Consider the following 72,089-nt stretch of genomic DNA (forward strand, 5'->3'; position numbering starts at 1 on the left):
AACGTTGGAAATATCCAGTGGATTACCATTTCCCATATGAACTTGTTTAGTACCATGGTATTCATGGGGAATGGACAGGTTGCGCATGTCAACTGTAAGGTGGTGAGTTGCTCCTGTGTCAGTCACCCATTCATTGTTTAGATGACCACCAGGGAAGGCAACATAGGCTGCAGGAGAATGATTGGAGTTGTTACTGGATTTATCATAACGAAACCAACATCTGTCTCCCAGATGTCATTTATTCTTACAAATCTGATACTTCTCTACAATCTGTTGATTGCGTTGATACTGCTGCGATCGATTGCTTGATGAGTTGTTGTTATATTGATATCCCTGATTGTTAAATCTCCTTGGATCTCCTCTGCTGGATGACCCTGCGTGGGTTGCAGCCATATTTGCAACTGGGGTCTGCAATAATGATAACTGCTGCTCTTGACGCATCTCAAAGGTAACTAGATGAGAGTAGAAGGTGTCGATGTCCATGTCATCTACAGTGCTTAACGCCGTGACAATGGTATCATAACTTTGATTGAGGCCATTACTGATGGCTTGTTTTTTTTCATTTGTTGTAACAGCGCAGCCAGACTCTGCTAACTGAGCAAATAAGGATTTAGCATCATTCAAATAGGTTTTGAGTGTTTTGTTACCTTTGGACATGCTATGAAGTTGTTTCTTTAGATTCATCTGATGATGAAACATCTTAGGTGCATACTCCGATTCAAGTTTGTCCCAAACATCTTTTGCAGAAGTGAGATGGGCTACATTGCTGAGAACCTCTGGAGTTAATGTTGAATTCAACCATCCAACAATTAAAGAGTCCTGATGTTCATAAGCCGTGAACTCAGGATTAACAGCATCACTGTTTGGTAATGTTCTTGCAGGTATTGGTTTGGTTCCATCCACAAACCCATTTAGGTTATACCCCTTTAGGATGGGTTTGAACTGTGCTTTCCACAGAATATGATTAGTTTCTGTATGTTTTAATGTTACCAAATGATGAATCTGCACCTGTCTGAGGGTATTAGTGGTGTCTGCCATTGATGTTTTCTTTGTGTGTTTCTTGTGTTGGTTTGATTGTAACAGCAGAAAAGCGAAGGGATCAAACCCTCCTGATACCAAGTTAGAAAAGGGTTTTATGGTGAATGCTTCCACGCTTTGATCGTGTAGATAACAGCTATATTTATATCCAATATGAATCTCAATATGTTACAATGTGTTTAACAACTAAATGAGATTACACGCCATTATTGTAGGCTACTGACTTTGACAGAATACTTGGTCAGGGTCTTAGGATTGAGGCATAATAGGCAAGTCTTATAGAGTCTTGCTAACAGTACATGTAGGCATATTTGACTCTTGTAAAATTACAATTGATGGCTTGTGTGTTCGAAGTATTTGTTGGACTGCCGCTCTTTTGGAAGGGGAGCGCAGGCCCCTTACGTTTCATGACATGATTGTACTACACATGAGAAACTTTTTTAACCCTTTTTCGAACAAGCTTCGATTCTGCAGATGGAGATGGTGGATGAACAATAAAGTCTAGTCTTCGAGATTCCCTTAAGAGTTTTTTGGGGATTAAAGGTTGGAGATTCGCTTGAGAGGAAGTGGATACTGGGGTTGATGGGGAACAAAAAATGGGGATCAGAGAGGTAGGAGAAATTGCATCAAATGAACTCGAGGGTGTTTGGGATTGGTTGCAGGAGGGTAACGTCTCTATGATGGTTAACGAGGTGGGTAGGGATAAAGGTAAAGGTAATAGATTGGGATTTTGATGAATATTTAATATTGGTTCAGGATCAATGGGGTTCGAGAAGAGAATTTGGACGTCAGACAAAATATCATCAGAAGAGGCCAAAGAATTGGTTGGATTGAATGATGCTATGTGGATTTCAGGGAAAATATCGGATCCAGGATTGATGGGGCCGAGATTTGTTAGAGCAAAATTAGCATTGGCATGAACATTAATAGGTTTGAAAGAAAAAGGTGAATTACGTTAATCAATTGGACCGTCTCTGGCAACTAGAGCATGAAGGATAGATTTATATGTATTGGGTGAAGAGTCAAATCCAATACCAATAGCTGAAACAAGAGAGATGAGACGCAAAATCTCATTGTTAATCCAATTTGTAGAGAGCTGGTGAGCATTGCGAGAGTCGGGAACAAGAGATATTAGGCACATGGGTGCAGTACATGCACCCAGGATGCCATCAGAAGGTGAGCACTCATCACGGATGATTACTACTAACTCATTAGATGATGAAGTCAAAGACATAATAGCTAAGGTAGGATGGGATGTGGGTTGATTGTTAGAGCTGCAGTCAGCGGTTGGTGTGTATAGCTCTCTAGGTGTAATGCAATGATCATGGGTAGCACAAAGCGTCTGTGTTGGAGATGAACAAAGGTCTGAGGTTAGAAGGGGATTGTCAGAAGTAGGGGTCGACATAGGTTTTTCTTTTTCTTTTAGGAGTAGGTGAAGGGGCATTAAATGTAACACAGACCTTTGCAGACGCAGAAGAGTAACAGGTTGACTCGTTGACGGTGTTTTTTGGTTCTCCTTTCTTCTTCTCTTTGAAGGTTTGGATTTTCCTGTTTTACCCTTCACGAATTCAGCTGGTTAATTTGCAGTGTTTTATTTAGTTTACTCTTTTTAAAACTTATACACTGCTCAATGTAATCTATACATAAGCACATATGCCAACATGCACCTTATTAGCTTGTGTTTTATAATTGGAAATATTTCTGCAGAGATACCAAATTCCAGGGTTGATAAGCGATGAAGGCCGAGAAATAAGCACAGCCCTGTGAAGGTTCAGTATGTCTTGTCTAACTAAATGCAGCTCGTATTCAATATTTGAAAATTTTTAGTTAACATTTGACACTTTGTTTCTTCACTGTATGTTCAATGATATCATGTTCTAGTATTTCTTCACCTACTCCTGATATTAATCGTGATAGGGGTTTTCAGAACTCACCAGAAGAGGTGATTATTGCTTGAACATATACATGGATGATGAGGGATTGTACGTAAGAGGTTGAATATGCATGTGGGAGCTCCACGAAGAAGAACAACAAAGATGACGGGGGATTCCAAAGCCATGTGCGGCAGGAGATGGATGCGTAACTCATTTCGGAGAATCTGGATTAATCTGGATTCAAGAACAATGAGAGTCTAAATTTCAGAGACCAGAGCAGCAGGGCCATTGAAGACCACAGAAGAAGGGTCCCGATTCAAACCGATTCTAAGGCTTGTATTGCTGCTTTTTTGAAGGGTAAGCTTCCTTGGGTCCTTTGGTCTAGATGGGACTGCATTTGTAAATCCTTGGAGCAAATCAGTTTTAGGCATGATTTTAGAGTCTGCAGACGCCTTAGCAAAGAAAGGAGTTTATCTTAGCAGAAATCAGTCTGTCAAATACCTATCTAGATCTAGCTTTCTTACCAAATTGGAATTTCCAGATTCCACTTATTTTCGCTTTGAATAATTCTGTTTTAGCTAGTGTTGCTTGTCTGATGCATTTGGCATTCTTTGGTAGTTGGTTCAGCTTTTTGTATTTGGGCGTACCTATTGTATAAAAGTGCCCTGAGCGGAATTCCTATTCTTTTCGTGTGCAATTATGTTGTAGCTAGGTTCCCTTGTACTTCTTTAGTTGTTGATGATGAGGAATAAAACCTCTTTGTTATTGAGCAAAAAAAAAGAGTCTTACCACAACCAATCTCTTATGATGGTGGTTGTGGTGGCAACCTAGTTGGGGTTTTCTTCAAGTTGTGTTAGTTAATGGAATTCATACTCCTGATGGATAACCAGAGTCTTCTAAAACAAGAAGATGTAGTACTTCAAAATCATTATAAACAAGGCAAAATTCTCCACCAAAAGATAATCTAACTTGGATTAAGAAAAAACATCATTCTCTGCAAAATAGCTTATCAACGCCATTGAATGGGCCCGGCTCTGGAGCTTCCCAACTTGGGTTCCAGCCCATGGTCAAAATTTTACCACCACCACCACTACTTTCTCCTAGTTCTAGCGTGTTCTTCATCCGTGTTCTTGGGATTTATGTAAGCTAATTCGTACACTTGAAGTCCATCAACCACTTACAACACGGAAGCAGTTAGATAAATATAAAAGTTCTGGATACTGCAGTACAACGGTAAAGTCATTAGGTGATGATACAGTGATAAACTATTCTGTATAAAAAATAAGAAGAAAATTTCTAAGGTTCAACTTTAAACCATTCTGTAAGATTATAACTGAAGGTTAGAGATGTTAGGTTTGGCATCTCTCATAGTATCACAGCATAGGGGTCCGTCTTAAGGATGACCACTCCAAGGTTAGCTTCATAAGATTTGGTGGTAATACTTGTGGATCCGTGCACTTAATTAAACTTAGCTTTCTGAGAGTAAGTATGACCTGAGTAATGCATGTATGTTGCTTCCTCGTCAGGTTCGTGTGAACCTCAAAAACAAGGAGTCGAGGCTATTTAGTTTTGCAATGGACTTGGAAATTTCGTTTGAAATTCATTTAATTTTCCATCTATATAACATTCCGAGTGAAGTTTATTACTTGGGACAGACTAATTCAATTGGCTCAATCAACTAATTCTGTATTCTGGGAGCACACGACTTCCAGAGTAAAATGTCCTTGCACAGATGCATAATGAGGCCCAAAACAAACTGCGGTTAGAGTCGGCAACTTATACTTAATTTTGTCTTAATTTAGAACAATTTTTTTGGGTACCAGTGTTTTGTTTGGGGGACTATTTTTTTATTTGGGTAAAATATTTAGAAGTAAATCTAAGTCATCACTTATACAAATATTTATGTTCGTACAAAACTACCTCTCTGATTAATTATCTGCAGAGATTAATTAGTGTAATTATGTATTGAGGTATGCTTCAAATTTAGTTAATATTGTTAGAAATGGCCAAAAATTTCTTCAAAATGAAAATTGTAACCTTAGACGTTATATGAATAACATGTAAACGAACTTATCTATTCCGAATACACAAGTAGCCGAATTTAACTTTAATGGAGTTTTTGTATTTTCGGCTGGCTAATGAAAATTAAAATGTAACCGAATTTCTATTCTTGAGTATAAAGAGTTATGTTTGGTTGATTCGACTCCACCACATTGTGAATAATGACAGGTAGCCGAACAACCTTATGTAACTTAGTAAGTCCGTTTGGTTGGACTGAATATCTGGTCTCCCAGCTCAACTTTTGAATCTCAAAATTTTTCTGGTGGTAACAACCACTTTTTTGAAAATAATTACCACCCTTGAAGCAGTTATTGCGAATTTTGACCAATTATTAACGTCCCTAACGACTGTTATAAGAAAAATACTATTAATAGAGATCCATGCTTATCAAACTAATTCACCAATCCTTTTCTAACATTCAAAATATTTCGTCCATCCTTTTCTTAGTCAATAAAGCATCTCTTGAAACAACACAAATGGATCCTCCATTCAATATTTATGAAGATGTCGCTATCGTTAGAGCGTGGATTACGGTAATGAAGCACGACTACGATAGAGAACACTATACCTTTATTGACCACGACAATAGCCAAGACATATACCTTAATATGGATCAAACATCCGATACTTGGTGGAACCATATATATACAACTTTCGATGCATTAGATAGAAATATCCATAGGAGGGCGCAAGGACTCATGAAGAGTAGATTCCAGGAGGTATTTAGAGAATGCGTGGATGTGAAAGATGAAATTAAAACCATATTTGATCATTATTTTGGTGCAAGGATCGACGAAAGAGTACGTATGTCAATCAATAATTTTTTTAATTCATTCTAACTTATAATTCATTCATTTTTCTAGTGGCGTGTGGCTTTGGATGGATATGAAACTAAGTATGGAAAAATATTTTGGCATTCCGATTGCTATTACATCCTGGAAAAAAGTAGCTTTCTATTCGAATTTTATGAATAAGTGTTTAAGAGCGGTGTATTAATGATCTAGGCTATTTTATTTCCTTTAATTTTAATGTATAGTATATGCATGCCTTTCCAATTTAATGAAATGAAATGATATTAATATTTTACATGTGTTTAAAATGTTTGGTTTGGTCTAAAATAAACAAAACAAACCGAACTCAAGATTCTCCTATACTTGTAGGAGTTCGGCTAGGTAATAAAAGGTTGCGATTCAATCGAACTTTTATAAAAAACAATCCGGTTACTTAATATTTCAACCGCGTAGATGAACGATTTTCTTTTACTTATGTAATTTGAGGATCATCCAGTTCGGTTAGATCTATAATTTGCTCATTTAGCCGAACTTTGTACTTTTTGAACCAAAAACAAACATGTAAATTGTAAAACCAAACCCACACCTAAACAACTTATATTAAGTTACAAAGCTAATATAAGTTGTTGTTGCTCCTTTAGCCTTGATTTGGACTTCTCTCTGAGGTTTAACTTGTTTATCAATTTCCAATTGATTTGGAAGATATGCTATATGTGCCAATCGGACCTACTCCCATGAGTCGATCAGTTTTCTTCATTGGCATTGTTTATAAAGAAAATTAATCGACGATGAAAATTTCATGAGTCCACGGTTAATCGATGACGATGAAGAACGATTTTAATAATAGAAGAAGATGATTTTTTTTTCAAAGTGGTTTTTTCGGCCGAGAAGAAGGGAAGGTGAAATGTTTTTGATTTTGTTAATAATTTGGATATATATTTGGAAAGTTATTAGGTTAGTTATAGTTCAAATTAGGATAAAGAATAAGTTAGTAATCTTCATTTTCTTAGGACACCTATTATACCCGTAGAGTAGGTGATCTAGTAAAAGAATGATCCGAAATCGTTATTGATAAAGGATGAAAAATATTGGACGCCCAAGCAACACAATTATTGTCAACAGATTTATCTACCCAATTTGGTTTATTTTTTCATTTCTTGCTCTTATGAATGACGAGGCTGCTGGATTAATGGACACATTATAATTTAACCAGTATTAAAATACTGGTTGATTACATTTTTTTTGGATCGAAATAATTTAATTTCTTTTATGCGTAGTGGAACAAAATTGACAGATTGTTGAAGTTAAATAATTCAAGTTGATGATCTGGGCCAGTTCAACTGATCCATATATCCTTCTTTTTTCCTAAGGAAACGATCTGACAAGTAATTGTCGAACGAATCATGCATTATAACTTAAATAAATCAAGTTGATGATCGATCAAGATTTTTTATTGAATGGATCATTAATTGGAGAGTTGACACTCTTACAGACGCCCATGTTTCTGCCGATTTACATTTAATACATAAATAAGTAGTCAGATGTCGATATTTAAAAACTAAAGATTACTGTTGGTACAGAAAATTGGAATACGACGACACCAAGAAGAGGGCCACAATCAATAGCCAGTGGTGTGGAGGAAACTTCCATACAGAACAACATGATTTCACATGCTTTTCGAATTCGAATCCAATGGAAATTAACTGCATTTGTTTTTAAGAACAACGGCAGTGGTACGAGTATGACCAAAAATCAAAGATAAAAAAATGATCAAATTTTAATTTAGTCTTAAGTGTGACGCTACGTGGATAGTAAATTTGATCGAACGTAAAATAAATCACCGCATGAAAACGCGCAGATAATCAAGTTACGTTTGATTTCTGGGCGGACATGTAAATTACGTTTGAGAGGGGCATACATTAAATTTACGCTTGACAACAGGCATAATTATAAATCACGTTTCATGTGAGACGGGTTTTTAAATCACGCCCGTTCATCAGGCGCATGATCATATCACCGCGCCAACGGACGTAAATTTGGTTTACGCCAGAGTGGGACGGATTTTCCGTGTACGCCTGATGAGTGGGGCGTAAAAAAAATTTACGCCTGTGTGGAAGTGGGACGGATATTTAGTGTACGCCTGATCTAAATGGGGCGTAGTTTTGGTGTCCGCTTGTTGGATTGGGCGTGATTTTAATCACCGCCTCTTCCACCAACCACAGTTAAACACCACCCCTCTCTGCGAATCACTCTCCATTCACCGCCCCTCTTCTCGTTCATCTTCTTCTTATTCTGGTTATCTTCAACTTTCTTTAGTAAACGATTAAACCCGTTCAAGTTTTCCCATAAGAGAAACACACAAGAAAAAAAAACCCTAATCTTCTTGGTAAACCCTAATCTTCTTGGTAAAGTAGATTAAAACTCCAGTATGTTTTTTCTAATTTATTTTTTTCTGTATAGTATTATGTACTCCCTCCTTTCCATTTTACTTGATGTTGTAGAGTTTTTCAAGCAGATTAAGAAATAGTATAGAGAGTAAATATTTTCCAAATTTACCCATATTAATAGCTTTCTAAAAATTTAAAGTACCTAGTTTTTAGTTTCTATATTTAGTGTAAATTACGAATCCCGTTGTAATTTACTTGGGATAGAGTACTTATCCTCCATGGAGTGGATTTAAAAATTAAATTAATTATTCATTTACTGATTTCAATAAAAATTAATGGTATGGTAATGATTCCAAAGCAAGGATAAATTTGTGAGAATTTGGGAAAAATATCTAAACACTCATCTATTTTGGAACATAAAAAAAATCCTAAAACATCGAGTAAAATGGAACGGAGGGAGTATTGTATTTTTTTGTGAATTTAATTAGGGTGTTGATTATTGAACTGATATTGAAACAGAATTTAATTAGGGTGTTGATTTATCTCTGTTTACTTTAGGGATTCGATTTTTTTTATGCAACAGAATTTGATTATTGAACTAATGAAAAAGAATTTGATTATTGAACTGATGAAAAATAAGATGTTTCTGTCTGATATGTGGACTAAATTATGCAACCATGTACAAGAGTTACATGGAAAACTCTCTTACACAGAGAAATAAGATGTACATTAGTTTGTTGTATGTGATAGCAAAAAACAAAGACAGAGGATTTCCAGGGATGCTAGGTAGCCTAGATTGCATGCATTGAAAATGGGATAAATGTCCATACGCAGAATCAGGGGCTTACACCGCGTATAAAGGGAGCGAAAGTATCGTGTTGGAGGCGGTGGTGTCGTATGATCTATGGTTTTGGTATGCATTTTTTGGTATGCCAGGCTCTAATAATGATATTAATGTGATGAACCGTTCATATGTTTTTCGAAATCTGGTCACAGGAAAAGCACCACTGGTGAACTATGTGGTAAACGGTCATTCTTATGACATGCCGTATTATCTAGGTGATGGCATATATCCATAGATTGATACTATTATTATGGGGTTTAAACATCCGTTTGGTAGGAAAAAAAAGATATTTTCAGCGATGCAGGAGGGTGCAAGAAAAGACTTAGAGCGGGGATTTGGTGTACTTCAGCAACAGTTTGGAATCATCAAACAACCTACTAGAATGTGGAATCCAAATGTGCTTGCCTATATCATGAAAACCTGTATTATCTTACATAATATGATAGTCGAGGATGAGTGTCTACCCAGTGACTGGCCACATGTTTATGATCATCGTAGCAACCCAACACCGGTTAATATATTAAGAGGCAATAGTGAGGAGTTTTCCCAAATTAGAGCTGAGCAACGCCGACGTGATATACGTAGCAAATATAGGCATATTCGCTTGCGTGATGACTTAATCGAACATATATGGGCAGAATATGGGAATTAAAAGGTTGGAGACGAGGACAGAATATGGGAATTAAATGTTGTTTGTCATATAAAAACATGAGAAGATTTCATTTTAACGAGTGATTTTATTTAAATGTATTATCTCTATTTCATGTACTAAATACTTGGTAAATTAAAGTAAGATGTTTTAAAAGGATTTAAAGTTGTTTAAATTGAATGAAGATAAAATTAAATCCCAAATATTACGTAATAATACGACTAATGATAAAAGTAATACATATTAAAACATAAATAAACTACTAAAATTATTATCACTTATTAGACTTAATAATTAAGGTTTGAACTATCCCGCTTTGGCGATTATAATTGGGTTTTTTTGTCCCGTACTATTAAAGCCCTTCAAAGTTCGAAGTACTCCTTTTGTACAGGATCCAATTTGGAAAGATCCATCATTATGACGCGAAATTCATCGTCTGTGGCCTCCTTGGCTATTTTAGTCGCATGCTCAGCTTGTTTTTGTGCAAACTCGGCCGCTTTTTGTTCCATCTTGAATCTTGATTGTTCTCGATATTGAGAATTGAAATTTTCTTGTTCTGTAATAATTATTCCCATCAATTCCTCTTGGAGGGTGGATTTCTCTCGTCCGGTTTTTTTCAGTCGTTTGACTGTAGAATGACTCTTTTATCTGTGTCGTTATCAGACTCGACTTGAGTGCCATCTTCCTCGTTATTCACGCCACTATCCAAATCGTGCGTCGTATCAAATACAAAAGTCGATCGACGATTATATTTTATATTTTCTATGACGATTGGGTAGCAATCTGCGTGCCTGAATTTTCTTCCATGATTGCATTCCTTAAACCGCTTGTTTACTTCTTCGAGTTGTTAATGTTTTTAGAAAGAATGAGGTTCATGGGCGTCTCAATATTAGAAAATAATTGTTTAAAAACATAGAGAATACTCACCACCATTTCAGGACCCCATCCCGTATGATATTCACCTTCCACTTCCGCGTGTTTTGCCGAAAACAACGCAACATCTTTACTTATTCCCTGAAATCGTTTTTGTCAAGAACTCCAAGACCGCTCTGGTTTATTCGGTAAATGAGCTTCAATATCATCCTTGATACGAGTCCACAACACAATCTCCGATTGATCGGCTCCAACACCAGGATCTTGAGATATTGATAAATGAATTTTACACACCGTTACATCTTCGATTGTCGTAAACTTTGGACCTCGTGCTGCTCGTGGTGCCATTGGAATGGATTCGATAAAATTTTTCAAAGTGATTTGAAATACGAAATATTATTTTGTCTCCTGAGTACTATTTTTTTTCCGCTGGACAGATTGAATGAGATGAAAATGTTAAAGGAATTCATCTGTATATATAGGTACAAAATAAACCCTTTATCAACGATTCAAATTTCAAACGTTCAAAAATAAATATCTCCCTAACGGTCAAAAATCTCCAACGCCTATTTTCTACAACGTTCGAAACTTCATTCCAAGTTTATTTCATTCCAAACTTCATAATCCATTTTCAATTTTTTCATAACGGTACAAAAATGGTCATGGGGCGTAATAAAAATGTTCGTTTGATGAATGGGGCGTAAAATCTGTGTACGTTTGGGTGGGGCGTAATTTTGAAAAACGCCTGAGAGAGGCGTAAACTTGGTGTGCGCCTGAGACAAGCGTAAACTTGATGTACGCCTGGTGAGAAACGGATTTTTAATTTACGCCCAGTGAAGCGTAGATTAAGTGTACGCCCGTCTGAAACGTAAATTCTTTTTACGCCCGACCAACAAACGTAAATTTCAATTACGTCCGTTAACAAGCGTATTTTAAATTTACGCCCAACGACAAGCGTACTTTAAATTTACGCATGACTATATTACAATTTGGGATTTGGTCGCGACCAAATATGGTCTGGGATTTGACTTCATCCCTCTGCGTTCGAAACTCATCCCAGATTTTTGGTTATACTCGCCCATTGTGGATGCTCTAAGTGATTCCACGTTGACCAAACAATTGCACTGGGTTTCTCAGTGTGAGGAAACATCCACTCACATGGTGCAGTTTTGGGCCATTTATTTTCAAGGTGGTACCTATTAAATAACATTCAAGTGTTATCCCTACAAGTGCTACTATCTACCGACTTTTATATTAACTTTGGTAAATTTTTGCTATCATAAATTTAGTGGTTGGATTTTATTTTTACACAAAATTGGTTAAAAAGACCAAAATCAATAATTCCTGATTGAAAAAAATACGTAAGATTTGATACTGTTTAAATGGACGAAATTGTAAAAATAGACAGGATGTAAACAGTATCATCCTGTCCATTTTCAAATATTTTTTCTTATTTTTAATTTATATTAGGATGCATCCAGTTTCATTCTCACTATTATTTAAGTTTAAGCCAAGATGAATCCAGTTTCACTCTTGCTATTTTTTTGGTGTCCATTTCACCCATATTAATTTTCACTCGTCCATTTGAAGTTTTGAACCATGTTTTAAAAATATTTGGACATTTTATCCAATTTCCGTTTTTTTACTGCCGGATAAACAGTTTTTTTCTTTTTGCAATTAAACTATTTTTTATCTTTGTTAACAGGAGTTAAAATTAGGAAAACAAATTTCGGTAGCAACATGCAAGATAAGTACGATATCTCTGTAAGGATTTAAATAAAAAAATGACATTGTGGAATATATCACACATATAAAACTTCTTATTTTCCCGGATGTAGTAGTTTATCTTGGTTCTTCCATTTAGGTGACGTCTTGGAGTTGTTCACCCTTGTTATTTTCCAACTAGAATCTAGATAAATAGATTTCTTTTTTGAAGCATACGAAGAACCTATATTAGTAAGTGACACCCTACTAAAAAAGTAAATCCTAATTATCCATTCCAAGAAATTGTGTGATTTCCGTATAACGTAAGACTTGGTTATAAAGAGTTGTGAATAAAACCGTGACATGGAAATTAAGGACCAACATGTACTCAAGAACATATTTTCCTCCATTGTAAAATATCTCTGAATTTGGACTTTGGTTCTACCAAGTGTTCTGTTGGTTTTGGGTAATTCCAAGAAATACGAGGATACTTGCACTTGGATGGTACCAAGTTCACTTCTCAGACGCGAGATTTTTTTTTTTGGGATCTCATTCCGGCTGCAATTGTCTATCCAATATGGACAGAGCAAAACAAGTATATCTTTGAGCGAAATTATTCTTTCAAAGAAGAACCTAACTTTTTCAATTTCGGTACTTAATAATTGGTATGCATTCTTTGTGTAATTTTGTTGCTTTAGTGCATTTTTCTTATCTATAGCTGGTAGAGCACTTTGTAAATTCTTCTTCTCTTCAATTTATTCTTTCTTCTTATAAAAAAAAAGGAATTTTATTATCAAAAGACAAAAGAAACCTCAAAACAACAGCACCGACGGTACAAATAAAAGCTAAAAATTACAGTGAATAAAATCAACCCCACCCAAGTCTGCCCACGGCAGGAATATGTTTGATCTTGTCCCAATCCTTTCCCGCCTCTTTCAACCTATTCTGGAACAGAAGTGGCATATCCACTACATTTAATTTTTGAAGCTTTATCAAATGTTGCAAACCAGGAGGAATCCTCTTCAACTTTATGCAACCACGAATTTTTAAGTTCACAAGGTTTGTTAGTGCTCCCTCCTCTATTGTCCATCGCTCCAAGTTCTCTGTCCAGTAAACCTTCAAGGTTTCAAGACAGCTAAAACCTCCTTTTGAGCAAACCATTTCCTTTCCTTGAAAAGAATCAATTCCTAAATGTAGAAGCGTTAAGTTTGGAAGAAGCTTCTCTAGAATCGGCATTGGGTCCTCCTTAATCCGCGACGACTCCATCTTAAGCTTACAAAGGTATGGCGGGAATGAAATAGGACTTGTCGGCCATCCAGGGATTTCTCCTTTATAACGTAAACTACTGAGAAAAGTATGTTTTGAGAATTCGAAAGATATTAGGGGTACTCCTTCACTGGGTAATGGTGTAGAAGAGGTTTTACATATCAGCGCCAAGGATCGAACTTCTGTCAACTTGACGACGGCATTGGAAATACGGAGAGAGTGTGAACTGAGACATTCTTCTATCCTTAACTTTCTGAGGGAACTCAATTTTTCCAACCCGCCATTATTTAACCAATCCCCAGCCTTGATGACTAAGGAATGAAGATTCTCTAGATTACCAATATTTAGCTTATCAGTGGGAGCATTCCGTGAAAACATGCTTTTATTTGCTCTAGGTTTAACGATATCCAGATATAAATTTCGCAGTTGGCGCAGGCTCCAAATATGATCACCCAACCTGAGCTCACAATTGCAATCCTTGAGATTAAGAGTTTGCAGATTGACAAGTTTACTCAAGAAACTCGTGTTGACCTTATTTAGCTTCGATTTTTCTAAGCTCAAATACTTCAGATGTATGAGGTCTCCTATCTCCTCTGGTAATGAAACACCACCTTTAGTACAACTGTAAATTTCCAGCACCCTTAGTGATTTGAAACCTCCGAATAAAGAGGCTAACTTGGTGCCTTCAGTAAAACGAGCATCTTGACAGATCAAAGAACGAATTTTTTTGTAATTAAATTCGGTCAAGTACTTCTCGTTCGACTCAGTTTTTTTACAGTACACAGAAACTCGGCGGCTGCTGTCTTGGTCTATATAAAATTTATCGATGCTATCATAAGTTTTTGAAAACTGACCACCTTTAGATTCTGTGATAGAGATATCACGAAGTAGATTGTGGATGCGGCAAGTTTTTACTCTTCCATCACATCTCAATTTGCTGACCTGGATCAAGCTTCTACGTATTAATTCTTCCAGATGATTTTCCGCAATGTCTTCCAATGTTTCTTGTTCTTCCTTTCGTACGAATCCTTCTGCGATCCAGTATTGAAACAATTTTGTGGCGCGGATCTTGGTACCTTCAGGAAAGAGACTCATATAGAGAAAGCATGGCTTCAAGTAATAGGGCAAGTAATCATAACTCAATGCTAGAATTCCTGAACATATGAGTGAAGGATCGCCATCAACTTGAGACAGATGCCGGTTTACTGCATCATTTACTTTACGCCACTCATTTACTGTTCTTTGTCTGGTCAATAAGAGGCTTCCAAGAACCACTATCGCGAGGGGTAACCCGTAACACTTTCTCACCATCTCCTTCCCGAGGGGCACCAAGTTTTTTGAATCAATAACTTGTTCAGAAGTATTTGTATCTTCCGATGGAAACATTTTCTTCAGGAATAACCTCCAACTCTCATCTTTATTTATAACAGAGAGCCTGTGGATGTTGGTGGTATGAGAGCTGGCAGTATTAGCGACATCTTCATGACGTGTGGTAAGCAGCACTCTGCTTCCATTTTTGTCTTCCGGGAAAGAGCTTTTTAAACCATCCCAAGCTGTTATATCCCATACGTCGTCTAACACTATCAAGTATTTCTTCTCCTTCAGAAAATCATGGAGCGTCTTATTCGTCAACTCCCCTTCGCAGGAGATGGAAGGAAAGCATTTCACAATGCTCCTTAGAACTTCTTGGGGCTTATATGATTTGGATATATAAACAAACGCACGACGATCAAATTGATGCATAAGTTTGTAAATATTCCTAGACAACGTAGTTTTACCTACTCCACCCATGCCTATGATCGAAATTACGCGTAGTCTTTTATCGTCGCATTCATCTCCCGTAAGCAGTGACTTGACTTGTCTCACACTATCCTCGTGAATATGGATGGTATCCCCGATTTCCTCAGCGGCAATTGCAGCTCTTCTTTCCGTTATCTTTTGTTGCAACGATGGTGATTGTGAGAGTTGGTTTGAAGACTCAGCGCAACCACCAGTAGTGTTTGCACTTGTATCAAACCAAAAATTTTCCTTGTTGTCTTTCAGGTTTTGTACCCTGGTGTTGATATTCTCAATTCGTCTTCCATACTCGCGCAAAGAAATTGGTTTTATGAGTGGGAGGAGGACATTTTTGATGACGGCTGTGAGAGCTCCGGGATCCTTTTGAAATCGTCTAGGGTGAACAATCTCCAGGATAAATCCATCGATAGCATCCTCTGTGTCGAACATAATTTCACGCATTTTCATCACCCAAAGCTTCAGCTTTTTATCTGATATAAACGCTTCATCTGCTTCTATGATGGACAGATGCATCCAATCCAGCATATCCTGAAGCTTAACTATTTGCCCTTCGACTCCTATCATAAGAGATACCTCATTAATTATCAAATTTTTGACTGTTTCCAGCAAAACTTGAAGAACAGCACCCTCAGCCATCACTCTCTTTTTTTTTTTTTCAAAAAAGAACTGTTTGGTTTGCTGTTAAACTTGGTCGGGTCTAACCTATTTATCAGTGAGTGCCACACGAGATTCAGAGTAAGAGAGGAGAAAATAAGCAAATAATGCATGCCGGTGGGAAATGACTTGGTGATGATATTAGACAGACACCAGTTATTCAGATCTACCCGGCGCATACTTAGCTGACGAAGTATTAAATGCTAAGCACGATGCGCTTATTGGTGAGTCTGAACAGCTCCACTCTGGTGGTTCTATTTAATTAATCAATCGACTTAAATATGTACAGACAGCTAAAACCTGTTCCCACGTTGCTGGCTGAGTGGTTGTCTGGATCAGGGATTTTTAACCTATATTCTTATTCAATGATGCAACATCGGATGAAGAGCTCATGTGTACAGACAGCTAGCTGTGTCCGACTTTTGTGCATGTGCTCGTCGAATTTCAATAAACTACTGTCAGGAGGAATTTAAAGGGGTTTTTGAGTTTGCCCCTAAAGGAATTAGCAATTTAACCCTTCCATCCCCTAAATTATTAATAGTAATAACTTATTCCTTAAATTCTAAATGATGAATTTTTTCAATCTTTTGTTTATTGAAAGATTTCTTTTCGGTGGGTTCAACGATTTTGTTGATTTAAATTTAGATTAGTTCATCTTTCAGAGAACCATAATTATCTAAGACAGAAAGAAGAAAGAAGATGTGTGCCTTGTTGCAAAAGAGACTCAAATCTCCTGACCCGTGAATGCCTATGAAGTTTGAGGTAGTGATGGCCGGTGGGTACTTCATCGTATGTGTGTTTAATGATTGTTGGAAAAGTTGGGACCAAAATACTGAACTAATACAAAGGTTTATATCCCATACAAGGTTTAAAGTCATTTTTTGGCAGAATTTAGAGTTTTGGGAATAATAATTTATGGGTAAAGCTACATTATTAATTCGTTAAGGGGGAAAATAAAAAAAAAACCCCAAATACTACACTAATAATAAATTTATATGAGAAAAAATAGATTAAATTCAGAATTATGCATATGTTTTTGAGATGGATGGTAGAGTTTATTTTGAGATAATTTGTGAGAGTATCGATGAAGGACTTCAAATTTAATTTGAATTAAAATATGGGTTAAGACCCGTTTGGTTGGGACATGAATACAAAATATATCCATGGACTATGTATGGTAAAAAATAAAAATGGTTATCAGGGATAAAACTAAGGCTAAGTCCTATGGGGCTAGATTGCCCAAAATGTGTTGTAAATGATGAAAAAAGCGTGGGAAAAAATTGAACACCTTTTCTAGCTATTTCTCTCTCCTAACATTTGCTCGCAGTTTCACTATCTGCGAGATTGAAACGCCGAACGGTTCGGCGTTGAGAAGAATCACAAAATCTAACGGCTGAGAATTAAAGGGCCGAACCATTCGGCTCTCAAAAAGTAACCACAACGCCGATTGGTTCGGCGTTAAGCAAAACGTCGAATGGTTCGACGCTCACAGATGACATGGATGGCGAATTTAGCAGCTAGATATCTCTTCTATAGGACTTAGGAGGTCGCCCAGGCTGAAATGGATGGTCAATCTAGTAGCTTCCAATCTCTCCCATAGGACTTAGCCTTAGTTGGTCATTGATATGTACAATGCTGCATCAAAAAGAAAGAGAGAGACAGATTTTGAGAGAGATTTATTTTTGAAGGGTTATTTTGACTGCGCCCCCGCCCAGAAAACCACTATCACTCCCCCCTCCCTCATGTTATAAAACCTAATTTCTATCCCCCAATCCGTAAGTCAGTGGTTAAGTCTGAAAGATGGCTCACTTTTATGACTTAAATAGACAAAAAAAACACCCTGACTACCTACTTAACCCAACTCAATATGGGTTAATAAGGTTTTTGTTACACGTGTTGTAGTGTATTCATACTTTTTTGTATTCAGCTTGTAATTCAGATGATCTATGCTTGAAATCTCTGAATCCCACAGACAACCTATGACAAGAAACACAAACGGATGTTATCAAAAATTAAAATCATGTGAAAATAGGTTGCTTAACACAGGTATATCTCTTTTTACTATAGTAAGAGGTTTTGACATAAGGGAGAGATGAAATAAGAATAGTCATCACCTGATTGCAGCTTTCATGAATGACGAACAAGCATCAACACGTATTTTTGCTTCCCCTAATTAGAATTCATCTCCTCATTGTTGTGGCAAAGAAATCCACAGAAACACCTTATGTATATTCTTAATATGGCCTGATACAAATGTATTATAAGGTAAGTGAATATGTTAAGCAACAACTAATGTTTTGTAGTCGTATATGACAGCATGAACTTATATGGAGAGAATCCGCCTAAAGAATGACACATTCGTTAAAAGGTTATGTTCCCTGATCCTAGTCTTACATTCATGCTGTCAATAGCTTTTAATTACCAGCATAATTAATAGAACACTGAGTACACTAGTCCAACATTCTATCGAGTTGGCCGCATACTATTTCCGAACTTGCAAAAACAAACTATACTTTCAAAATCAAAAAAAATTCCCAGTTCTTAATCATAATCAAACAATGGCGAAAATTCAAAAAGAGGGAAAAAGTACATGTCCGTGCTTCAGTTGACCAACAGCACCAGATTGAACTAGTAATTACCCTGCGCTAGTTGATTTGTACATATGTTGAGCACCGTAATAATTCACATCATCACTAACAATTTTCTCTATTTTCTCAATTGTCAGTAAATAACTATTCCAAATCAACAATTAAGGTTTAGATTGAAAAACTCACAGTTGGATATAAAAGTAAAAAATTCAAAAATCGAATCAGTCCTTACTTGTATTTGTCTTTATGATTCTTAATAGTATGTTTATGATCTCCTCCTCTAGGTTACTAACAGGTGATAGATATGAAGGTAATGAAATGCTTTTGGTTTTCTAATCTCCATCGGTCTTCTATATTAGGGTAACTAGGGTCAAGAAGATAGATAAACAGAGAGTCGGAGTGCTTTGGTCTATTCAAGTTATAAAAGTGGGTTACTTAACCACTGACTTGACGGATTGAGGGGCTAGAAATTAGGTTTCATAAAATGGGGGAGGGGGCAGTGAGAGTGGTTTTCTGTGTGGGGTGCAGTCAAAATAGCCCCTTTTTGAAATCCTAATGGTTCTTTACATATTTTAGAATATGATTTGGGGTAACATAAATCATACGAGTAATAATTTTGAAAAACAGGTTCTCTTCTGGGATGGGTACATCATCAGTTCTATAAATAAACATTGCACCATACTCTTGACTTCCCATTACAAACCATATCATATTATTCAAACACTTTTGCTGCGTCTTTGTTCTCATATTAAATCATGGCAGCAATACAATCTCTAGTTTCCGGCACCACTGGAATCTTGACGGAATTAGTCTCTGTTACAAGCTCCATCTTAGGATCTGTTGCATCTATACAATTCGGTGCTTCCAGAGATGAACTGCTGAAGCTTCAACACACTTTGAAAGAGATTGCACTCGTAACAGAGGATGCAGAAACCAAGCAAGCAACGGAAATGGCTGTGGGAGTTTGGTTGGGAAGGCTTAAAGATGTTGCGTATGATGCTGATGATGTGTTGGATGAATTCTTGTACGAGTTCATGCGGGAACCAAAAGACAAGGTAAAAGATTTATTTTTATCCCCCAACTCCATAGCATTTTTCTGATGATGTGATGGATTATATGTACTCAAAATGTAAGATTTCTAGGCTCTAGTTTTAGATTTGATTTCGGATTTTCGGCATTACTATTCTACCCCTTATCCATCTTCTGTTACTAATAAAAAAAAATCAAAGAAATATATTCTTAAACTTTCATCATCACAACAAAAACTTCATGGCCATGCATTGGGTTTATGATGTACTATTTATTTTTGGGTTATCAACTTGAAGGTTAAGGTAAAGAATCGATAACTCATTTGCTCTAAAAAATTTCTAAAATTGTGATTATCACAAAATTGTTGGTTGTGAAATTATGATTTTCACAAAATTGTGAAAATTAAATTTTCAGTAGGCAGGTGGTGATAATTGCAAAATTTTCTATTTACAACAGGTTGGAAAATGTGAAAACAAAATTGTGGAAACTGGATTTTTTAGTGGGCAGTTGTTTGATAATTGCAATTTTTGCAAAACTTCAACTTAAGATTTTCGGATCTAATAATATTTTCCGGGAAAATATTTTGTTTCACAAAATAAATAGAGAGAAAAAAATAAATTCATAATACAAATCTGGATCCTAGGAGTATTAGAAGCATTATAATATTTTTAGACCTTTTAATATTTTTTCGCGAAAATATTTGTTTTACAAAATGAGGAGGGGACAAAATATATTTTATTTTTAGTGAGATTTTTGGGTTGATGATTTATCACATTAATGTAGCATATTTTCGGAAAATTTTAACCACCGTATCTTTTAAATACAAAATATGCAGCTCAATTTAAAAGTTAAAAGTAGTGCAATGGCTAATCATGGTGTCTATATATCTATTCTCATAATTTTAATTAAAAAAATTACTCTTTACGAACGGTCACTATTGTTTTTTCAATTTAAACTACTTTTAGACAAAAATAAAAAAATGATAGTCTTTTTTTTGAAACGGACATTATAATAACTAATTTCGTAGGATTTTTATTTTGACGTTTTTAATCAATAATCTATTAAAAACAATATATCTAGACTTCTTTTCAGGTTTATCTCGCAGTTTAAAAAGTGTTTAACGTGATAATAATTTTATTCGGCTTCTCCGTAAGCCAAGCTAAGAAAATTCCCTTTAATTTATCTCTCCATCTTAAACATCTCCTCATGTGAATAGCAAAATAAGTTGCTTCGCAAAAAATTGAATGGAATAATAAGTTCTCTAGGTTTTAAGATATCAACATATCATAATTGAATAGGTTTTTTTTAACAATATGTCCCTCTTTATAATTTTAATTACTAATATTTTAATTACACATGTTTACACACAATTATACAAACCTACCCTCAATATTTAATTCTACTGTTGTTAACTACACCAACTGATGCGGAAGCTTTCACACGTAACAACTTGTACACGTCAACTCTGCACTGCCACGTGGCAACATGTACACGTCATATCTGCCACCTGCCAATTTTTCCAATATAACACTTTTTCATTTTCCCCCTTCAGCTGCATCATTTATTTGTGAAACTATAAAGTCTGCCAAAAGTATTGTTAGTCATCATAACACATGACATACTTGGTATAAATTACACAATCAAATGATTAAAAGCAGGGTTGAGTACTGGTGAATTGCTTATAAGCTTTTTGGGTGTTGAAAATGGCAAGATAGAATCAAGCGTAACCTTCTTCGTATGTGTTAGATACCTAACTTCATTAGTAAACCGAGAAGATGATGGGCATTCATCACCAGACCTTAGAATCCTATCACTAATACTCATATAAAGATGCACAAAACCATCGTCTTGAATTTCATCCCTATTCCACATGTTAAAGAATTCATCATTATTTTTAATTAGTTCTAATATGTTATCTGGAGTAAATCAAAATAAATTAACTCTTTTGGTTTCACTAGTCTGCATCTCCCAGATAATTAGATCATTCAACAAATCAAGACCACCATACTTCACATTCACATCGTGATAAAGAATGTATTTGTTAGTAATGAATACCTCAACACTAAAGCTCCGTTTTGGGTACCTAACAAATCTTTTGCATACACCAAGCACAAACAATTCATACTCATATTATATAACCATACTCATATTACATACACATAAACACAAATTATATAATCTAAATTTTTACCGGTCAACAACCAGATCATATAATCTAAATTTTTACCAGTCAATAACAACCAAATCATATAATCTTTTACATATAATCAACAACAAAAATCTTACACAAAAACGATTCAAAAAATAATTTTTACCAGTCAACAATAACCATAAATCGAGAAATTGAAAGATCCCCAAATTTCAAAACCCCTTAATTTCAAAATTAAGGTTTCGAAAATGAAAATCAAAAATCAAAAAGAAGGTAAATAAATTTTAACATACTCATTTCATTGATCAAACCCTAACACTACAGCAACATTTTTTGCTCGAATCAATAATCATAAACTCCAACACTACATAATCAGTTTGAGAATCTAAAAAACCCTAAAACTACACTTTTATCAGTGATTCAAGCAAATTTATAAACCCTACAAAATCAGTTCGAGATAATAACATAAACCCTAAAACTACAGAATCCTTATAAAAACATCTAAGTTTTCTTATAAAAACATTTATCAGTACTCTTATAAAAACATCTAAGTTTTCTTGATTGATCAAAATAAGAAGTCATTAAGAAAAGAAAATATGCTTACCAGTTTTTAGTACTTGTAGTTGCAAAAACCAGAATCTTTTTCTTATAGTTACAAGTATCAATTTTTTTCTGATGGATCACTATAACATATAGTGGTTTCACAATTGGATGAGGGAATACAATGATGTTATCGCATTTTAGTCCATTATTAACCACTTCAACATAATTTTTCGTCTTTTCTCTTTACTAGCAGTGGATTTTGTACTTATCATAGTCAAATTCGTCTTTTCTTTTTACTAACACTGGATTTTCTACTTATCATCGTCGAAACTTTTCTTTGTAATTAATTACCTTCAGAATCATATTCTTTTAACTTGATCATGCGGTTGCAGTATCTAGAAGAAGATGTTCTAAAAAGAAATTAAGTAGTTTCCTATAAAATAGGGAGTACTAGGAGATACGCATGGCTTATATCATGGGTTCTCTTCCTTTGCAGGACTCCGTAGCATTTTCCTTGACGATAACCCAAAAGGTTAAAGATATTAACTGCAAGCTGAATGATATATCTAGAGACGAAGTTTTTTTTCAGTTGCAACCATCTACTGTACGTATTCCTGCTGATCAAAGTTGTTTGAAACGGTACCAGCTAGCCTCATCTTTGGTAGATGATGGTTCAGAAATAATTGGACGGGAGAATGATAAATCAGAAATTATAAAAATGTTAACCATAGATACAGTGTCTCCGTCATCGTCATCAGAATCATCTTTGTTATCTGAAAATTATATTCACAAAGAAAAAATTTCAGTCTTATCCTTGGTGGGTGTCGGTGGGATTGGGAAGACGACACTGGCACAACTGGTCTACAAAGACGAGTTAATTAAAATACACTTTGAAAAATTTGTGTGGGTCTGTGTAAAAGATTTTCATGTCTCTAAGATCTTACAAAAAATTTTGGAGTTCACAGTTCCATTTACATTTGATGATGATTCTATAGTTCATCAATCTCCAAGGAATGATATATTTGATGTATCAAATTTTAAAAACCTGGTGCATCTAGTAGAACAAGAATTAAGAGGAAAGAAGTTTTTGCTAGTACTGGATGATCTGTGGAACGAAAGTGTCACCGAATGGAATGAACTAAGGAGTATTCTAAATGTCGGTGCTCATGGGAGCAAAATTTTAGTCACCACACGCAGTCGAGTAGTTGAATATAATGTTCGGGGGTTATTTCCTCCATACAATGTGAAACACTTATCAGACGACGAGTGTTTGTCAATTATTAGGATGAAAGCATTTTCTCCTGGTGGAGCCTTACAGTTGCCAATCATGTCCGAGATAGGAAAGGAGATTTCAAAAAAATGCGCAGGCTTACCTCTTGCTGCAATTTTTTTTGGAAATCTTATGTACTTGCATAATACTGAAACGTATTGGTCGAAAGTTAGAGATGATGTCGGGTTGAACACCTCAGATAATCCAAACGATATCATCCCAATTTTAAAATTGAGTTATGATATACTGCCCTCTCATTTGAAACAATGCTTTTCTTACACTTCAATTTTTCCCAAAGGTTGGGAGATTGAAAAAGACAAATTAGTTCAATTATGGATTGCTGAAGGTTTCCTTCAGCCATTCATTGCGGGAAGTCAACAATCCATGGAAGACATAGGAAATGATTATTTCCAGAGTTTGCTGCGTAGGTCTTTCTTTGAAGTTGTTAAAAGAGACAAGTTAGGAGAGATTCTGTTGTTTAAGATCCATGATTTATTAGTTGATCTTGCACGAAGTGTCCTTGGTCGTGATGAACTCATGATTCTGGATGCAAGTGAAATGAAAAGCACTTGTTTCCAAAAAGACATAGAAAATGCTTCTGAAGTTCGTCGATTGCACTTGATTTTTGATGAATATACATCAGAAACATTTTTCAGGGATACAAGGAAATTGCGGACCGTTATTGCTTGTGGAAGCACCAATATGGAACTTGGCCATCTTGTTGGTAATAAGTGTTTGCGTGTAATATCTTTGCAAAATTTTTATCATAAAAGAAAACGTATTCCTTATCGGGTACAATCTTCTTTGAAGTTTATGCATTTGAGGTACCTTGACCTCTCGGGTTTTCATTTTGAATATACAATAAATCAAGTGTCAATTGATGAACTCTACAACTTGCAAACACTTGTACTTTCTTATTGCTTTGGGGTACAGATTATTCTCGGAGGGATCATATTTTTGAAAAAATTAAGGCACTTAAATCTCTCTTATTCTGATGTTGAATTTCTACCTGGTTCCATCACTAGCCTTGCTCGTTTGCAGACATTAAATCTCAGTCATTGTATACGGTTTGAGGAGTTACCGGATGATATTGGGTCTCTGGAACATCTGAAGTCTCTTATTCTTTCGTCTACTGGAATCACTGAATTACCTGATTCTTTAACTCTCATCCGTAATTTAAGGAGATTGGAAATAGATGGCTGCGGGAAATTAAAATCACTACCCAGACGCTTGGGAGAATTGACACAACTAAGGTGTCTTGATCTGACGCTGACGGAAGTCATTGGATTGCCTGAATCTTGTGCCCAGAACCTCTCCAATTTAGAGATTGTTAATTTAGGAACCAAGTGTGAGCTTCCTGATGAAATAAAAAATTGGTCAAAATTGAAATCTTTTATTCATTTTGGAAGGCTTGGTGTCTATAATACATTGCCTAGAGGTATAGAGAGCCTAACCTGCCTTCAAGAATTAAGGCCTTATATGGTGGGGGAAGAAGATGTCGAAATTGAAAAGTTGGCCAACTTGAAATCCCTTGAGGTGCTATACATAACAAATCTAAAGCGGGTGATTAGAGGTGGAAAAAAAGGGTCTGAAAGAGCAAAATTAAAGGAGAAATCAAGGATTCGGGAATTGCATCTAGATTTTGGTATTGGTATGTCAGAGAATGAGGATGAAGAGCGTACTCCTAAGATGGTGTTGGAGGGTCTCGAACCTCATTCTAATTTGAAAGAGTTAAGTATAAAATATTTCGAGGGCTTGGAATTTCCGAAGTGGATGATTTGTCTTCCGAATTTGGTGAAATTAGAGTTTTCCAATTGCGGCAACTGTGTGTATCTTCCGTCCCTAGGTCTTCTACCATGTCTTAGGATTCTTCATGTCTATGAAGTGTCTTCACTGAAGTGTCTGGGTGAAGAGTTTTATGGTAAATCTGCACCATCTTTCTTTCCTTCGTTAGTGGTATTGAAGATTTCAGGGGCGCGAATGTTGGAAGAATGGGAATTTCCTCCTCCATCACTACACAGTTCCTTCCCTTCCCTTAGGCATCTGAGCATCCACTTATGCTCAAATTTGACAACCGCACCGAACTCATTCCATTCACTCAAGGAATTGGAATTATGGAATATCAACTCCAAGGCAGTCAACTCAATATTCTCCAGCGAAGGAGGAGGAGGCCTCACCTCACTCACAGATATTTATCTTAATTCCATCGAGGATTTAGAATATTTCCCACTGGGCGTCCTCCGCAACAATAGTCGTCTTCAATCTCTAAAGATCAAATCTTGCATGAATCTTAAGGGTTTTCATGACGATCTATCACCAGCTGCATTCCGCACCGTCACCTCCTCTCTCTACTCTTTCAGTTTGCTCAACTGCCCCGCTTTATCATCTCTACCGGATTTGCGATTATGGACTTCTCTCCGGAAATTAGATATCCGCGGAAGCGAAAAATTGATGGAGTCAGTACCGGAACCGTGTGATCTTGCGTCGCTCGTCTTTATTGAAACACTCAACTTAAGTCGGCTGTTTTACGAAAATGACGCGGTTGATCAAGAAATCATCTCGGTAGCACCAGAAGACGGGTTCTCTCTCCTCTCTGTTTATTTACCTGGTAATTTATTTCCATCTGTGTTTTATGTTTATTTAATTTGGTGTCAGCATCCAACAATTGCAGGTATATGCCGTTGCTGGGCCGCAACCTTCAAGTGATGCGTATGAGGAATCTTGATAATGCCACAGATGGATGGGAATTTGCGGTGTATGTATACTTAATGTATGAGTATCGGCTTCGGCATCTGTATCTCTCTTGGGATCCCGTTTTTAGTGATTCTGAAGAAGTCGGATATTATAGAAGTGATAACCATGCTGAGGTGTTGGAAGGTCTCAAACCACACACCAATTTGAGAAAGTTGAGCATATCTGGATATGAAGGTTCAAAGCTTCCAGAGTGGATAATGGATTCATCGTGTAATTGCCTTCCGAATTTGGTGGAGTTATATTTCTTGGAGTGTAACACTTGTGAGCAGCTTATAGGACTTGGTATGCTTCCGTGTCTTAGGGTTCTTCAGATAAAAGGTATGAATTCAGTGAAACGCTTGGGTAAAGAATTTTACTGCCAGAAAGAAGAAAATAGTGGCACAACAACGGCATCATCATCTGAAATACGATTGTTCCCTTCGTTGATGGAATTGAGTCTTATGAACATGTCAAGTTTAGAAGAATGGATTGCTCCGCCTCATCAATATAATTCATTCCCTTCTCTTGAAAAATTTGTTGTCAGCGACTGTGCGAGGTTGAAATCCATACCATTAGCTTCATGTTCTTCTCTTAAGAGCTTGGAGTTACGTAATACCAACGACGAGGCGGTAAACTCAATCTTAGCCAGTCAAGGAAGAGAAGGACAACTGGCCTCCCTTGCATCCGTTTCTATACAAGATTCTCCGCAATTTATATATTTCCCAGTGGTGTTACTCCAAAAAGACAGTCATATTCAATCTCTAGAAATTGCACACTGCTCCAAGTTTAAAGGTTTACGGATTCTTGACGACGACTATTTCCAGGCAAAACAATCTCCAGACACGGGATGCAACACCAGCATCAGCTATCTGTTATTGAAGTTATTCGACTGTCTGAATATACAATCTCCGGACACTAGATTCAGCAACAGCATCAGCTCTCTCTGCTCATTGAAGTTACGTGATTGTCCTGCTTTAACGTCTCTACCGGATTTACGAAAATGGACTTGTCTCACTGAACTTTGGATCGAGGATTGTGATAAATTGAGAAAATCTTTTCCTTATGATTTGGAATCCCTGCACAATCTTAAAACACTCTATGTTGATTGCTTCATCGATCTGAGCCGGGAGGAAGAAGTGGATCTGCCTACTACAACATCAAACTAGCAAATATTCACTAACAGGTATCTTTCTCTCCCCCTTGTTAATTCGCGAAGTTGTTTCAGTTTGCTCCTTTTATAACTTACATTGCTCAACATAATCTATACATAAGAACATATAATGCAAACATGCACATTATTAACTTTAGTGATCTTTCATTGAATATTTCCAGCAAAGATACCAATTAAATTTCAGCAGGAATTATGAGCGAGGTCTCGAGAAGTAAGCACAGCTACGTGAAGGTAAATAAATGGTTTAATTCAGTATGTCTTTGACTATTTTTCCGAAATTTTCGGTTAACATTTGACACGTGTTTCTTTACTGTATGTTGAGTAAAACATTACTCCGTCTTGTCTTTTTTATAAATAGAAAGTCAAATATTATGATTTTATTAATCTAAGGGACCACTTCTGTCTCATCTTTTTCTCTAATGGGACCAAAGACTAATTAGAAAAAAATATGAAAAAGTGATTACAATGATTAGTTTTATTAATCTTTGTGCAAACCAAATAAGCCTATTTCTGAAGAGGAAGTATCATTTTTTTGTTTTTGATCCGCTACTCTTGAAATTGACCAGGATGCGGGAATTCAGAACTCACCAGAATAGGTGTGATTAATGATTGGAGATATAAATGGAGAACAAATTGAGGGATTGTGAGAGGTCGATTATGCATATGCATATGCAACAGTAGGAGATGAAGACGGGTTTCAAAGCCATGAGCAGCAGGAAATGGACGGTAACTCATTTCGCAGCAATTGGACTACTGTAATCGTGATAAAAGAGTGTTAGAAATTTGAGTTTTATATGTTTGTTTATGGTTGTCGTTTTGACAATGAATATACTTAGCCTCGGCGATTGTTGTTGTGGTGGCTGTGGTGCCACCATGATGCCGAAGGTATCATAAAAGTCTATTGTTTTGATCCTAAATTTACTGTTCATAACTATTTGGTAGACCCATGGATCAGGCCCATATTAATTTTACCCTATTGAAACGAAATCTATAAAGGTGAATTTGCAAAACCTATATAAACTCTACAATCAATTCAGTCAATTCAGTCATAAACCTCTGCTCAATTATGAAGATTTCTGATTCACTAGGTTCTCCATTATGGATCCAAACTATGAAGAATCTGTTTATGCAAGAAGCATTCAATTATAAGCTTCCGGATCTGAAACACTAGATGAATTATTAGGGTTCTTAAAATCACAAAATCTTGATTCCCTTAATGGCTTTTGTTCCGAACTTAAAAAGTCATTGAATAAAACTCAATTGTCTGTTGTTAATAGTGTTTGGGTTGAGAAATCTTGTCACCCAATATTTAGTGCACATGTTCAAGCTATGGATTTCAGGCATGAGGTAAAAAAAAATTCCACTTTTCACTTTTTCCTATGTTCACCCCTTGGATGCAAATTTGTCTACTAGGTTTTTAATTTTGCATTATAAAAACTAGTAGATGATTTTTTTTGCACCCAATACAAAGTCCAAGTCCTAAACTTAATTCTCATTCTGGAACCTATAAACAGCAAAAGAAAAATCTAAAGGAGTCAAACCATGGTAATTATACTACATATATTTGCCGATTGCTTACGAACTGTTGATCACTTTAAAAATTTGTTCAAGTCTTTTCATTTTGTGTTGATTTTTTTAATTACTATAGTTGATTAACATATTACAAATTTTTACCAACAAAAATCGCCAACTAATTACTGTTCATGTGTTGTTTTTCACTTGAAGGCTAATGAAGTGAGACTGATGGTGAACCATTGAGTCGAAACGAAAACCCATGGATTAATCAAAGATCTAATCCTGGAAGGATCTGTTAATAGTGCCGCAAATGTTATGTTGGTGAATGCACTCTATTTCAAAAGATTGTGGCATAACGGTCAGTTTGATAAATCGTTAACAAAGAAATCAGAGTTCTATTTACTTGATGGATATTCCTCAGATGAAGTCCCATTTATGATAAGTGCAGAAAAACACCAATATATATCGTATTAAAACGGCTTCAAAGCACTCTTGCTCCCATACAAAGATAAAGTTGTTTCAACAAAATCCGCTACCGAGATATTGAGTACTAATGCTTCAATTGATAAAGTTGTTCAGAAGTGTTTTTTTTTTTTTGAAGTTGACGAGGAAGGAACTGAAGGTGCTGCTGCTATTCTTATCGAGTTCCTTGAAGGTTCTGCGGGTGGTTCTCCTCCTCCACCACCAGTAGCGGATTTTGTTGCAGATGATCCTTTCATGTTTATCATAAAAGACGACAATACTGGAGTTTATTGTTCATCGGATACGTTCTTAATCCTCTTGATCAGTAATGAGGAGTATTAATTGTGAGACTGTAGGATACCATGTATTGAAGTGAAAATTCTTTGATCCTTCGTGTTGAAGTTCTTGAAATCCAAATACGACATTCAAATAACATTATGTTTGTTCCTAATCATGCATTGATATCTCGACAAATGAATGTTATCTCGCTCATTCTTGTTTTATTTTTGATATCAGTTATTGCCTTATACCTCACTATGATTGGGAAATATTTCTTCGTGTGGTCATAAAATCTTGGTTCACTCATCCAGAACATCATCAACATCATAAGCAACTTCCTTAAGCCTTCTTAACCGAAGTCCCACGGCCGCGTCTTTTATTTGCTTCTGCTCGGCATCATAAGCAACTTCCTTAAGCCTTTTTAAGCTTTTGTAAGTCGCCCTCCACACCCCGGCTCATACCAATATCCTGGCTAATAGTGGAAACCAACTTCTTTAGTATCACTGAGGCAACATTAACAGACAGCTTTTCCATTGACATGATAACAATGAAATTGATGATATCAGAGACAAAGAAATTATGAATAAGAAGAATAAATAAACAATTTGTTGGCGCAATGCGGAAATGTGATGAGTTTATGGAAATGAATTTAGGAAGAGAGGTTGGTTAATTGAAAGGTGAGGCTTATATTAATATGAAAATGAAAATATTACAAGAGGCTTGTGTAGCAACTTTGGCTTACACTAGTTGTTTACAAAGAGGCACTTTGACTCTTACTCTAAACTCTAGCTCTCACTCTTACTACTTACTCACTCACTTGAGTTGTGGATTACCACAAAGGCCAACATTTGCTTCTATTTATACTACTTCATGACCAACTACTAAGAATACTCTAGACTCGGAAATCTCTAGAGCTAATTGACCTAGATCATTCTAGAGAAAGAATTCTCTAGATACACATGATGGAAAATGTCTTAGAAGACTCTAGAATGGGCTTGCACTCTTTTTATCTTAGAAGAGTCTAGATATCTCTAGAATGGGCCTATGCATTGAGATAAGCCCATGGGAGTTTATAGTTAGCTATCTAGATAATTCTAGATTTACCTATCACAATTATCAAATGTTTTTAACACCCCCTCTTAATTGTGATGTTGAGCTTATCTCTAAAATGATTGGATTTATCCACCGTGACTGCTTTTGTGAAAATGTCCGCATTTTGTTCTTGCGTCGGACAGAATTGGAGCTCGATTTTCTTGTTCTCTACTAACTCTCTGATGAAGTGATGTCGTAGCTCTATATGCTTCGTCCGTCCGTGGAACACCGGATTTTTTGTCATTGTAATTGTAGACATATTGTCACAGTAGATAGTTGTTGGTTCGTTTTGCTTTTGTTGTAGGTCGGTCATTATTCTTCTTAACCATACCGCTTCACATGCTGCACTTGTTGATGCTATGTACTCTGCTTCGGCTGACGATAATGCCACCGTGCTTTGCTTTTTAGAACTCCAAGAGATAACTTTTGTTCCCATACAGAAAACATAGCCTGATGTGCTCTTTCGGTCTTCAATAGAACCTGCCCAATCGCTATCTGTGAAGCCAATTAAATCATTATCTTTTTCTCTGTATACTTGATGCCAAAATCCTTTGTTCCCTTGATATACGAAGAATTCTCTTTGCGGCTGGCATAGTGTAATTGCTTGGCTCGCTCATAAACCGAGAAACAATGCTGGTTGCATTGACGATGTCTGGCCTTGTATTTGTTAAGTAGATCAGTGAGCCGACTAGACTTCTGAATAAGGTTGGATCAACTTTTGTCGCTCCATCATTTTTTACCAATTCTCATTGGTACCCATTGGAGTTGCAATTGGTTTGCAATCCATCATGTTGAACCTTTTCAGTAAGTCTTCCGCATATTTTTCTTGAGAAATGAATATTTCTTCTGGAGATTGTTTTACTTGAATCCCAAGAAAATATCGCATAAGTCCTAAGTCTGTCATCTCATATTCTTTCATCATCTCCTTCTTAAATTTTTCTGCCATGTCTTGTTTTGTGCTGGCGTAAATTAAATCATCAACATAGAGACACGATTAGGAAATCCGTACCTTGTTTTCTTATGTAGAGGGATGGCTCACTTGGACTCTTTTCAATCCATTATCTCGGAAATACTTGTCGATTTTGTTGTTCCATGCACGCGGTGCTTGCTTGAGGCCATATAGTGCTTTGCGGAGACGATAACCATTTTTCTTTTCCTTTTCGGACATATCCTTGAGGTTGTTCAACGTACACCTCTTCTTCAAGTTCTCCGTTTAGGAACGCCGACTTTACGTCCAATTGGTAGACTTCATTTTTAGTTGAGCTGCCAAAGCTAACACCATCCGGATTGTTTCCATGCGAGCGACTGGGGCGAATGTCTCGTTGTAGTCGATTCCTGGTTGCTGGGAATATCCTTTTGCAACTAGCCTTGCCTTGTGCTTTTGAATCCAACCATCTTCGTTGTATTTGTCTTGTAGACCCATTTCAGACCAATTATTTCTTTATCAATTGGCTGATTGACAATCCCATGTCTTATTTTTCGATTACTCGCATTTCTTCGTCCATGGCGTCTCCATTTTTCTTCTTTTGCCGCTTCCTCATATTTTTGAGGTTCTAGTGCTATAAATGCACAATTAGATATTATCATAATATCTCTTAGGGAACGCACCTTTCTAGGTGGGGCACTTGCTTCTGATGAATTGGACTTTGTTGTGTTGGACTAGGAGATCTCGGGCTTGCTGGTGGAGTACTTTCTTCTTGCGTGGCTGATCTGGCTCTCTTCGATGAGTAGTGGAACTCGTGGTTGTCTGGTTCATTTCCAATCCCAAGCTTTGAATTCATCAAAATAACATCTCTTGAATTACCAGTTCCTTTGTATCTGGCTTTAGAAGTCTATAGGCTTTAGACTCCTTCGCTGTATCCGATGAATATTAGCTTTTCTCCTTTTTCATCGAACTTTTCTCTATGTTGGGATGGAATATGTGAGTATGCTACGAACCAAAAATTCTGAAAGAAGTTACCTCGGGCTTTTTCTTATGCCAAGCTCATATGGAGTTTTGTGAACCGCTTTTGTTGGCGAACGATTAAGGATGTAGGCTGTGTTGACTGCTTCCGCCCAGTAGGTGTTGGGTAGCTTCCTTGCTTTTAGCATGCTGCGAGCCATTTCCACGATCGTACGATTTTTTCCTTTCCGCGACGCCGTTTTGTTGTGGAGTGTATCGGACGGTGCTCCTTTTAATTCCATTTTCTTTGCAGTAGTTGATAAACTCTTTGAAGTAAATTCTCCACCACGGTCTGTACGGAAAACTTTAATTGGCCACTTTGCTTCTCTGCCAGCGCCTTGAATTCTAGGAATTTAGGAATGCCTCGGACTTTTGCTCGAGAATGTACACCCACATCATCCTGGTATAATCGTCCACGAATAGAGAAAATATCTTCTGTTGTTGAGTGAAGTTGTTCTTGTCGGACCGCAGATATCGCGTGCACCAATTCGAGGGGCCTTCTTGCTCTCCACGATGTTTGTAATGGAAGTCTATGAACTTCCCAAGAATACAACCTTCACATATTTATCTCCACCGTATATTGGAAGACCAATTACCATGTTCTTTGATTTTAGAACCTTCAAGGATCTGTAGTTGAGATGCCCGTATCTCAATGCCATAGCTTTCCTTCGTCATATGGTTGGTACTCATTGCACAATTTTCAATTGATGGCATAGATAAGGAAAGACAAAATTTCCTGACATTTTTACTTTTGCCACCAATTGTTTATTAATTTTATCATAAATTGTGCATTCTCCGTCTTCGAAATGTAGTGAGTACCCTTTTCTTATAAGTTGTCCAACACTTAATAAATTTTGAGCTAGGCCAGGAACATAAAGAACATCAGATATGTATCGAGTTTTACCTGACCTTGTACGTACGGATATGACTCCTCTTCCTTCAACATTCTGGAACTTTCCATCTCCGAGCTTGACCGGTGGAATCTCTTGCTCCTCCAATTTTACGAAATATTCTTTGTTTCCTGTCATATGGCTGCTGCATCCGCTGTCGACATACCATATACCTTGCGCTTCTTGTTGCGAGGTGAGGCAGGAATAAAATACTTGATTTTGAGAATCATTTTTCTCGGAATAGTTGGCTTCATTATTTTTAAGCCAACAATCTTTTTCCATGTGATTTAAGTTATCACATTTGGTGCACTTGTATTTGCAATTTTCAGTTGCATGGCCAAATTTTTTGCAAACACTGCATCGGAGGAGTAATTTTTTCCGTACCTTTGGTTGTTGTTTCTATAACCTCCTTTTCCTCTTCCACGTCCGCGGTAAAAAAATTTGGGCCCTTTATTTAATGTCGACCCTTTCTCGTGAGGTGATGTTGATGACGATCCCCCTCTGGAGCTTTCTTTTCTGGCTTCCGTATTTTTCTTTTCACTGAAATTTATTTTTGTTTGAAATGCCTGCTCCAACGATTGCTCCGCGAACCTATTTATCCTTTTTTCGTGCGCCTCGAGTGAATACATTAATTCGTGTACCGAGAGAGTCGATAAATTTTTGGACCCTTCAATGGCAGCGACGATGTGATAATAAATATGTATCGGATATTTGGTTAATTAGTGAGACTTTGTCAACTATCTTGGTACTAATAATAAGATAAGAAAACTTATCTATTCTTCCCCGGTGTCTGAGAATGTGAATGCTCGTATAAAGCACCGCCGTTGAGGTTTGCAAGCACCTAATATGCAAAAGGACTTTTTTACACTATTTCTTAGCATATAACACAACATCAGAAGACTCATATCCAGATGAAAGGGTCTAATAACTTACTCTGAAGGAGTATAATCTATTGTCTTAAAATATTTCCACCGAAATCATCACATTCTAATCCAATGGAAAAGGTGACGGATCACTGACCTTAGCTCCTGGTGTCTAGTTTGGGTTCATCTGATACGCAATAACAACTAAAAAACTCTTACATCAAACCCATCAATTCATTTTAACAATAAATAACTCTATAGCAAGGAATTTTGTCAACAAATGAAACCCCCATGTGGGAACACGTTCAGTACCTAGACTAATTCCTACTATCTTCTTCTGATGCCTAACTACCTAGAAAGAAGATCGGAATGAATTATTGGGAAGATGTTTTCCTCTCTCACAGGCAATTAAACAAACATTTGGTGGTACTGATTTTGGCTCAAAACTTTGAATAATCATGTTTGAGTTCAACAACAATTAAAATAATAATAATCAACCAAAATTCAACAATCTCAAATAGATTATAATTAGGGTACCAATAAGATTTATAAATGAAATAATACTCCTTCGATCCCATTATTAGATGACCTATTTAGTTTAAAATTTTGTCCCATTATTAATTGACTTATTTCATTAAATAAGAGGATATTTCTAATCATCCTTTAGATTGATTATTGATAGTATAAGAAATATGTTTAATTTTATATCCATGTTTATATTCGTTACGTAACTGTTTTAAAATGCTTTTTAATAATACAAAGTTTACGAAAATCCATGGTATACTTTGAGAGATAAATAAATTTTAAATTTTACGAATCATTATCATAAGGGTATAATTGTTGAAAATACTCCCTTTCATTCATTGCTTTAAAAATTGTACAAACTTCAACTAGGTCATCTAATAATAATAGGACGGAGGGACTATTTACTATCAAAATTTCTGATCATGTCTCATTGTCAAACAGACAAGCAGCAGGTTCCCATTAAGGTCCGCAATTTTTCATTTAAGTTTGTTATACGAATTGCACGTGATTTATCTGTGCAGTGTAATAGACTCTAGAATTAATTCAAATGGACACGAAAATGCATTTCTGACTGGATTTAAAGGGCTCTAATAGTTTTGACACACAGTGAAATCTGTCTTAGCAACAATGTACAATCCGATGGTCAAGTCCTCTAATACAGTCGTACGAAACAGACAACCTGGACTTATTTTTATTTATTTTTTGAGGGATTACACGCATATTTTTTTTTGGTACACATATATTCATGAATACGATTTGAGGAGGAAACTTGGGATTGCCCTCCAATGTTGATGTCGAGGATTTTCCGGTTAGCTTCCACCCTTTGCGCGATTAGCCAATCCATCTACTGGTTGGTTTCTTTTCCAATAGTCATATTAAATACCGTAATGGGGAATATGATGTATGTTGTGGATGAGCAAAGATGCATCATTCAATGAGATGAGTCTTAATCTGAAGTTTATGTTGCGTGTTCCGATAATGTTGGCCATGATTAAAAATTATATCACCACGGATCCTCAAACTCGTCAAAGTAATTAGACTAGTCAAGAGACATATTAGTCGCTAATGACTCGATTAGTTAATATAATCTTAATTATTAGAAATTAACCTAATAACGATCTAGATATGAAATTAATGTCATTGAATAGATCTCGAAAAGTTAGGTGAAATGAACTATTCGAACGTGTCATTCGGTTATACCGGGTGAAGAGTATTTATCAATTTGTTATCAGCGGGTAAAATAATAATTTTGAATTTTATCCCTGCGCTGCACGTGTCGGAGCGAGTGGTGACTCAGAAGATTTGGGTCGGCCTTACCTATACCCGTGTCGAGCAGATAACTCATATTTGTTCTTCTTCTTCTTCTTCTTCTTTCATTTTCTATATTCTTCTTCAGCCCTTCTCTTCTTTTCTTCTCCGGCGATTCTGAGGAATCAATTTGAGAGAATCGATCGATGATGTTGTTAGTTTACCACCAAAGAAAGTTCGTTAGTGGTGTTGATGTGAGTCGATGTTCTGAAGCTGTTGTTCGATGAATTGATGAAGATATGGTTTCTGAGTTAGGGTTAGTGTGGATTTAATGATGATATAGTGTTTTTGAGGGATAAAGAACGAAAGGGTTATGGTTGAATCAAGGTTCTTAAGTTGTAGTGATGATGAATCGAAGAATTTAAGAGTTAGGGTTTCTCAGAGAATTGAATTAAATTTCGAATTAATGATGTATAAGAGGAATTAAAGATTGGTTTTTGCTAATTGAGGAAAGTTTATTGTATAATTGATGAAGAGAAGCTGTTGTGAAGTTGAATTGAAAGGAAACCAATTAGGTTTTATGTTCTGTTCTTCCCCAATTTGTGAATTAGGGTTTCAGAGAGATGATAGAAGATGGGTTTGTTCCTATTTGGTGTTTGATGGAAGCTGTGGTGTTGTTTGATATTGAAAGTTAGGGTTCTGGAAGTTATGAATTGAAGCTGATAAAGGATTAAGTTTTGATTCTCGGTTTAAGAAAGTGATGAAGATACTGTTGGTGTTGATTCAGAAGTGGAATCAAACTCATATATTTTCGAAAGAGGTAAATTAGTGTTTCTTAAATGATGTTTATTTGATTGTATGAAATTGAGTATGAATTGATGGATTATCTTATGGGTTTGTGTTGAGATTGAGTTGCATAATGATATAAGGACTTGTTATGTTTATTTGTGAAATTGAGCTGAAGCAGTGGATGAATTAATGAGGGTATTACTCAAGCATGGTGAATCTGTTAATTGTAATCTAGATTAGAGTTATGAAGTTGTTCTGTGAGTTTAAAAGGGATTTGCAGATGGAGTTAGTTTATGATGAATGACAGGGGATGGTTGTACAGGGATTGGAGTTGTGGATTAATGTTTAGGATGTTATTCTGGTGGGAATGAGTTCTGCTGAGTTTTGAAGCATTGAACTAAGAAGTAATTTTAGTTGGTTGAGTGGATGAAGATGAATTAGATGGGAGGATTGTAGAAGATGAATTATAAATTCTGTTGGTGGTTTGTGTTTGGGTGTGTAAACAGTATGATTGTGTACTACTGTGGGAGATAGTTATATGGAATGAAGTTGAAGACTAACAGCACGTTTGTTTTTTCCTCTATATAGGTAGAGGGTTCTATATAGAGGTTTACCTCTATATCTATATAATCTCTCTTAAAATCATGTTTGTTTGACCACTATCTAACAACTCTGTATTGTGTACAACTCTGTATTGTGTAGTCAATTTTATATATTTCTCATTTTACCCTTATAATATTCAAAAAATCCATGAATATCCATTACAACCAAAGATATTCAAAAATTCCAAAAGGAAAAAAATGTATTAGAAAATACAACCAAAAATGTTCACTTTTTCTGAAACGGAGCGAAAGTATCACTTTTTTCTGAAACGGGGTAAAAATATCACTTTTTCTGAAACGGATCAAAAATATCACTTTATCTGAAACGGGCGAAAGTATCACTTTATCTGAAACGGGTGAAAGTATCACTTTATTTGAAACGGAAAAAAAAATCACTTTTTTCTGAAACAGGGCAAAAATCACTTTTTCTGAAACGGGGCAAAAACAGAACTTTTCTGAAACAGAACGAAAATATCACTTTTTCTCAAAACGGGGCAAAAATTTCACTTTTTCTGAAACATGGTAAAAATATCACTTTTTCTGAAACAGGGGAAAAATCACTTTTTCTGAAACGGCGCAAAAATATCACTTTTTCTGAAACGGGGCGAAAATATCACTTTTTCTGAAACAGCGTGAAAGTATCACTTTTTCTGAAACGGGGGAAGTATCACTTTTTCTGAAACGGGGCTAAAGTGTCACTTTTTCTGAAACGGAGCAAAATATCACTTTTTTCTGAAACAACGCGAAAATATCCATTTTTCTGAAACGGGCGAAAGTATCACTTTTCTTGAAACATGGAAAATTTTAGATTTTAAATTAAGGAATTATTTTTGGACATTATAAGTTTGTTCGAGGATATATTAATCATTTGAAGGTTTAATAGAGGTAGAGGCTCAAAGATAGCACCTCACTGGTGCTATTTGATTTCCTCTATATAGATAGAGATTTGCCCCTATCTTTGTAGAGGTAGTGGAAAAAACAAACACCAAATAAATGGGACCCACCACTATATAGAGGTTAATAGAGGTTAGCCTCTACATAGAGGAAAAACCAAACATGCTGTAAGGAGAAGATGCTGAAGTTAGTGAAGGTGGTGGTTAGTGTGGAAGATGTGGTCTGTTTGAGTTATTGATGATATTGCTGTTGAGAGTGGAGTGATTATGTAATGAGGAATTGGAAATGCAACTGTCAGTTGCAGGAAAGAGTTGAGTTGAAACTCTTTAGTAGAAGCTTAAAACTGCAAATGCAGGTAGGCTGTGTTATCTTTGTAATTCATTTATAAGTTTGTTTGAATGAATGAATTGATGCAATAAGTAGATTAAAGTTGAACTTGAGTAAAGTTTTAGAGTTAGAGTTCCATATGTGTGAGAAGAACCCTTGACCTGGCTGACTGAACTTACTCAGTCTGATTCAGTTTTGAGGCGATTAGACACTAGGTATGGATTATTCTTGTTTTGAACTAAGTAAAGCTCGGAAAATCGTTCGTCGTTAAAATTTTTATCGTACCATAACTAACATAGGCATCTGCACTGGGCTAGTTTTTAAGCTAGTAATCTCGTCAGAATATTTTCTACGATTAATTCCTCAGAAGATATCCCTGTTTCTTCATCTTTTGCTCTTCTTCTTCTTCTCCATTATTAACATTTTTACATTTTCTCGCTATTACTTGTTTCTTGTTGTGTTATCAATTTGTTTGCTTTTTCTCTTTGTTACTATTTTCTTCTTGTTCTGATCTTCTTCTTCATCAATTGTTTTACCGTTAGATGAAACCTGATTTAAGATTCAAGCTAATATCTTTCAACCGTTAGATTGATCTTAACTTGTTACACACAAATGAAATATACCTTCATTTACATATGGGTAACAATACCTAAATGTGTATATTGAGTTGGCTCAATAACAGTTAATCGAAGTTAGCCATATGAACACTCTTCTCTTAACCTTGCTCATCTTAACACTTCTAGATCAATTGATAATTAAATGAATTTAATTTTGTTAATCATAGAGTTGTTTCTATTGTTTATATTCTCATAGAAGTATCAATTCATGAATATTTTAGCCACGGTTTGCAAAGATTGCATTCCTTAATTTATAAATGTATTTGTTTATGAGTATGAAATCATACTTATCCGATTTAAGAACTTGAACCACTTAAGTTGGCGAACAGGTATGTGAACTTAAGTTCCGAACATTGGTCACAAGCCGACAGTTTGCGAACGGGTACGCAAACTTCAGCTCCGGACCGAACTCAGTTGAAACCGTTTAAGAACTGGTACGCAAACTTGGTTCCCAGATTTCAACAATTAAATCAGTTTGTGATCGGGTATGCAAACTTAGGTACCCTGACTTAAACAGTTGAATAAGTTTGCAAACAGGTATGCAAACTTCCGGTTCCGAATTCCGTCAAAACAATTCATACACTAAGTACATAAACCGTAACGTATCCTGACATGGGTTTTATCTCTTAACTCCCATTTCAATCATTCAAACATTCTTAGAAGACGTGAATAGCTATCTAAAACAAACTATTATCTTCAAAGCAATTTTCAAGTGATCAAATGATCAATACAAAACATTTCGAGCCTACATCAAATGATTGTCTCACACAAATGATGTAAAATGTTGCCAGGTGGTTTTCACATGATCATCTTTTGACTTTTGTCAAGAATATTGATGAATGTGGTTAAAGAAAAAAGCTTTACAACGCATATTTCGAGAAACATATAAGCGAGTTAAACTCAGCTCGAAATATCATATGTGTTTTAAGTAAAGTCTATTTTTTGGGGAACATGATTTGATTAGTATAACTTCGTTATACTTATAAGGGGTGTTCTAAATTAAAGAAGATATTAGTTTACCATTTATCCTAATTTAAATTATAACTAATTAACCTAATAACCACCTAAACCTGATCATATATATCTAATCTAAATACATCATTAACCATAATAAAGAACAAAAATGTTAGAGAGATGAGAGGCAATGAAATTTTTAGTTTTGAAAAAAAAAATTATTCTCTTTTTCTTCCATCTTTTCGTGACACTACTCGTTCGATTGAAAACCCCATCACTTTGAAATTTTTTTGATTAAAAAATTGAGTAGAAAATATCAAAATAGGGTTTAAATGGAAGTCATAGTAGCTAGTTCGGTCAGAAATAGTTTAAAAAATACTTAGTTTTCTAACCGAACATTCTGAAACCAAGAATACGAAGAACACTTAGATTATTACCAAATTTGTTTGTTTATGTAACCCAACTCTTGCAACAAATTCTGAGTTTGGTTGGTTCCCAAAAAAAATTAAATCCTCACCTGCCTCTTCTTTGAAAACTAATTATATTGTGTTTGGTTGGTTAGGTTAGTTGGTTGTTTTCTTGTTTCATCTTGAAAAATTCAATCTCATTGAAATTTGTTTGGAAATTGAACTTGATTTGTTTTGCTTTGTTTTGATTGATGGGTGTGATTTCTTTTAGTTTCTTCTGTTGTTTAGTGTTGATTGATGTTAATTTAGTGAGAGTTTGAGCTTGATTCGACTGGTACTGGCAATTGATAAGATGGGCAAGTATATTTTTCTGAATTTAAGAACATGATGCAAAATGTTACTATACGATCAACTGCAGCTTAAATTTTTTTTCTTCATATTTTCTGTTTTTGTTACTTTTATGTAAATCAGGAATTCTTAGATTCGAGTAACTGTACACAAATTTGGGGTTAGTGCTGCTGCATTTGTGCTTCATTTTTTAGGGGTATCAAAATTATTGAATATGTTGAAGGGATAAAACACAAGTCTCATTTTGTTTCAGGGCATATAAATTTTCGTAGTTTTGTTTATAATCTTCAATTATAAGGCCTGAAAGGGTGCTAAAGACTCCGGGCTATCTTTCTTTCCGATTGTGGGAACTGGGGAAGTATCTTTTGCAGGATCTCTAGTTGGATTGTTTAGATTATATTTACTATTTGGTGTTACACTCTAAATTTGTTATATTGTTAGTGACATCTTATGGTTGCAGGGTGCTTATTGTTTGTGACATCTTGAGAGATTCTCGACTCTCTTTGTTTTTTTTCTTCTACAACTAACAAGTTAAGAATTGAAAGAAATTTTACATTATTCCTCCAGTCCCAACTAGGAAGCATGAACCTGGTAACAAAAAGATGAAAATGAAGCCAAGGCTCGATGATTTAGAGAAGTCCCAATCAGAAGATATAGTCAAGTATATTTCAAACCCCCTCATACAAAAAATACTGAGAATACCGCAGAGAATAATAATTCTACTATTAACAGCGGCGAAAACGACAACCATGACACCACTGCAGATGATAACAGTGCGACAAGAGATGATGATAACGGTACCATATGAGATGATGACGATTTTGCTGAGAACGCGCCAAATATAATCGAAAATGATGAAGTTAATAATGATCATCAACGATTGGATGTTTTTGATCCTGCAAATTGGAATGTTATTGATCAACCTTTGAGAGATAAGTTGGTGCGAAGGGGTCCTGTGAGAGTTTTAAATCATGAGTATCCAATGGGTAATAACAAGAGATGTTTCGCTGGTAACTATTATACTCGAACTGCTATCAACGGGAAGAAGTACGATAGAAGTTGGCAAGTCTATTCAATGACCAAAGATAAATTTTATTTTTTTTGTTGCAAGTTGTCCAATCTTAATGGAGTCGCAAATCAGTTAGCTAGTGATGGTGTTCAAGACTGGGGAAACTTAAGTGGGACTATTCAGCGTCATGAAACGCAAAACGATCACTGTACTTGTTTCAATAGTTGGTGTGAATTAGCGACGAGGTTGAAAACAACTTAGATAATTGATAAAAGTATTGAAGAGGAAATTAACGAAGAAAGGGAGCATTGGAAAAGGGTATTACAACGAATAGTTAGCCTTGTAAGACAACTTGGTAAAAGAAATTTAGCATTTGGCGGAGATAATGAAAAGATTGGCGAAGAAAGCAATGAGGTTTTTTTTGGCTTTATCGGAAAATGTGCTGAATTTTCTAAAGATCATGGATGGCCCTTCTTCTTATCCAAATGCGTGGGTAGCTTTCGGGATCTTGTTAACTATATCGGTTACCTTTGCATGTGCAGACAGAGCGTTTTCTAAGTTAAAGTTGATCAAAAATCTATGATCCCCTATGTCACAGGAAAGATTAAAATTAGCTATATTTTCTATTGAACGAGCAATCGCTGAAAACTTAGATTTTAAGTATATTATTAATCAGTTTACTACTAAAAGTGTACAAACAGAATCGACTTTTGGTCAAGTATAATTGAGTTGCTCCTGAAAGCGATCGAGTTTGTGGAATTGTTAATCCCTTTGTTGAAGCATCATGATCTTAGCAACATTGTGATCATTAATTAACAAAAATAGGTCTGTGCTACAACCTTAAATATTTATGAGAGAAATGATACTGTATCTTATTTGTAATTCTCATGTCATTTGTAAAACCCCGATCTCGTCAGTGGTTGAACGAATGAAATATAACTAATGATTTGTCCTTTCCTATTACCGAGGCCTTTTCGGCACAATTGGCTCCAGAGTTGGCATAAAACTCTGTAGTTAAGCGTGCTCGGGTTGGAGTAATCCAGGGATGGATGACCATCCGGAAAGTTTCTGCTGGATTACCACAGCGATGCCCGTTGAAAACAGCCCACTGCCGGATAACCGCAGTGGCTAAGTGGGGACAGTATCGGTGGAGGATATCTGGGTTTGCGAAAATATTCCGGAGCAGAGGACGACTCCAATTTAAGGTGGTGGTATTGTAATACGCCGATTTCGACAGTGGTTGAACGAATGGAATATAAGTAATAATTTGTCCTTTCCTATTACCGAGGCCTTTTCAGCAAAATTGGTTCAAGAGTTGGCATAAAACTCTACAGTTAAGCGTGCTCGAGCGGGAGTAATCCAGGAATGGGTGACCATCCGGGAAGTTTCTGCTGAATTACCGCAGCGATGCCCGTTAAAAACGCACATTACCGGATAACCACAGTGACTAAGTCGGGACAGCATCGATGGAGGGACATGTCATTACATCATTCCAATTAGTAATGTTAATGTAGTTTTTGTTTTGTAGTTTTTCTTATATTAATAGGAGGCAGCAAAACTTTTTTGCTTTAGGCCACAAAAAATGCAGGACCGACCCCGTAGTATATTATTACTATAATATATCCCACTAAATAGTTTCATTTATATATATCCCTATAAATTTATAGTTACTACCAATTATAAGTTATTTTGTACCTTTTCTTTTTGTGTATAAGAGCCAATTGTTAGTATTGGACCTGCATGAGTCAATCATCCATAAACAATAATAAAATAATATGTTCTGCAATTGAGAAGACATTTGTAAAAAGAAAAATTCAAAAATTCATGAACATTCGCATTTTCCAATGCAAAACATATTATTTGAATATTGTTTACCATTTCAATGCCAACAATTGACTCTTTTTTTGTGGATCCGTCGAGTTGAAGTCCTGGTTCTACCATGGGACAGTGGGTTGTGAACCTTCACCAGACCCCATCTAAAAATAAACGCATTGTAAAGCCTACACTTACGGATACTCTCATCCCATTTGAAGGAAATATATTCATGAGTAGAATTGAGCATTTGTCACCTAATTTTTCAACCCTACTCGGCACACTTAACTTTTTGCTGGTATATGTATGCTCACAAATGTGACGAAGTGTATGTATCGGATAAAATATAACAACGGTGTTTCATACCTCCTGACAAGATAAGATGAGTTAATGACATAATTAAGGATGAGCTGCAGAGAACTTATTGTCATTTTAAACAGCCGATACAGTCATGACGATATTTTCTGGTCCTAGCTGCAGAAAAGGTTTAACTTCCTAACCGACCAACACAAGAGGGCCGGGCCGGCCGGCAATTCTAACTTTGTGTTTCCGGATTGAGAAAAGTGAAAACTACAGTCACATCCATTTTTCAGATTTTCTTCACTGTAAAACCCATGCTCAGAAATCTGAAGGCGCGCACACATTTTCAGGGAAAAATTATTCTCAAACCCATAGTTTATAAAATTCTGTTTCGTTTTATTTTCTTTTTTATTCTTCATCTTCAATTCCTTTTCTCTCAAATTGGGTGATAAAATCAGTAAAGTTACAGAGATTCGAGAATTGAAAGGGGGTTTTAAATCTGTTACGTTCAAGAACACAAGAGGAAGGAGAATTACAGCTGCTACTGTTGCTATTGTTGTTAATGAAGTTAGGATTTTGAATCTAAGGTTGAAACTGACATGAAATTGCTCGAATCTGAAGATGGTGACATATTTGTGTTTGCTGCTGTTAAGAATTGGTGTATGAGAGGAATCTGAGGTTGGTAAGGGATCATTACAGCACTGAGTCCATGTTTATAAAATTCCTTTTCTCTGAAATTGGGTGATAAAATCAACGGAAAGTTACAGAGATTCGAGAATTGAAAGGGGTTTTTACATCTGTTACGTTCTAGAACACAAGAGGATAGAGAATTACAACTGCTACTTTTGTTGTTGTTGTTAATGAAGTCAGGGTTTTGAATCTAAGGTTGAAACTGAAATGAAATTCCTCGAAGTAAGGAAGGAGATGGCAAGATTTCTAAGGTTAAAACTAAGGAAGGAGATGGCAAGATTTCTCTGTTAAATGAGTGGTTTGTGTGATTTCTAGTGTTAGAAGTAAATAGATGTGGTTGAATAATCTGTTATGTAGCTATGAAATTGGTTGCATAACCTGTTATGCATTTAAAAAAATTGTTGCATAACTTGTTACGCAGTTCAAAAAGTGGTTGCATAACACGTTATGCATCAACTTATTTGTTGGTATCGAAACCAACAATAAAAAAAGAGTGATGCAGTCGTGTAGCATTTAAAACATTTGTTGCGTAACTTGTTATGCAGTTCAGAAAGTGGTTGCATAACACGTTATGCATCAACTTATTTGTTAGTATCGCAACCAGCAATAAAAAAAGACTGTATAACTTGTCATGCACCTACAATAATATATGCATAACATGTTATGCAGTCGTGAAAATTGATGCATAACTTGTTATGCATTTAAAAAATTTGTTGCATAACTTGTTATGCCGTTCAGAAGGTGGTTGCATAACACGTTATGCATCAACTTATTTGTTCGTATCGAAACCAACAATAAAAAAAGGCTGCATAACTTGTCATGCACCTACAATAATATATGCATAACATGTTATGCAGTCGTGAAAATTGCTGCATAATGCATTATGCATCAACTTATTTGTATACATTATGCACTATGGTTATAGAAACCTGTTAAGATGCATAATTTGTTATGCAGTCGAGAAAATAGTTGCATAATTCGTTATGCGTCTGCATAATGTGTTATGCATCGTTTTTGGTGGCTGCAAAAGGCTATGTAGTCGGTTTTCGAAATTTTGCCTAAATGAAGATCACCTCCAATATTTTCGTGAAAAACAAAAATTTGATGTTGTTGTTTGTACTCGTTGTGTACCTCTTTAAAAAAGATTTCCAACAATATAAAATTTGTAAAATTCCAAGGCGCGGATTTTTAGATATGTTATGTCCAAGTTGCGTTGCCAATTATACCCCTGATGCATGACCCCTCATGCAGATACATAATCCGTCATGCAGACATTTTTAATAATTTCATATAGTTATGGGTGTCACGGAAATAATTATAGGTGTCATGATAGACAAAATTAATTATGGACGTAACAGTAATAATATTATTTTTCGTGTACCCGCGCCTAATTTTCATGGGAAACATTTTCTTTACAAGTTATCACCTCAGCATGCATCCTTTAACAGGCAAAATGATGACGGGTGGATTTATGGCTGGTGCACTTAATGGTTAAGTGCAATATTTTTTTACTTTCTTGTCCAATTATTGGGCGTAGAGAAACTGAACCAACAAATTAACTTATCTATATTGGTGATTCAATGGTTCCCATTTTTGTGCCCAATCATTGGATGCAGAAAATCTGAGGCATCCGATTAGCGCATCTGTACTAATGATCCAACAACTCCACTCTCTGTGCCAAAACAATTGGTGCAAAACGGTGCAAAATGCTTGATTCAAGTGGAAACAAACATCAGAGTTAGAAGCAGATTCAAATTTTTGCTTAAAGTTTGATTACCGTAAGGATTAGCCTAAGACAAAATGGAAAGTAGTGGATTTGAATTTAGTTGTATATCTTTCTACAAACGGGAACGTAATAAAATTTCTTTTTTTAGATTATGAGTACTATTAATGCCTAGTGACACTCTTTAACACCTAACGTGAAAATTAAATCAATTGAAAGTAAACGCAAGGTACAAGAAATAGGTCTAGTTTAATAATACCAAGGCAATCCACCCAAACAACTTGCAATTTTAAAACAATTGAAATTAAACGCAAGATACAAGAAATAGGTCTAGTTTAATAATACCAAGGCAATCCACCCAATCAACTTGCAAACCCCAATACCAAATACTACTTGCATGCAACTTGCTTCGAAAGGAAAACAAAAACTACCACTTCGGTATTAGTTAAATGCAAATTGCTGCCTCTTTCTTCAACTTCTCTCTATATGATACTCCAGGTTTTGTTAACTCGAGCACCCGGACACAAGTTAAGAAGTGTATAAATGGGTTTTCAATATCTTTGTTTTCACCAATTTTCATGGATCTAAAGATCAATTACTTAGTGGAAGATAAAGCATTTGGATTTACTTCTCCTTTTTTATCTCTTTATAAAGTCTCTTGTTCTTCTAGTTTCCTTTCCCGTCCAATTTTCACCCCTGGATCAATTTTTTAAACTTGAGGGTAGGAAATGGAAAAACGAATTTCACTGTTACGGAGACTTCATTAATATTTTTTTATTAGAAGATTTATGAATTTAATGTAAAAACTAATTATATAATACACAAAATGGTTAAAAAGATCAAAATCAACGATTCCTGGATGAAAAGGACATTTAGATTTTGATACTGTTTAAATGGACAAAAATGTAAATATAGCGAGGATGTAAACAGTTTCATCCTACCCACTTTTTAATACTTTTCCTTATTTTTAATTTATATCAAGATGCATCCAGTTTCATCCTTACTATTTTATAAGTTTAAGTCAGGATGAATTCAGTTTCATCCTTGCTATTTTTTTTTGTGTACATTTCACCCATAATAATTTTTACTCGTCCATTTAAACTATGTTTTAACAATATTTGGATAAATGACCAATTTTCCGTATATAATAAGATTTAACTTGTGCATGGATGGACAAGTTAACAAAACCTAATACTCCTACCAGGTTACCACTATATTTCTCCCATTTAAAGCAGCCGATTACCTTTCTCTTCTCCACTTCCACTTTCTTAACACAAATACTAGTACTACTAGTCCATTCTATCTTCTTCTTATCTCTTCTAATTTTTGTTGTTGTTTGTTTCTTCTAATTGTTCAAACACATTTACCTAGTCCGAAATGGCTTTTCCTATCCATTTGCAAACAATAGAAAGTAAACGCTAGATACAAGAAATAGGTCAAGTTTAAAGGCAATCCACCCAAACAACTTGCAAACCCCGGTAGCAAATACTACAAACCCCAATACCAAATACTACTACTTGAGTATTAGTTAAATGCAAATTGCTGCCTCTTTCTTCAACTTCTCTCTATTTAATATTCCTACTAGGTTACTGCTATTTCTCCATTTAAATCAACCGATTACCTTTCTCTTCTCCACTTCCACTCTCTTCACACAAACACCAATACTGCTTTTCCATTCAATCGGATCATTTCTTCTTCTTTCTTCTAATTTTTTTTTGTTGTTCTTTTTATTCTAATTGTTCAATCACTGTTACCTAGACCGAAATGGCTTTTCCTCTCCGTTTGCAAACCCACTTCTGCTTCATTTCCTCCAAATGTTTGATAAACAAAAATAGAATCGACGCTGCACATACGAACTCCCGTTTTTGCACCAAATGTACGTTAACCCCGCCGAAGTATGATCCGGTTGTAGTTAGTAAGCAACCGGGAAACGTTTATTACCAGCCCACTATTTGGGATTACACTTTTGTCGAGTCGCTTCAGAGCATCTACAAGGTAAATTAACACTAGGTGCATCAGTATTATGGTTAATTGGTCATGCCAAGTATCGAAAGCCACTAAAATGTTTATTTTGCAGGGGGACGGATACATAAACCAAATAGAGAAGTTGAAGAAAGAGGCGACCATTATGCTTGAAAAGGCTGCGACACCCTTGGCGCAACTTGAGATGATCAACGTAATTCAAAGGCTAGGAATGAAGTATCTATTTGAGGAGGAGATCAAGGAAATGCTTGTTAACATATATAACGATAAACCGAACGGTGGAATGATATATAACTTACATGCTACTGCTCTCAAATTTATGCTCCTCAGACAGTATGGTTTTAAGGTCTCTCAAGGTAATACATATAACTTCAAATATACTCTCTTCGTCCCGAAATAAAGTGATCTTTTTGTTTTTCAATTTTCTTTTAAGTTAAGTGATATTTTTCTTTTGTCAAAAATATAAAACAAAATTTGGCTAACTTCACAATTATAAAACAAAGCTCGGCTAACTCGGCTAACTTCAAATATACTCTCTTCGTCCTAAAATAAAGTGATCTTTTTGTTTTTTTTTTTAATTTTTTTCTAAGTTAAGTGACACTTTTCTTTTATATATGAATATATAGTCTTAATATATTCGTTTTTTATACTTAGTGTCATAGTAAGTAACATTAAGTCCTTGGATCATTCTATGACAGATGTGTTTACTATCTACATGGACAAAAATGGTTTTAAGGAACACCTGAGTGAGGATGTCAAGGGAATGTTGAGCTTGTACGAAGCTGCACATTTAGCTTTCGAAGGCGAAAGCATACTAGAGGTGGCCGTAATATTCACAAAAACAAAACTGGCTGAAGGGATCAACAACGATGTAGAACTTCGAAATCAAGTAACTCGCTCCCTGGAGATTCCATTGCATTGGAGGATGGAGAGATCAGAAGCTAGGTGGTACATCAATGAATATAAAGATGCACAAGATATGAACCGTGTTTTCTTGGAATTGGCTGAATTAAATTTCAATACATACCAAGCCACACACCAGGAAGATCTTCGAAATATGTCAAGGTATTGTTATACTCCGCATGTTGTCTCTTTGTGGACATAGGTTCCAAATTTACTTATGCACAAAAATTTGCTATTTGGCTAGGTGGTGGAGGAGTCTTGGTGTCGCTAGCAAACTGAATTTTGCAAGAGATAGGCTAGTTGGGAGTTTGTTATTTAGCGTGGGGATTTCAGCAGAGGCAAAGAGCCAACGTTGCACAGAATGGCTCACAAAAGTCATGAATTTTGTGCTAATTATTGACGATATATACGACGTTCATGGTTCATTAGAAGAACTCGAGATATTTGCCAATGTTGTTGAAAGGTAATAATAGGTTTTGAAGGTCTAAAACTTTTCTATCATGCGCCCAAATTTATCATCAATTTATATTGCATTCAGGTGGAATACCAAGGAAATGGAAAAGCTACCGATCTATATGAAAATATGTTTCTTAGCGCTTTACAATACAACTAATGAAATGGCTTTCGAGGTACTGAAAGAACAAGGCCACGACATCTTACCTTACTTAACCAACTCAGTAAGTGGATTCTTAATGTCAACTCTCGAATAATAAAAGTATCACTTTTTAAGGGATGCAGTACTCATTAAAACAAAACTATTTTGACATTTTAGTGGGCAAATTTTATAAAAGCGATGCTAGTAGAGGCGAGGTGGTTTAACAAGGGATATACACCATCGGTCGAGGAATATTTGTCAAACGGCTGGCTTTCATCCTCTGGTTCGGTGTTTCTAGTTCATGCATTTTTCGCTACCAAACAACAAATCACAACTGATGTTCTACGAGCTCTAGACAGCAATCATAATCTTTTGTATTGCTCTTCCATGATTTTCCGACTTTCCAATGATCTTGCAACTTCATCGGTAACAAAATTATACATCTAAGCCATAATTAACGAAACATTTTTGTTGACAAGATTAACTCACGGGGTGATCTTAATGTTTCTGAAATGATCATGCAGGCGGATCTAGAAAGAGGTGATGTCTCCTCATCAGTACATTGTTACATGCGTGAAATGAGCAGTTCCGAAGAGGATGCACGTTTTTATATAAGTGGCCTTATCATGGATACATGGAAGAAAATGAACGAGTCTATCATGGATACAACATTCGATCTTCCTTTTATTCTCATAGCTTTAAATCTTGCGCGAACAGCAATATTTTTCTATCAATACGGGGACGGGCTTGGAGTTGAAGACGGTAAAACTAAAGATCATGTTTTATCTTTGATTGTTAATCCGATATAGGAGTGGTATCAGCGTTCATTTAGTAATTCTTATTTTGGTTTAAACTTGTCTTAGGATCTGCTATCTAGTTAAAGATTAGGGGTGTTAGAGTGTCTCATGCCTTCCGTATTCGTTTCACCTTCAGGAATGATATTTTGGCTTCCGGTTCATTATTTCATACCTCTGAGTGACAGTTGTGTCTCTCCACCCTACTCAAAAGCCAAAAGCCAAACCACTATATTATTATGATTCTTCATGTTTCCAGTGCACATAACAAACTAGTACATACAACAAACCCAAATATTAGCCCGCCTATATGAAAAGTGGAAAATGTGCACTCCGGTTGTAATAGGCAGCACGAATTTTCTGTGTTTTAATAGGCAGCCCGAATAAAAATAATTAGTTCATGTTAAGTTCAATTATTAGTCATACGTGTCATCTATTCGCCTTATGTGATCAACTTGCTTGGAGGCCATCAAGAACCGAAGGTCCAACTAATCGACCAAAAAAGACATACTCCCAATGGACATGAGCAATATGCGCAAATACTATCTAGGTAGAGACATCATCTAGATCTTGATCTTCAACAAAACCCAGAAATCCCTAGAGTTCCTGTTCTTCAAAAGGACTCAAATCTCGCCAGAATACATACTAACCACCATTAGAGACCCCAAAATCGCATGAACACCCAGAAGATGTAAATAGGGGCGTTCAAGATGCAAAAAGCCATAACGGCCAACCAAAAAAAAAACGATATCCATAAAAATGCAAAAAGAAAAAATAAAACTCAAAAAGAAAAAAAGAAGAAAAAGCTGAATGAAGGCCATAGTACTTAGAAACTAAAGTGAGCTCGTTAATCATGGTTCAAAGAGGCTTTCAATCTCATACATATTACCACCAAGTTTAATATTGTTACGAGTAGAAGTAGAACTAAATCAATCGAAAAATGAAATGCAAACAACAAATATACTTGATTTTTTTTCTGATCGGTAAATTAAAGATTTACCGGAATGGCTTGATTGGAACCGAAACGGCTTTACCTTTGTGTGCCACAACGGATAACTCAGATGTTTTTCTGGTTGAACAAGTAGTTTTCGGATTTCAGATTAGATATCGTGGCTTCTAGACGGGAAACTTTTACCGCTAGAGCTTGTTTCTCCACCTTTTCTCGATCTCGTTCTTCCGTACACGCAGCCAAACTTGCAGCTAATTCATTTTCTTTAGGATTTTCAACAAGAACAGACCCTCCTGCTTTCATATATCGAACCTCTCGGAAAGGAACTGGAAAAACAGGTAACCGTAGAGACCCAAGTTGAGTACATCATGTGACCAAAATCTCACTATTCGATTCATGTTGGGGCGGTGTGAAGACGTTGTTTCTCGAGGGAAAGTTGTGGTGATCACCAAACCTTGATGAAAGCTATCAAAGCTTCAAAATCACCCCTCTTCCATGGAAAAGAGTGACCTACGAAAGATAGATGATCAGTCTGATTACTATAGGTATTGACGTGACTAAAATCACCTGGACAAAGATGGGAATCGGTTTTGTTTTTAAGCCTCTATATAGAGATCCCACCATTAAAATGCTCCATGAACAAGTCAGGATCAATAAACCAGCACGACATAGTTGTTAGTTGCTTAGGGGAAGAGAGAAAAAGAGGTTTTGTGCAAGAAGTCGAAAGAGAAAGGAGTGAATGGAGGATAAGAAAGATTTTCTTAACACCAAGACTATGAGGTATAAAGACACTAAAGAACCAATAAAAGCGAGTGTTAAGTAGGAACCAAAATCATGGTGATCCGTATAAAAAATACTACTACTTGTTAACTAGTGCCCTAAAACCTGCAAAACAAAGTGTGCCAACATGTACTTCCCATGAAACAATACAAAGTAATATACTGTACGGTTCAGACATTTTAAATTTAAGACAAAACAGACAGGGCGGCCATGGGTGTTCCTCAACTGCTAGTCACTCAGCAGGTTACTGGCCATCATCACGCAATGCCTTTTACTGTATATGGGTTTGGTTTGTGAAAATATATTAAGCTTTTACCTTTTTCTTTTAAAAACTTTAACCCCTTACGGAATTCTTCTGAGTAAATTTTGATCAAGATGGAAATCTAGTTTTGCAATATACTAAGTTGAACAATCATCTTTAGTTTATTATGGTTTGAGGGTTGTAGAGGAAACGGAAAAGAAGATAGAAGTAAATGAAACACTATGACAAACAAAGCTAATGAAACATTTTCCTTTCCAAGGGTAATAATAATCAGAAAGGGGTACATCATCCATTTATGCACTCAGAAACCTTCTTTGGTTATCCACAAAGTATTAAAATGAGTATACATATTTCCTTCGGTAGCAGCACTTACAGAATTCTCTTTTGTTTTAATTCCCTTTCTTTTTATCGTTTCAGAATTAAGTAATCATAATTAATCATAACTCATTTCAGAGACAATAATTCTCGCTACACCGCGTTTTGTTACCCAGAAAAAAAATATTGTTTTGCTGTCTAAGAGAAATTAATATCTCAAACCTGGTTTGGAGAAATTTCACATTTGAATCCACAACAACCTCTTTTCTTGCAGGCTCTCAGATTCACACCTTGAAACGCCTTTTTTAACATACACTGTGAATACAATCACAATTAATATCCGACTAGAGCGCTTCCAAACTCGTACGTATGACCATCAAATCCAACATGCTTTACTCGCTACTAATAGAACCCAAGCAAACACAAAATTAAAAACAAAGAAAAAGACGATATTCGATACAAGTTGTGACCAATTTGATTCTATGCCGACACCAATGATATTGACTGATCACATGTTTTTCTGGTTGAATAAGTAGTTTTTTGATTTGAGATTGGAAATCGTGGGCAGCTTTTTATCGCCAGAGCTTCTCTCGCAGCCTTCTCCCGATCTCGTTCTTCGGTACATGCAGCCAAATTCATGGCTAGTTCATTCTCCTTAGGACTCAAATCAACAGGAGCAGTCCCTCCTCCAAAGTATTTAACTTCTCGGAATGGAACCGATGTAACAGATAGACCATAGTGAGGCATGTTTACTGCCCTGATCCGGTTTGTCGTTATTATCTCTATCCCGAGGATACGTTATGGAAGCACCAAACCTTGACAGTTTACCAATAAGTCGTTTCTATATATAAAAGAAGCAAAAGCTTCGAAGTCGCTCTTCTTCCATGGAAATGCGTGACCTACCAGAGTGAGATAATCTTCGAATTCCGTTTCATATGAGAAATCACTTGACCTGAGAGGGCTACCATATGTTTTCTTAAGCCTCCATAAGCGGACATGACCTGATAAGTAATCCATGACCATATATACCGTCTTTGAGAAATAGAGAGACACAGATATTGAAACAAATGAATGAACATACAGAAAAAAAAAAAATCCTTATATAGTAATTCAGCAAAAAAAAAGGGGGGGCGAGGAGCTGGATGAGAGCTGCCAAGATAAGGCCTACTGAATAAGGCTGAGAAGTGGCATAATTGACCTAACCAAAAATGGGAGCTGTAATAGTGCTAGTAGTTGTGATAGTGCTTGTAGGGTAATTTTATTTATTTTTTCTGACAACACGGAGACGTGTTCTCCTTCTGGTCTTGTTGGTGTATGGACCATGAACTGTACTTAATTGTTACGGACCCAGATATTTAAACCTGTTGGACAAAATTTAATACGTAAGGTTAACATGTCCGGCCAGAAGAATTTGACAGCACTTCTGCAATAATTTCTTCCCTATAATCATGTAAGTTTTACTATATATATTACATATAAGATGATGAATATGAAGATCGATCTTATCCTGATGCTAAATTTTCGCATGTATATACTCAGGGATGTTAGTTCATCTCCGGTTGGGAGTTTTATCTGCAGTGTGGAGCTGGCAAGTCTTTCGGGTGTAGCCTCCTGTGATGTATGTGAAGCTTTTTGCAATGAGAATGCTAGTGGAATTTTTTTTTGTGAGTTGCAGCGGCATTGATATTTTTTCTAGAATAATTGGGTCTATAAAGATCTGCCGTTGTTGTCAATGAAGCAAGCAACACCACCACTACCAGAGAAGAGGCACTACAAGAACGATGTTAGAAATAGTATCGCAGCTAGTGTTTAATGATGAATGATTTGTGTCTTTTAGTTTGTTTTACCCGCTAAGGGTATTGTTTTGTTTGTGTTAATTTCGTATTTCAGCTCTCCCGTTAAAGAGTTGTGTCCGAAGTCCTGGGTGAAATTCCCTCTTAAGCTGGTTTATTGTGTTTATAAACTTTATGGATTGTTATTTTAATCAATGGCGATGTTGATAATCTTTTTATTTTTGATAAAAGCGCATCAAGGCGATTCAAACAAATAGGGAATCCAAAATTGACCAAATTAACGCATTTATCAGGCACCAATTTTGCAGACAACCTACGGTAGCAAGAGAGTGGGTACAATTTGATGGACCGCCAAACTTTTTCTGTTTTTGTTACTTTCTACCGCTGAATGCTCTGTTTTTGAGTTTGTTTGAGTAATTTACAGCCGATTATCTATATATCTTCTCCCAGAAAATTTTATCGCGAGTCGTGACATTTGATAGAGGCAGGCAGGTGACAGTGCCACGATCAACTTAATTGGAAGCCATCCCTATTAGGCTAGTAACCCCTTTTCTAACAATGTGACAACTGAACCGAATATCATGTATGACTCTCATTCCTTCTATTGATTCAGACAAGTATAGTCCTAAAAGTTTATAAACCCAGTAAACCAGCTTAAGAGAAATTAATCCAGGACTTGGTACACAACCTTAATGGGGCGCTGAAAAGCAAAATTAACATGGACAAAATGATACCCTTAGCGGGTAAAACAAACTGAAAAACCCAAATCATTGATCATTAAACGGTAGCTGCGATACAATGTCAAACATCAATTCTGCAGTGCCTCCTCTCTGGTAGTAGTGGTGGACCGGTGGTGCTGCTTCATTGGCAACAATTGCAGGTTTTTGCAAACCCAAAAAGCCTATAAGAAAAATTATCGCCACTGTAGTTCACAAAACCAAATCCACTAGCATTCCCCTTGCAAAAAGCTTCACATACATCGCAGAAGGCTATATCTGAAAGACTTGGCACCACCTACCAAGCAGAATCCACAGCCAGCGCCGGAGCCGAACTAATACCCCTGTGTGTAAAATGTAGCATTAGAATAAGATCCATTTTGATTTTCATCATCTTATATATATGTATATGGTAAAAAATACATCATTACAAGGGAAAATAATTGCAGCAGTGCTGCCAAATTCCTGGCAAGACATGCTAGAGCCATCAAAATGAACAGAGCAGAAGCTCTACCTTGGTTGGCGTAGAATTGCTGGGGCTCCGTGAATAGAGGAAGCTTGCACGGCTGAGTCTTAGCTAGTATGGCCTCAATTTCTGAAAGTGATGTACGAGCATGTTTCTTTGAAATTGATGTACCGCCATCAACCAACTTTTCCCTAGCCTTCTCTGGCTCTTTGATGTCAACCACTATCCTGGCTTCTTTTAGGGAACTTGCAGTTCTGATACGCTTCTCCTCAACTAACACAGCCTCAATCTCTGGCTCCGTCGATGTAACTCTGCGGGCCACACTAATGCTTTGCTGATCAGACATAAATGTATCATCCCCAACAACCCTGTGCAGCCATACCGTAAACATACGTCCAGTATGTGTGTTCCTTTTATGAGATCCATCATTATAAATTGTAATCTGGAAAAACTGAAATGGGGTATACCTGTAATTGTAATTGGTGCCCATAACTGGTGCCTCCGGTTTGTTGATGATTCTCGCCTCCGTGTATTCACCTAGTAGAAGATCTGCTTCTTCGTCTGAAAATAGCCAAGGAAGATTTTTTATCTAGTACGGCCACAAGATGTTATTCCTTAACAAGATGACACCAAAGAGACAGAACTAACTTATAAACAAGTTTTAAAACTTGTCGCACGATTCACAAAAGAACTAATACCGCTGTCTTCTTTTCTAATGAAAATTAGTTCTTTTGATGTTCATCCAGATCTTTGCATCCTTCTTTTTTGACATTGATAGATCGAGAGCAGAGATGTAACTAAATTTATATTTTTGTAAACGTTGAATGAGTTGTTTCAGACTAGTCACTGCTTACATATGTTGACTAGTAGCTATTTTATTTTATGTTGAACAAATCAACAGTTATTTTATTTTTATTTTGAACAAATCAATGAAATGATAGTTGATTTTAGTATGAACTGAGAATAAAAAATCAAGTCTAATGATTTTTGCTTGATTTGACCCGTTAGCCCTTTGTTTATTTACTACATGCCCAACAATGCTATGCAAAATTGATTATCATTCTCTAGTTTCAGCTATCATTTAAAATAATAATCTATGGTATGTTAAAGTTTTACACGATGCTTACTGTGATTCTACACAAGCTAAGCCAAGCCAATAAAGTGAGGCGATCCTGATAGCAAAAATCGCCATAGACATGACAGGTTAGAAGATTTAGAAAGAAACTGTTTGTCCATCATAATCAAGGTTTTGTGCAAATTCACTGACAGATTCAAAAATGTGTTAGAATAGCTATTCCAATGCAAGTATAGCGAATGATAACTTCCCTCCTGCATAAGATAGTCGTACGTACTATTTTTTAATAAGACAACAAATAAGAAACTTTACTTACTTGTGGCAAAGTGATTTTCCATGGATGCCAGTGTAGGCAGGCAATCCCCTCAATTTTCCCCTTTGGCTAAAGCACTGGCAGATGGTTCCAAAAAACACAACTTTCTCTCATTCTCCTGAAGTTCTACGCAGAGGACAAGTAAGGAATAAGAAATCTGACTATACAAATCATAATGATCCAGGAAAATGAGTAGTTTATCAATAGTTTCATGTGGCTTAAGAATTGAACTTGACAAGTTAGAAATCAAGAAATCTAACAAAGAAAATACTTTCAGCAACCTCCAAGAAGAATTCATCATTAAAAACGCAAACGAGGAAACAATGAGGGGGACAAGAACCAAAACCTCCACAAAAGAAAAAGAAACACACACATAAATCCTAACCGAACAACTGACTTTATACGAACTGAATCGAACTTAAAGTCTTTATTTCGCCAGATAATTTGATCATATTTCTGAAGTCTCTGAAGTGATGATGACTTCTTTAAGTCTAGCAATGTCATCTTCTAAGGAAGCTTTCTCTCTTTGCGCTTCATCTTCATTTTCCCTTTCCTTAGGACTGAATTCCACAGGAGCATACTCATCACCTCCTAGGTATCGAACCTCTCGGTATGGAACCAGCGGAGCAGGTAAACCATAGTGGGACAAGTTTAGTACATCATGTGACCAGAAATAAGTAGTACCGTTGTAGTCAGAATTGCCAGATCCATTTTCTTTCTCGAGGAACACTTATGGAGACTACCAATCCTTGACAGTTTATGGAAATGTCATGTTCATATAAGAACTCTTCCAAAGCATCGTAATCGCTCTTCTTCCATGGAAAGGAGTTATTCACTAGAGAAAAGAAAGATGATCAGTAACGTTTTGTAGGAAAGTGAAATCCTGAAGCCCAATAGGACTACCGTAGTTTTTTTCAAGCCTCCATAAACGGATTTGACCTGCATAGAGATCAATATACAACTCGGGATCTTTAAACCACGACATAGTAACTCACTTAATCTGAGATAAGACTCTTTATAACAAACTTGTGAAGGAATTGGAAGAAAATAGTAATGCTAAAAAATGATGTTTTCGCCTGATGTTTTTTTTCTTCTTAAGAATTCTATAAAATCTTTTAAAGAGCTTAGATTTTGGCTCCCACAATAATTCAACGTTAAATTATTGATTATTTGTGATAACTTGCAGGCCGCCAGAATTAGGTAGGAATGAGTAATGCCCGACTCAAGTTGTTTAAATTTTTTATGATTAATACTTATGTTCAGAAAAAGATAAAATTAATACACCAATTTATTCTTGAGCCATCTTGGACTTCTGGCTGTTTCAATAGCCGCCTAGAAACTAGATACTGTATTAACTAAACAAGTTGCAAGGCTGCTCTAATTATCACCATCATCATTCAGTAGAAGCTAGAAAATCCAAGGGAAATACTACAGCAATAGAGAAACATCACCAAGAATTGAGCATATCTGCAGGCAAGCAAATAGAAAACTTGGCAGTAATCAGTCCTTCTTCGGTTCAATTTTCATTTGACCCTAGAAAAACCTCCACATAAATTTACAACTACATATATACATATTTGAGGGTTTATAGATTAAACCAATGGCTGCTAATTCTACATTGCGAGAAGAGAATATTCTTATCCAAAGATATATCACCCATAGTGTAATATTCTTATGGATTAATAGGCTTTCGTAATCAGTTTACTAAACAGCGCAAGCTTCCGGGATTAGGTTAGATAATACTAATTCAACTTGATCAATTTAAGAATCAAAACCAATTTAATGAAAACAGATAATCATAAATCTACATCAAAAACTTAAAAGAGTCAAAACGAAATTCATAGTCAGAAAAGGTAAGTGAATTTGAGGATCTCTTACTTCAGCTTGATTTCATAAGAGAACTGATCATCCAGAATATCATCAATAGCATCAGGCCCTTGGATTAGTTTACAGCGCAGCATCATACATCTGCTTCCTCTTGGTCTTGGGAAAAAACGAAAAGCCAATTTTTGTAAAGAAAAATACCTAGATTTGTGTTAGGGTACCGTCCCCAAACTCGACGTAAGCCCATGAGTAGAATTCAACTTGAAAACCGGTTGACAAGATGAGGATCCCATTGACTTATAAACTATCCAATTAAGCCTCATCTATCAACGTGGGACTAAGGTCACAACAATTTTTTTTTTTTTTTTGAAAAATTTTAACAAAGTGCCACACTTTGAGTTTCCGGTTTAAGAAATTGCCACCGTTTTTTTCAAAATTAATTAACTGCCACTACCGTTAGTCTTTCCGTCTGACCCAAATATTTGGTCATTTTTCGTTGACTTGGTCAATAAAAGCGGTTAACTTTACATATTTGCCCTCGCAAACCTTATCACAAATCATAATCACTCGCACCAGTAAACAAAAAAAAACACGCCTTCATCTTCATCTTCCCCTTCCCCTTCCCCTCTTCTACTGCTGCTGCTCATATGGTTTTCAAAGGTCTTTATCAACTTCAGTACTCATCATAAAATTGTTACACTTTATGTTCTTCCTAATTTCATGAGCCTATATTCGTCTTCATTAGAACATCGTTCCAATCTATCATGAGAAGAAAAAACACGGAAGAAACTCGATCTTAGCCCAAATTTCTAATCAACACCATTAATGTTTACCGAACAACCAGTTCTTGATATTACAAATCAAATTTCAAATATTCTATTTCAATTAATTGCTTAGAATTAGAAAAATCTTAGATTGTTCATATTCATTGGTTGATGAATGATTCATCAAATTCGTAGTTGTTTGTTTAAAATTCTTCCAATTTGAGATAATGGGTTTGTACTAATTTAATTTATGAATGTTTCTGAATCGATAAATTAAGTTTTTGATTTTTAATTTGGGTATCTTTCTTAATTAGGGTTTTTAAGGAATTTTGTTTTTCTTACATTCAGTATCTTAAAGAAGAACAATATCGATTGTGTTTTGTAGATTTGCTTTGGATTTGAATTTGCAAGTAGGATTGAAGCATGGAAGCTGCTAAAAACATCACATCATACTCATTTCCAAGACCACTATGTAATGACACATACACTGTTCGAGTAATGATCTGAACTGGGTTAAGTCCAGGACCAATTTTGGTTGAATTTTGAGCTAGAATTCGGTCCACAGAAGTGTAATATTGCTAAGGTTCTTGTGGCTAGTTTCAATGGTACTGGTGGATTTTTTTACAAGGTTATGAACTGGATTTGTATGGATTTTGTAATTGCTTGAACTGGTGATGTTCTGTGTCGTTTATATGATGTTAATGGAGGTGATTTGGCTAATGTTCTAGTCCGACAATTCAACCAGAAATGTGTCCGGAAAACTGATGTACTTGCCGAGTGTAGAGAGATATGGTAGGAGGCCGTGAGAATGGTTAGGTTGTGTTTTGTTGCTGATGAGCTTGCAGTTCTGTTGGAGATTTTGGTGTTTGTTGGTGATGCTATTATGCTGTTGCAGGTGGAGTTGAGGCTTATGTTACTGCCAGAGGATGAATGAGTGTTGATGCTCTAACTCATGACTTAACTCGGTAATGACTCACTATGAGGACTTGATTTAACTCCGCTATAGTTAGACAATTCGAGAGCATAAATGTCTTTTACTAAGATGATAACCGCCACCTATGCACTAACGGATGTTTGGAAAAAAACTGGATGGAAAAGGTCAAATGTGTGGCATTAAATAAATTTTGAAAAAAACAGTGACACTTTCTTAAACATGAAATTGAAAGTGTGGCACTTTATCAAAATCACCCTTTTTTTTTTTTGAGAAGATACTAGATAGGAAAATTTGAGTTTTGACATATTTGGTTTCCCTGTAAACATCGGTGTTGCTGATGGTGAACTCCAAAACCAAGACAATATTTGTTTAATTTTCTGCTTTCTCTCTCTTTCAGAGGCGAAAGATAAAAGAGGATTTTACTCGGGGTTAAATTTGTCAAATCACATTTTTTTCTATTACGAAAATTTTAATGCCGTATTCGTTGTCAGAAATTACGTCAACAAGCTCATCCAAAGCATTTCATCTTAAAATTCTTGCCAAAAAGTTTTCAAGTAAAAGTAAGTTCCTTGTTTTGGTTTAGTATTCCTTGCAACTGCTCGCTATCTCTCGTAGTATGTGTGATGTGCAGCTGCCGTAACAAGTCAAGCACCTAATCAACTATTCAAGAGGGTTATTCCGGTACTTTGCGTTGCCAATACTTCAGCAACTCTTAAACCTGCATTGGATGTATCCTTTCCAGAATTGAACATTGCAAATGGAACACTTCTCGTCTCAAAGCAGCCTCGTAAAACAAGTTCAAACCGCCCAATACTTGGTTTCTTCGCTGGTGGGGGTTCACGGATCCATAAGAAAAATGCTAATTTTCCAATGGAAAGACAAAGACAATGAATTACAAGTTCATGAATATCTTCCTAAGTATGAAGTGGGTATGAAGTTGCAAGTCTTAGAGTTGTCGAAGCAATTCATGCAGGTTGTGTTCCTGTGATAATTTCAGATCATTATGTTCTCCCATTTAGTGATGTACTTGATTGGAGCAAATTTTCGGTACAGATTCCAGGCGAGGGAATACCCGAACTGAAAACAATATTACTAGCTATACCAGATCAAAGGTACCTTCAACTTCAGAAGAGGGTTAGACAAGTTCGACGACATTTTACTCTAAATCGTCCTGCACAGCGACTCGATGTTATACACATGATAGTCCATTCAATTTGGCTAAGGCGTCTAAATTTTCGTCTACCAGATAGATAGATTAACCAAATGTAAATTCATTTTGGTACGCAATTCAATGAAAAATTATTTACAAACTCTTAACGTATAGCCTTACATAATACAACATCAACCAACGTAAGTATATAAAAAAATCAATTGTAAATTAATTTTATCCTAAAACACCCTGTTTCTTACAAGTTCATTGTTAAGAGTGGCATACATGGTTTCCAAGTCAGAAACTTTGCTCTCCAGAACTTGTTTCTCAGCTTTCACTCGATTCAAATCATTCATAATGGACTTCCTATCATCCTTCTCTTTGCGCAGTTCGTTGTTAAGAGTCGTATTCACTGCTTGCAGGTCGGGAACTATCTTCTCCAGAGATTGTTTGCCAGCTTCCTGTCCATCTTGGTAGCTGATGAGAGTATTTTTATCATTCTTGCCTATTCGCAGTTCATCTTTAAGAGAGGAATTTGTAGCTTCCAAGTCAGAACATCTCTTCTCCAGAGCACCAAATTTTGCAGCTAATTCATTTTCCTTGGGACTGGGTTGCACAGGAGCACACCCTCCTTGATAAATGTATTGAACCTCTCGAAATGGAATTGACGAAACATGTAGACCATAACGAGCCAAATTCACTACATCATATGACCAAAACCTTATTCCTCGGCTCATGTGAGGATTGTTATTTGCAGCTCTGTCTCGAGGGGAAGTTAAAGTAAGCACCAAACCTTGACAGTTTACCAATATATCATTCTTATACAAGAAATCTGCCAAAGCATCAAAATCGCTCTTCTTCCATTGAAAAGAGTTTCCAACCAACGCGAGATAATCAGTGACATTACTTTCCCGAGTGAATTCGCTTTGCTCAATTGGGCTACCGGATTTTCTCCGAAGCCTCCTGTTAGGACAACTGTCTGAATATGTGCACACGCTGTTTTACGTATGTGCACATGATGTGCACACTGTATTCTCGAGTATATTTGCATATATTCTGTCATTAACCTTAGGAGATTCTTTCCTATAATGTAGCCTGTAACCCTAATGTATATGAATAAAAAGAATTATTTTTGGTGTTTCTCATTATCGATTGAGAACCCATTCAAAGCTGTGCTCCAATTTGGTATCAGCCTCTCCTCGATCCAATGGCCACTTCTTCCACTTCTGACTCCATTTCCTTATCTACAACCGTTTCCCTCAACTCTTCTTTCAAAACGGCCATGACAGTCTTGCAGAATGCTATCACCATTAAGCTTGACTCTATGAATCTGCTGCTTTGGAAAGCACAGTTTGAACCCTATCTTCAGGGGTATGCTCTTGAACACTATTTTACGGGATCTCAAGCGTCTCCACCGGAAGTTCTAAACAATGCTCCTAACCCTGCCTATATCAGCTGGGTACGTGAAGATAAAATTCTTCTTGGATGGCTGTTCTCCTCTCTTTCACCAGCTATTCTTGCTAAAGTGCGTGTCTGCACCACATGTGCTGCTGCGTGGACAAAGATTGATGAACTTCTTGCCTCAAAATCTGAGGCCAATGTCTTAGCAATACGCCGTGAACTTCAGCACCTTCAAAAAGGGAATCGCTCTATGACTGATTATTTAGCCCATGCAAATCGTCTTGCTGACTCTCTTGCTGCAGCCGGACATCCTGTGTCTGATATGGAGCTTCGTCATATCCTCCTTGATGGACTTGATTCCTCTTTTGAAACGATTTATGCATCTCTTCAAACTTCCATGGATCGTTTTACTGTTCAGACTTTTGAGACTCACCTTTTATCTTATGAACGTCGTGTTGAAAAACAGAATCAGTCCATCGTGTTACCTCAAGCAAACGCTGTGAAGTCGACTCAAAATCATGGAAAGGGCTCTTCTTCAGTTGCTGATGCTATCTGTCAGCTGTGTGGTAAGTCTGGTCATGTTGCTCAAGACTGCTTCAAGCGTTTTGATAGAACCTACTAGCCTCCAAACATGCAAAACTTACTGATGATCTTTTTGAACCTAGCTGTTATACACAGGCTAAAGCGGATCCCAAATGGTGCAGCGCAATGGATGATCAATACAATTCTTTGATGAAAAATGGAACATGGACCAAGGTTCCTTACTCTCCTGACATGAATGTGGTTGGCAGCAAATGGGTTTTCCGCATAAAGCGCAAAGCAGACGGCACCATTGAACGACGCAAAGCTCGTCTAGTTGCTCAGGGCTTTAAACAACAGTTTGGTATTGATTATGGGGAGACCTTCAGCCCAGTAATTAAACCATGCACCATTCGTGTTGTTCTCACACTTGCCTTGACATACAACTGGCCAGTGCAACAGCTCGACATTCAAGATGCTTTCTTAAATGGTTTCTTTGATGAAGAAGTCTATATGAAGCATCCACCGGGATATACTAACCCTCTTTTTCCAAAACATGTATGCAAGCTACATCGATCTATTTATGGCTTAAAACAAGCTCCGAGGGCGTGGTACCATCGTTTCAGCTTGTTTTTGCAGAAATTAGGGTTTGTAATCTCTAAAGCTGATACATCTTTGTTTATCCGACACTCTTCTGGGGAAACTACTTTTCTCCTAGTCTACGTCGATGATATTATTCTTACAGGTTCGAATATATCTTGTTTAGAGAAACTCAAATCACAGCTTCATCAGGAATTTGCTCTAAAGGATTTTGGTCAGCTGTCTTTCTTTCTTGGGGTAGAAGCTACCTGGACCTCCACAGGCTTATTTCTCTCTCAAAGGCGTTACATTGAGGACCTTCTTCAACGTGCAAATATGCATGGTGCTAAGCCTGTTGTAACTCCTCTCAGTACCTCTACTAATCTACATCCAACTGATGGCTCTCCTCTCACTGATCCGACATATTACCGTAGTCTTGTTGGTGGTATGCAATATTTACTCCTTACACGGCCTGAGATTGCTTTTGCCGTAAACAAAGTATGTCAATTTATGCACGCCCCTACGACTGCACATCTCCTTCTTGTGAAAAGAATTCTTCGATACTTACAGGATACGTCTACTCATGGTATATTTCTTCGACGAGGTTCTTCTCTGCAACTCACCTTCTCAGCTTACACTGATGCGGACTGGGCAGGTGATCCTACGGATCGTCGTTCTACAAGTGGCTACTGTGTTTTCCTTGGCCCTAACATCATCTCCTGGAGTTCACGAAAACAGAAGACAGTGTCTAAATCCAGCACGGAATCTGAATACCGTGGACTGGCAACTGCTACAGCTGAACTCATGTGGGTTGAGTCTCTTCTTCAAGAATTAAAGACTCCCATTCGTACTCCTCCGGTTCTGTGGTGTGACAACTTAGGTGCAAACTACTTAACTATGAACCCTATTTTTCATGGCAGAACCAAACATATTGAGATAGACTACCATTTTGTTCGAGAACGTGTTCAGAAGGGACAACTTATCGTTCGCTTTGTTTCCTCGACGAACCAGCTTGCTGATATATTCACTAAGGCTCTGCCTAAAGATCGCTTTCTATCCTTGCGTTCCTTGCTTACTGTTTGCCAACACCCGCATGGAACGAGGGGGAATGTTAGGACAACTGTTTGAATATGTGCACACGCTGTTTTACGTATGTGCACATGATGTGCACACTGTATTCTCGAGTATATTTGCATATATTATGTTATTAACCTTAGGAGATTCTTTCCAATAATGTAGCCTGTAACCCTAATGTACATGAATAAAAGGAATTCTTTTTGGTGTTTCTCATTATCGATTGAGAACCCATCCAAAGCTGTGCTCCAACTCCTCCATATAGAGATATCGCCGTCATAGAATTCCATAAACAACTCAGGATCTTTAAACCACGACATAGTTAGTTATTGCGAAAAAGAGATGAAGAATGAAGATAGATTGATAAGAACACTGCGAGAATATATAGAGGAGATTAAGCAACAAAGAAGTTTTGAGTAGTCTCCAACAACCAGTCTATATATCTTAACTAATCTTCAAACTATGTAATCTTTTCTTTTTTCTTAAACCGTCGTTTGAATTATATAACAAAAAAAAAGACTTTAGTCCCACAAGCATCATGCGGTTACACAAATGACAAGAACGAGAAGAACTCCATACGTTGTTACACAAATGACAAATACAAATCAAATAAGAGATTGATAAGAATAAGAAAAAACTTCTTTTTTTTTTTACACAGCACCCAGTATTTTTTTCCAAACTTAATTATAACTTAAGTCGAATAATTGGATCTTATTTCTGAACTCTCTGAAAGTGTGGCGTCAATCCTTGCAAATTGGACGGAAGGTGTGTTGTGTGTCACCTGTACCTCCTCTGACTCGTATGGCTTTCTGGCTGCATAATAAGCTCCTCCATTCTTAAACAAACCCCAAACATTTGGATCGAACATAGCCTTTTCTTTATTCGGAGTCAACTCTTCCACATCAACGACCACTATCGGATACAACAAATCCCCATTCATCATTCCACGATAGAAGTGGGAAACTTTAACGTTGGTCGTATTATCTTCCCTGAATTCTGGCGCCACGCCTGACGCTTTAGTGAGAGTCAGAGGAGTCTCCCTCGAAAATGTTTGCACAAGTAAGGCGAAAGGAATCCAACTACTAGGAACTGTATGACCGCTCATCCATGGTTCTTTATCTGATGATGATAATTCACCACCTTCGGCACCAGTACCCCAATATTCTTCATGTTTTGACGAAAAATAAAGAACTTTTTTCTCCAGAGCTTGTCTGTCCTTCTTCTCTCGGTTCAGTTGCTCTTGTAGATCGGAAACTTCGTGTATCCATATACTGGTATCATCGGTTAACTTGTTATTCTGGTATTTGTCAGCTTCTAAAGAGGCAAGCATTTCTTCCAGACCGGTCTTGTTATCTTTTTCTCTGTTCAGATCATCTTTAAGAGTAGAAATTTCTGCTTCATAGCCGAGGAGTGTTTCTTGTAAATCTTGTTTCTCCGCTTTCTCCCGATCCAGATCATTGATAAGAGCATTGTTATCATCCTTCCATCTTTGCAATTCTTGGTGACAAATGAAAATTTGGGATTCTAAATCGGAAACTCTTTTCGTCAGAGTTTGTTTCTCAGCCATGTTTCCATCTAGATCACTGGTAATAGTGCTCCTCTGATCCTTCTCTCTTACGACTTCATCTTTAAGCATATAATTTTCAGCTTCCGAGTCGGAAACTCTTTTCGTCAGATCTTGGTTCTTAGCCTTTTCTCTATTCCATGCATTGACGGCAGCATTCTTGTCATCCTTCGCTCTTTGAAAATCATCTTGAAGATCTGCATTTTTCGCTACCAAGTCGACAACTCTTTTTTCCAGAGCTTGTGTGGCAGCCATGCTTCCATCTAGATCACGGGTAACAGTGCTCCTCTGATCCTTCTCTCTTCCTACTTCATCTTTAAGCAAATAATTTTCGGCTTCCGAGTCAGAAACTCTTTTCGTCAAGTCTCTGTTCTTAGCCTTTTCTCTATCCCGGTCATGGACGACAGCATTCTTGTCATCCTTCGCTCTTTGCAAATCATCTTGAAGAGACGCATTTTTTGTTACCAAGTCGTAAACGCTTTTCTGCAGAACTTGTTTCGCAGCCATGTTTCCATCTGCTAAATCATTGGTAATAGTGCTCCTCTGATGATTCTGTCTTTCGGCTTCATCTTTAAGTACAGTAATTCTAGTTTCTGAATGGGAAACTCTTTTCGTTAGATCTTGGTTCTTAGCCTTTTCTCTGTTCCAATCATTAAAGACAGCATTCTTGTTATCCTTGGCTCTTTGCAAATCATGTTTAAGAGTCGTACCTTCCGCTACCAAATCGAAAACTCTCTTCTCCAGATCCTTTTTCTCGGCCTCCACTCGATATCGGCCATTGATAATAGTTTTCGAATCATCCTTTCCTCTGTTCACTTCATCGTTATGATTGCAACTCCTAGCTTCTAAGTTGCAAACTCTTATTTCCAAAGCTTGTCTCCCATCTTTCCCTCCATCTTGTTCACTGACACATGCAACCAATTTTGCAGATATCTCCTTTTCCGTGTGACTGGATTCCACAGGAGCAGGACGCCCATCTTCTAAGTATCGAACCACACGGAAAGGAACCGTCGGAACAGGTAGACCATAACTCGGCAAGTTTAAGACATCATGTGACAAGAAATAAACTATGCGGCTTCGATCAGGATAGGTACGGGAAGATCTATTTCCAGGGAAAGTTATGGTGAGCACCAAACCTTGACAGTTCACTGCAATATAATGCCTATATAAGAAAGCTGCCAAAGAGTCGAAATCGGTCTTGTTCCATGAAAAAGAATTATCAACATCTATCAAAGAGTGATGATTTGCGACATTACTCACGAAAATGAAATCGTTTTTCGTAATTGGAGTACGGTAATTTCTCTGAAGCCTCCATAAACGGGTCTCGCCTGTTACACAATCTATGAACAACTCAGGATCCTTGAACCACGACATATATTATGTGTTTTGTGATATAGGAGATGTGAAGGAAATGAGTGAAAAGAATTGAGGAAAGGGATTAAAATTTTCTAGCTTGTGTCCTTCTCCATTTCCTTGGTGCAACCTTTATATGAAAACTCTTTAAGGCTCAGAGTTGATATTATGTGGTTGAATTATGGCCAAGTCTTTTCATGATAACTTATCTTATCGACATCATTCCATGGGTACTTATTTTCGAGAAGAAAATATTGATGCCCCTTAATTAGTAACAAGAACTACAAACGTGTATGGTTAAGCGTCCAAATCAGAACAGGTCGATCTGTCGACAGAGTACAAAATCCAAAAATGAACAGGTCGACCGAAAATAAGAACAAAATCATTTAGTCGACCACCATCATTTGGACTGGGTATAATTTCCAACCTTGATTAATGACTAGGTGTTGAGATAGATAGGACAATTTTTTTTTTTTGCCAAGTCCCAAATATCAACGTTTTAGATAAGACAAGAATAAGAAGAAAAAGGAAGGGACATAAATTCTCCTGGGCTCTGTTGTGAGTGTGTGGTATTATTAGATTAGAAAATTATCATATTATCATATTCAACGGTTTGGGCCTAATCTTTCATAGTAATCGTATTATCATATTCTCGTGGGCAGATTGCTGGCAGAGAGATTGTTTTTGGATGGATAAATTTTGACTAATTGATTATCTTGTTATATTTTGATAGATAATGTGGCTATTTTTGTTGTTGGTCTTGTACAATACATCCATTGTAGATTTTTTGAACAAAATGGATTATTTTGTGATTATTTTTGTGTACATGTGTGTCGTAGATGGACCCCGATGATTTTCAACGAATTATGGAAGATAGAATCCCGGTTTCTTCCAAAGAACATAATGATCATAAATTGAAAATCCCAGAAACGTCAGATTTGTAGGCAGAATTCTCTAAGGCATCGAAGTAGTGTAAATCAAATTCATGAAATGCATACCTCAATTTTTAGGTTTCCACATGCTAAACAAATTGTAGACAATTGTGGGTTCGGTTCACTTTTCAAAATACAGTATCCAAAACTACAAGACAACTGCCTAACTACCGGTATATTTGAAAGGTGGTGGCATACCACCAATACATTTCACTTCCCTAGTTTTAAAATAGGGTTTACCCCATTAGACTTCACTCAAATTACCGGAATTCCTATTGGCCAAGGAAATCGCATATCATTGGAACCAATTAGTATTGAGCAAATGCATGAGCTTGCTTCTGATACCATAGACTGTTTGCTCCCATATCTTCGCGCGAAATCTACTACAAGAAGAAAGAAAAACCAACAATTTATGGTCATTATTGGAGTAGAAGAAGTTAGGCAAGAAGACATGGTATCCTCGAGAGTTCAAGTTGTGGATAGATGCAATGGGATCAAGATGAGTGTAATTAAAATGTTTCTTGAACATAGACTCGGCCTAGGAAACGATGTATTTTTCCAGGAGGAAATTGCAAGATGGTTTTTGATTTGGTTTTCTGGGAATGTCCTTTTACCAAACAAGAACAGTGTTGTTGAGGTTAAATGGCTTCGTATAATGAGGGATTTAAGGTTGCTGAGGCATTATGATTGGGGTTCGGCGTTGTATGCTGGTATGTTAAGGGGCTTGAGTACCGGAGTAACGGGCAACACGCCTGAATTGCGGTTCTTTTCGTTTCCATTGATGGTAAAAATTCATACCCACTTGTAATCTAACTTTCCTTACTTTTTTTTTGTTGGTTACACCGTATATGGTTTTTAGTTGCTAATAATAAATAATAGTATTGCAGCCTTGGTTTTGGGCATATTTCCGATGTCTATTTCCCTATACAAGGGCGGATAATGTAAATATGGATCCGTGGCCAACTGGTAGGTTATATGATGGACACCAAAGAGACTGCAGAAGAGGCGGTCAGAGAGATACAGGTGCCCATTCAATGATTACTGTGCGTAACCAGATTGATAACTTTGTATTCGATTCTGTATATTGGTCGCCATGGGAGGATAGTGAATGGAGAACTAACCCCAAGGTGTTAGAGGATAAACAAACCTCTTTAACACGAAGGGCCTTTTACGATCCGTTTGGTCACATCGTCTTGTACCTGGGCGAACGGTGTCTCAGACAAGTTGATGGGTTGACAGTAATACCATGAAACCCTCCTGATTCAATAGTAGACATCAACAATGCATGTTTGTACGAGAACCGGAATCTTAATCTCTTGCATTATGTTGAAGTTTCCGATCAACAGTATAGGTTGTGGTGGAAGGAGAGATCAGTTGGGAAGTACTCGGGTACAATTGTGCATGAATGAAACAGAGATTTGTATGGTACCCAAGATAAAGATACTTATGTACGCAAACCAGCACCGCAACGTTGAAGCACATACACCACCGTTGGTGCCTGTCGAACATCATCTCTTCCCATATCCACCAAGTGATACAACAGCTAAAATATGTGGGCCCGACTTTAAGGAGACTCATGTACCTGTTGGAATGGAGTATTTGAGAATGTTTCTTAAACCCAATTATAATGTCAACCTGGGGACACATGTGAGTATCATATGACCTTTTATTCTAATATATTTTACTTGTAAAAAAAATAAAAACTCATGTCGTTCTTTACTGTTTACAGGAGATGTGGTGCGACGCATACCAGGTTATGGAACAAAAATACATGGCTACACAACAATTCATTTACGACTACACAACGGAGCTGCAACACCAAATCAAATACGGTGAACCACCCCATCATAGATTTGTGAGACCGTATGAAACACCATATACATGTGAGTCATCTAGCCAAGGTTAGTCTCGTGATTCGGGACCGTAGACGAGTTCTTTTGTTCCAAATAGTCAAGAAGAACCTTACCTAACTGATAATCCGTCTGAGCCATTAAATCAAAGTACAACCACGTACCAACATCAGGGCAGTGAAAACTTTCCATGGTTTGAAATGTAAAGGCCTAGTTTTTTAACTTTTTAACGGATATGTTTTATTTCACTGTATAACAGCTATTTTAGACTATCTTAGCGGCATATCTATTTTTTACTGGTAATATTTACTGTATAAAGGGGTTTTTATTTTTTTTCAATTCTAATTCCTCTCATCATATCTCTATATATAGTAAACCAGTTTCCAAAGTGAAGCTATCCCAACAGTCTATCATACCTCTGTTTTATAAAAATGGCAAGATTCAACAAAGAAGAAGATGTTGGTCTAACGCAAGCATGGATTGAAGCAAAAA

The 72,089-nt window shown here is 36.5% G+C and overlaps 4 protein-coding genes across 7 annotated transcripts; 2 read left to right on the forward strand and 2 right to left on the reverse strand.

Moving 5' to 3' along the window:
- Positions 1–13,038: 13,038 nt before the first annotated feature.
- LOC113324023 (putative disease resistance protein At1g50180) lies at positions 13,039–16,027 on the reverse strand. Its single transcript, XM_026572365.1, has one exon. The coding sequence runs from the start codon at positions 15,918–15,920 to the stop codon at positions 13,089–13,091; it is 2,832 nt and encodes a 943-aa protein (XP_026428150.1). The 5' UTR covers positions 15,921–16,027; the 3' UTR covers positions 13,039–13,088.
- A 3,204-nt stretch (positions 16,028–19,231) lies between these two features.
- LOC113324092 (putative disease resistance protein RGA1) lies at positions 19,232–28,385 on the forward strand. The gene is made up of 5 exons (XM_026572432.1): positions 19,232–19,581; positions 22,744–26,096; positions 26,189–27,433; positions 27,583–27,652; positions 27,988–28,385. Exons 1-3 carry the CDS (start codon positions 19,282–19,284, stop codon positions 27,414–27,416), a joined length of 4,881 nt encoding a protein of 1,626 aa, XP_026428217.1. The 5' UTR covers positions 19,232–19,281; the 3' UTR covers positions 27,417–27,433; positions 27,583–27,652; positions 27,988–28,385.
- Positions 28,386–48,347: 19,962 nt separating this feature from the next.
- On the forward strand, positions 48,348–51,356 carry LOC113340145 ((-)-alpha-terpineol synthase-like). Its single transcript, XM_026585352.1, has 7 exons — positions 48,348–48,704; positions 48,787–49,048; positions 49,391–49,757; positions 49,840–50,058; positions 50,134–50,272; positions 50,368–50,616; positions 50,715–51,356. Exons 1-7 carry the CDS (start codon positions 48,474–48,476, stop codon positions 50,997–50,999), a joined length of 1,752 nt encoding a protein of 583 aa, XP_026441137.1. The 5' UTR covers positions 48,348–48,473; the 3' UTR covers positions 51,000–51,356.
- Positions 51,357–55,784: 4,428 nt separating this feature from the next.
- Positions 55,785–57,933, reverse strand: LOC113340155. Of its 4 annotated transcripts, none has more exons than XM_026585384.1 (4): positions 57,657–57,933; positions 56,733–56,826; positions 56,314–56,576; positions 55,785–56,143 (listed from the first exon to the last, which is right to left on the reverse strand). In XM_026585384.1, exons 1-4 carry the CDS (start codon positions 57,676–57,678, stop codon positions 56,073–56,075), a joined length of 450 nt encoding a protein of 149 aa, XP_026441169.1. In that variant the 5' UTR covers positions 57,679–57,933; the 3' UTR covers positions 55,785–56,072. The 4 variants fall into 4 exon arrangements, with proteins under 4 accessions (XP_026441169.1, XP_026441161.1, XP_026441146.1 ...); XM_026585376.1 differs by having other exon boundaries at positions 56,314–56,633; XM_026585361.1 differs by having other exon boundaries at positions 56,314–56,826.
- Between the last annotated feature and the right edge of the window lie 14,156 nt (positions 57,934–72,089).

The sequence above is a fragment of the Papaver somniferum genome, chromosome 1 (genome assembly GCF_003573695.1).
Source record: "Papaver somniferum cultivar HN1 chromosome 1, ASM357369v1, whole genome shotgun sequence".
Classification (NCBI taxonomy): domain Eukaryota; kingdom Viridiplantae; phylum Streptophyta; class Magnoliopsida; order Ranunculales; family Papaveraceae; genus Papaver; species Papaver somniferum.

What these genes read in the sequence shown, in the direction of transcription:
- LOC113324023 (XM_026572365.1), bottom strand. Translation starts at nt 15,920, where the DNA reads ATGGCTGAGGGTGCTGTTCTTCAAGTTTTGCTGGAAACAGTCAAAAAT.
- LOC113324092 (XM_026572432.1), top strand. Translation starts at nt 19,282, where the DNA reads ATGGCAGCAATACAATCTCTAGTTTCCGGCACCACTGGAATCTTGACG. An exon ending in TGCGGGAACCAAAAGACAAG is followed by an intron (nt 19,582 to 22,743) that starts GTAAAAGATTTA and finishes CTTCCTTTGCAG; the next exon opens with GACTCCGTAGCATTTTCCTT. An exon ending in TCGGTAGCACCAGAAGACGG is followed by an intron (nt 26,097 to 26,188) that starts GTTCTCTCTCCT and finishes CAACAATTGCAG; the next exon opens with GTATATGCCGTTGCTGGGCC.
- LOC113340145 (XM_026585352.1), top strand. Translation starts at nt 48,474, where the DNA reads ATGGCTTTTCCTCTCCGTTTGCAAACCCACTTCTGCTTCATTTCCTCC. An exon ending in GATCTTCGAAATATGTCAAG is followed by an intron (nt 49,758 to 49,839) that starts GTATTGTTATAC and finishes CTATTTGGCTAG; the next exon opens with GTGGTGGAGGAGTCTTGGTG. An exon ending in TTTGCCAATGTTGTTGAAAG is followed by an intron (nt 50,059 to 50,133) that starts GTAATAATAGGT and finishes TATTGCATTCAG; the next exon opens with GTGGAATACCAAGGAAATGG.
- LOC113340155 (XM_026585361.1), bottom strand. Translation starts at nt 57,678, where the DNA reads ATGGAAAATCACTTTGCCACAA. An exon ending in GGAAAATCACTTTGCCACAA is followed by an intron (nt 56,827 to 57,656) that starts GTAAGTAAAGTT and finishes GGCTATTTTCAG; the next exon opens with ACGAAGAAGCAGATCTTCTA. An exon ending in GCAATTCTACGCCAACCAAG is followed by an intron (nt 56,144 to 56,313) that starts GTAGAGCTTCTG and finishes TTTTACACACAG; the next exon opens with GGGTATTAGTTCGGCTCCGG.